At 30.7% G+C, this 72089-nt stretch overlaps 1 long non-coding RNA gene across 1 annotated transcript; it reads left to right on the top strand.

Moving 5' to 3' along the window:
* The first annotated feature begins 13925 nt into the window (after nt 1-13925).
* LOC141564917 (uncharacterized) lies at nt 13926-64203 on the top strand. Its single transcript, XR_012488804.1, has 5 exons — nt 13926-14026; nt 50863-50972; nt 54738-54819; nt 56495-56563; nt 63661-64203. It is a non-coding gene; the product is annotated as an uncharacterized LOC141564917 (long non-coding RNA).
* Nucleotides 64204-72089: the final 7886 nt, after the last annotated feature.

Here is a 72089-nt window from a genome sequence, read left to right as displayed (position 1 = left end):
AATATCATGCCAATTTTCTTTGCTAAAAAATCTGTTTTATCTATATTTATTTATGACACTGATAATGATGATTCATCACTGATGGTTCAACTATATTTTTAAAAATGATTACAGATATCTCCAAATAGTGAAGTATTTTATGCATTTAGAATGAAGGCACAAAATGTTTCATCAGAAATTGCCTTTGTTTACCAAATAGCAAAATCTAAAGCAACATAAAGATATATTCCACAAATCATGCTTTTTTGTGATATTATGTTTCAAAAATATATTTGGAAAATTTAGCAAGGTAGATGTGATATAATCAATAATTAGCTTTGAAGTCAGTAATTGCTGACATTAAAAAGAAAACATCAAGTAAATAGTACTATATTAAGATTTCATTTTGATTTGCATATTTATAATTATGAAATAGTTATGCTAAGACATCTTTCAAATGAAAACTCCCTTTTTTTTTCTTGCTGAGGCAATTGGGGCTAAGTGACTTGCCCAGGGTCACACAGCCAAGAAAGTGTTAAGTGTCTGAGGCCAAATTTGAACTCAAGTTTTCCTGATTTCAGGGCTGGTGGTCTATCACTCTATCCACTACACCAACTGCTAGTTGGCAATGGATTTTCTTTTTTTTTTACCTCATTATATTGTATTCCCCCCCCCCCCGCAATTACATGTAAAGATAGTTTTCAATCTTCAATTTCTAAAAAGAATTATAAATTTTTGACCTTTTTTTCTTTCTCTTTCTTCCTACAGCCCAAGATAGCAAAAAAAAAAAAAAAAAAAAAAAAAATCTGATATAGGCCTTACTTTTAAAATCTTTTTAATTATATTTCCATATTACTGTGAAAAAGAATCATAACAAAAGGGAATAAAAACATGAGAAAGTGAAAAAAATAATGTGTCAATAATATACTTTGATTTGCATTCAGACTCCATAGTCTTTATTTATTTATCTGTTAATTAATTAATTAATTGATTCTTTTATTTGTTTATTTTTTATGCGGATAATCTTTTGCTTGACAAATCTCTCAGAATTTTCTAGGGTCATTGTATTGCTGAGAAAAGCTAAGTCTATCACAGTTGATCATCACTCAATGATGTGTTACCATGTGCAGTATTCTCTTGGGATTGCTCACTTCACTCAGAATCACTTCATTTAAGTCATTCCAGGTTTTTTTTTCCTTTTTCTAATGTCTGCCTGCCCATCATTTCTTACAGAATAATAATATGCCATTACATTTATGTATCATAGCTTGTCTAGCCATTCTCTAATTGGTAGGCATCACCTTAATTTCCAATTTTTTCACCATTCCAGAAAGAACTGCTATAAAATGTTTTGTGCCTGTATGTCCTTTTCCCTTTTTTATGATCTCTTTGTGATACAGACCTAATTCTGGTATTGCTGGATCAAAGAGAATGCACAGTTTTATAGTCCCATGGGTAAAGTCCCAAATAAGAAGCAAATAAATATTCAGACTTTCATTAGGGGTCAGTAAAAATTGCAATTTGCAAATGTTTCCTGGAATACAAGTGCCTCTTTATTACTCTGGGGGATGTAGTGGTCAACCAAGTCAGATTCTTCATTTTGTTTTGTGCCATTATATGAAATGGTCATATGAGTTAAATTGCAGGTGCAGCTTTAATTAAAGATCCCCTGCTGAAATGATCACATTTATAGCTCATCTTATCAACTAAGAGTTTTTATTACTTATTTTTCTTATTAATCTCAATAAACTTGTGCATACTGTGTGTGATATTAAGCACCATTTGAAATGAGATTAGCACTTTTTTTATTAAACAGATTTTACTAATTTTTTTTTTTCTTTTGTGTCCCTATATTCTTCCTCTAATTCTCTTCCTTGGCTCCTAGAAAGCCAACTGTCAGAATTAAGAATTTCAAGAGAGAAAGAAAAGAAAAGGGGAAAAGTCAATAAAACTAATTATCTTATCAAAAATACCTGACATATATAATGATCCAAATTTCTATACCTACACTTACATAAAAAATCTTTTGACAAATGGCAATTGAATTACTCTCTACTGGATTACTAGGATTAGAGATTGTAACTCCACAGCACTGTTCATTATCGTTGTTTTATCATTATGAATATTATTTTTCTTCTTCTATTTTGCATCACTTCATTATAACCTTTTTTCCATGCTTCATTGTATTCATCATTTTCATTGTTTCTTATGTTTAAATGACAATACACTATATATGTCTACCATAGTTTTTCAGTCATTCATTAATTGATAGGCATATTCTTATTCTCAGGTCTTTTCTATTCTAACTATTGGTACTATAACTATTTTCAAATATATGAGGTTTTTTTTGTCACTAACCTTTTTCAGGAGGTATTTTTAAAAATTAGAATATCTGAGGCAAACAACATGGGCATTTCAATCATTTAACTTGCATAATGCCACATTCCTATTTAGGAAGATATCATCATTGGTTATTAGTGTGTACCTGACTTTACAGAAATATATGATATTCACTATTCCCATATTTTGTCACCTTCTATATCATGAAATATGATATTTGTATTGTTTTGAATTTTTTCGTGTTTAATGATTTATAATATTTCATATTGTAGTTATAATTTTTGAGAACCATTTTTCTTATTCTTACATTCCTTATATGAGTTTAAGTATTTCTAATTTTTAGTTCATTCTGCTCCATTTATATAAGATCTTAAGGTTTGTTAATTGAAAATATAAATTAATTTCTAGAAAAGATATTCCTCCTTCATTTATATATTTTATTAATTATTATCTTTGTTATCTGATCTTATATGTCCCTACAATTGAATTCTGTTATTATTTTTTATAACTCTGGAAGGCATCCATTTTGTACTTGATTAGTGTAGCAATAAATCTATAAATTAATTTTGGCAGTTTTTGTTTTCACGTCATCATGATCCAGCTTTGAAAAATGAATATATTCATGCTATTTAATTCTTCACTTTTAAATGTATGCTTTACAAAAAAAAAAAAAAATTACATAGGTATTAAGTGTGTGTGTGTGTGTGGTGGGGGGGAAGAAGTCCTGGGCTATTTTGTAGTTAGTTGCACTACCAAAATGTTTGTCCCATTTAATTTCTTTTGTCAACCCACATTATATCAAAATCATGATGGGCAAAACCACTGTGTGGAAAGGATCACTGTAAATTTGTAAATTTGTCAAAAATTCTTGTTTGGCACAAGTGTACATCAAGAATAGGGAAGGTAAATAGTGCATTGAATAGAGTACTGGGATTAATATTCAATCTGATGTTCAAATCTGGATTTACATACTAAATGGCTATGTGACTCTGGGCAAGTCACTTAACACTTTTTTAAAGTGCTTTCCTCATCTGAAATAAGCAACTCCTCTAGATTTTTGCCCTGAAAACCATAATGGGGTCGTGAAGAGTCAAACACACCTAAAATGACTGAACATATCTTACGTATATGTGAAAATATCTTAAGAGTAAAAACTCTGAATTGCCTTCCAGGTATTTTGTCCAATTTTAACCCATGTCTTAATAAAAAAGTGCTGTTCTGATTTTAAGAGTAATGAGAGATTAAATATAATATGATTTATAAAGGCTTCTCAAAAATCTGCTGGCCAGAAATATTACTGTTTCATAGTGTCTGAAATAACAACTTCATACTTTTATTACTGCAGGTTTCTCTACCTATTGTCTTCCATTAAAAATGGTCCTGCAACAACATGACATAGGGATATTAGATAAGACTGGGCCTATTAAAATAAATTAATTTATCTTAAACTCTTTACCAATACTTTCAAATAGTTGCGACCCAGTAGATAAAGACTCCAATGACTTTCTTTGGCCATGGATAATGAAAGTTATAACAAGGTTTTAGCAAAGTTATAATGAAGAGCTCATTTTCTTTGTTGTTCTCTCTGTCTCTCTCTCTGTGTCTCTGTCTCTCTCTTCCTATCTCTTTCCCTTCCTCCCTCCTTCTGTTTGTATCTCTATTTCTTTCTTCTTTTCTTCTTCTCTCTCTCCCTCTCTTTCTCTCTGTTTCTGTTCTTTCTTACACAAACAGATAAAATACACCATAACCCAAAGTTCTTAAGCTTAAAATACCACTAATGCCTTTGGGCCACTTTATATATAGTTAATGAGAAAACAGCAAATGAATCAATTGTTTCTTAATGCTTAAACTTGAGAAACAGTCAGTCCTAGTTAGAACAAGAATTAAAAGATATTGGGGCTACAAAGAACAAATTAAATACTTGTCCTGCTGTCATAAGTTTCACTTATCTATTTATTATATATCCAGAACATTTTTATTTTTCTTTTTAACTCAAGAGTAGCTTCACCTTTTTTAAAAAAATAATTCCTGACCCCACATTTGTCAGCTACTTCTATTTATAATCTGATCATGAAAATACTTGTTTAGCACCCATTTTCTGCAATTTTCCATTCTTCCAGAAAGATAGTACTGTTTTCATCCCTAACATTTGTATGTATTATGCAAAGATGAAACCGCTTTAATTAGTCTTCATTTTAACCAGAGTTTCAAGTACCTAACAGCTAGATCTTAACTACATGATTCTGAAATAAATTTTTCAAAATGGAAATACAGAATTAAATTCACCTTATTTAGCTGATGTCCACTAGTTACATACACAAAGACGTTTTCTAGTGAATTTAATCACATTTTCAAACAGATTTCTTAAAAGGATTAGATCCTTTTTTATATAAGTATTCTAAGATCCAGTAAAATAATTTTGTTTTATTCATTTGAAAATATTAAAAGTTCATAAGCTTTGTGAGACAGCCAAAGCAGTCTATGACCTTTTTTAAAGGTGAGAACCATTACTTTAGTGGAAAATATGAGAAGTTTTTAATGGGGCATCCACAGAGACCATTTTTTAATAAAGATGACTACTTTCAAGCAAGTAAAATTTTATTAAAAACTTAACTATGTCACTGAAGTGAGCAGTTAAAAAAAATCTATCCAAGAGAAGCAACATTTACATGTATAAATATACACAAAACATAGATATAGAGTTGTTTTTTTTAAGGGAAAGGAGCAAGTAGCTTAAGACATCAGGAAAAATTTAGCATATAACATGGGCTTGAGCTGAGCTTTTAAGAAAATGAGGGATTATAATATACTATACAAAGGTACTTGACAAGATGCAGTATCAGGTAGGGGTTATTAAATTTTCTACTTTTATTAAAAATTCTTCTTATAGAAATAGCTTAAATCAAAGTACTTAGAAAGTTGGTTATATGTGTATGGACAAATATACCCACAAATACAAAAGTAGTATGTGTGGTATAGAGAGGAATAGAGCAAGAGCCAGTTTTGAAGTTGGGATTCCTCAGAAATACTGATTATATAACAATAGGCATTTAATTTAATTTTTCAATGCCTCCAAGCAAGCCATTATGTAGCAGTTGCCCTGAATATCCTACTATATGTCATATCATACACTGTCATGTCATAAAATTTTGTATGTCATATGATATATGTGTATATTATTCATGATAAACTTTAAAACTCTGTATATGCTTACCCAAAGATACAGAGTCTCAACTAATTTAGCTCACTCCATAGGCATTTTCAAAAGGAGCTCCACCAGTCAAAACATTACATCCTTTTATTTTTTTTCCTCTCCCTCAAGCTGTGATGCTTATAATAACCTTATCTGTTAGCTATTTTCCATGCTGATACTGTACCCACTGATGCTGATTATATCTAATGGCCTGCTGCTTCCTATATTTAACCCACCCAGGGTTCATTGTTAAAATTAGTCATTACAGTACCAGAGCTCATCTCACATCTATGCAGGTTTGAAGTTGGCTGAACAAAGGAAATACCCAAGTTCTGTAAGTTATATGACAAGAAAAAGATATTTCAAATCAACAAAGTACTCAATTGCCTTTAATCCAAAGAAGAAAGCATCAAGATGCTGGGATAATGCACAGTATGTAACTTCATAAGGAACACCAATATCTCTGTCACCGTTTTCATCCACCAAACATTGAGCCAATGTGTCCTTTTAACAGATGCTGGCATGACTCCAGATTCATATGAGTTATTCCTCCTCAAGGAAGGACAAAAAAAGAAGGGATGATTGAATTTCATAGCAAAATACAATGATACATGAAATGACATGGTGACAGATAAAACAGAGAAATAAAATTAATAGTGAACACTATTTTTACCATCCATATTATCACCTAAAAGAAGCAATGGGAGAATTCAAGTGTTACTTCATAAAGGGGTCTGTATAAAGAAATCTTATCTTCTCATGTTATTTATCATTAAGTTATTGATAGCTGTGAATGTTTTATTTAAAGTAGGTAAAAAATCTTTGCAATTTCCACGTTTTTAATTTTCCCCCATTTTAACAAAATAAAAAACAGAGTCATGGATAGAGAACTGGTACTTAGTGTCAGAAAGACTCACCTTCAGTTAAAATTAATTTTATGTCTATGGTCTAATCATTTAAATTTTTAGTGACCCAGATACCTTTCTAAAACAATTTTAGAGTTTTTAACCACTAATAAAGAACTGGCTTTTTGTTTAAAAAAAGATTAACTTTTATTGATGTTTCTGTTTGTACATCACCTGCATTTCCCCCTCTAGCCCTCCTCCTTTTCCTTTACAGAAAACCATCACTGATAATAGAGAATAAAAAAGGAACAGGAAAACAAGTTTAACAAAATTAATTAACATAGAAAAAAAAAAGGCTGTAAAACTATGCAATGCCTTAAATTTATGCTGCTTCTTCCATTTCTACAAATAAGTTTGAGGTATTATATACTTTTACATTTCTTGTAGGGTGAAGTTGGGGTCAGGATAATTTTGCAGCATTCATTTTAAATTTCTTTGTGATTCTAGTTGTTTCCATTGACATTGTTTTAGTGAGGACAACATAGTTCTACTAAATTTCTCAGGCTTATAATCTATGAGTTATTCTTGATTTCTTACTATCTCTCACCCCCATATAAAAGTTGTTACTATGATCTGTTAATTTTGTCTTTACATTTCTCAAACATTATCCCTTTTCTACTCTGATATTGCCAATGTAGGCTTTCATCTTCATGCCTGGATAATTGCAATAGCTTCCTGATGGGTCTGTGTGATTTTGGTCTATCTTCACTCTGGTTCATTCTCTATTTAGCCACTAAAGTAATTATTTTAAAATGATTGTCTTGTCATATCATTCCCTTATTCTATATATTCTAGTGATTTCCTATTGCCTTCAGGAAGAGATAAAAAAGATTTTTTTTTTGCATTTGAAGTTTTTCATAATCTAATCCCTATTCACCTTTCAAGTCATATTATACTTTAATAGGTCCAGTGATAATGGCCTACTAGTTGATCCATGAACAAGAATCCCTTGTACTCTAGAAAATAGGCATTTTCTCTTACTATCCTCCATGCCTCAAATGTTCTTCCTTCTCTGCTACTTTAAACTGGATTCTTATAAGTCCTAACCAAAATCCTAATATGTACAGGAAATCTTTCCTAGCCCCACTTAGTTTCAGTTATTTTCTTCTCAAATTTTCCCCACTTATGTTTTTTATATATTACTTTATCTGTTTGCATGTTGTCATCTTGTCATCTTTAGTTTGAAATTCCCCTAAGGGAAAAATTGTCTTTTGCCTCTTTTTGTGCACCTAGTGCTTGATATTTTTAATTTAATAAATGTTTAGTTAGCATTTAATAAATATTTATTAATCTATTCATAGAGTTTAAACTGTTTTCTACTTATTTTTTTCTTCTTCAATTTATACACAACTTGTGATGTTTCCCTGTATCCATCATATTGTTTCTTTGGGTAGTTTAATTATTGATTCATTACATTCTTATGCTACAATTTGTGGAGCATTTTCCAATGGATCTTTTTTTTTTTTCCTCCCAGTAGGGAAATCAGGGTTAAGTAACTTGCCCAGATTCAAACAGCTGTCAGTGTGTTTGTCAAATGTGTGAAGTTAATGAGGTTTAGTTTTAGAGAACCAAAATGAGATTAGGGTTTCTGGTGGCCAGGGAGTTAAATGATAAGGTCTAGTGGCAGATTCAGGGTTCAGGGAACCAAATGGAGATGTTTGGCTCCCCTGCAACCCCTTGAAATTCAGCACAAGGGCAGGGAGTTTTGGGGACTCCCTTTTGGTGGCACAAAGATTTTCTGTAAAGTAATTTACAGACCCAAAAACCTAGATTGATAAAAAAAAAAAAAAGTTTATTATAGGAATTGGAAGTAAGGTTAGAAATCCTGACAGAGAGGAATAAAGTCTGTTTAGGGAAATAGGTGAGGATAGGGAGAGAATAACATTGGAACAGAGTCTTATTCCAGCAGGCAGATCTATGGAAAATGGAGTTTTGCATTGAGAATGCAGTTCTCAGTAGACAGAAGGTCCTGGCAGAAACAGGAATTGCCAAGGTCCATCTGCAAAGACCTTAGTTGATGGAAGATCATTATACTGGTTGTCTTGGTGGGGGTTTGGAAACCTGAGCAGATCAGAACCAGTGGGGTCTGGGAGAGTCCAAGTTGGCTCAGATCCAGTGGGGGCTGGGACAAGCCAGGCTCTCCTATTGGAATTCAAAGGGATGCTCTTGTGAATCAAAGGCCCTGGCATCAGCAAAAGACAACTTTTTTTTTTCCTTTTTTTTTTTTTTTTTTTTTCTGGAGAACTGAGAATCTGAAAGGAATCACAGATCAATAGGAAATATAGCTTCTTAAAGGGACCACAACCTGCTTCAAGGTCAAATTTGAACTCAAACCCTCCTAACTCCAGGGCCTGTGGTCTATCCACTTTTCACCTAGCTGCTCCTGTACTTAGTTCTTTTCTATAAAAAAGTTGCTACAGATATTTTAGTATATTTTGAACAACTTTATCCCCCCTTCTCTCTCTCTCTCTCTCTCTCTCTCTCTCTCTCTCTCTCTCTCTCTCTCTCTCTCTCTCTCTCTCTCTCTCTTTGTTATTGATCTCTTACCAATATATACCTATTTTTTGAATCTGTGGTTCTAAGATTATGGTCATTTATAACATTGTCCACACGATTTTTAATTTATTAAAAGAATTAGTAGATCAAATCACGGATCAATAATTACTATGTTTATTCACATCTCTTCCAAGTATTCTGGTAATTACACATTTTTCCCATTTTGTTGACTGTTAGGTAAAAGTTCAGGGTTGTTTTGATTTGCATTTCTCTTATGTTACTTGGAATGCTATTTTATATGACTGTTAATAGTCACAATAGTATATGGAGAGAATTTTTTTTCTGATATTATGTGTGTATGAGTATATGTATGCATATGTATAAAGTCAGATCATTACCATTAATATTTTTTACCTAGACTTTCCCTGACTGATTGTTCTCCCCTTCTTATCCAAGTTGCCTTAAATTTATTCATATGAAGTTTTATAATATCATGTAATCAAATAATCTATTTTATCTGGTGTAATTATCTCTAACACTTAATCACTTAAGAATTCATCTCCTCAGTTGGAAAAGGTATATGATCTGCTTTTCCTCTAATGTTTTAATGATATAATTTTTCATATTCAGATCATGTATAGATTTTGAATATATTATGAAATACAGTATTTGATGTTAATCAAAGATTTAGTTTTCTTAGAATAGATTCCCAGCAATTCTTGTCTAAAAGGAAATTCTGTGTTATGTATGTTTTAGGTTTTATCAAGTAAGAACTTTTGAGTTGAACTATTCCTAATTGACTGAATTGTTTAGTCAATTTTTAAACTAGTTTTAGTTTTAAACTAGTTCCAAATGATTACTTACTTTAAATAATTTTAGTTTTGGAGGAATGGTAGTTCATTCCTTCAAAAATTATATGCAAATATATATGAGTATAATCAATTTTCTTGGAATTCCTATGAATTTTATTTTATGCTCTTAAATGTGTTGTATTGATATTTCTCAAGAAGTATAGGTTTCACCAAATAGTGAAAAGGAAACCATTTTAAATATTTCTTCAAATGAATTTTGTTATATTGTTTAACTTTCTTGTCCTTCCCTTTGTTAAGATGAATGATATAACACTAACTATATAAATATATTTGGCTATATTTGAAATTTCATTGAATTGGCATTGCTCACTCATTATTAGCAAATTTCTTGTTATTTAATTTAAAGAAATAAGGGTTTTTATAATTAGATATACATATGAATATAAACACATATTCTGTATCTACAGAGATAATGCATTTTTATTGAAACCTCAAATTTCAATGCCTTTATGATTATTTGGATATTTATATTATTGCCTCCTAGAATTTATATATCTTCACATTTTAAAAAATGATTGCTTTAGTCTATAACTTTACTTAAATTATTAATTTTCTCACTTTTTCTTGATTCCTCCAAATTAAGCATTATGCCATAACTAAATGAGGATATTTGTAGCCTCTCTTTGTAAATACTTATGGTTTTAGAAACTTTGACTTGCCATTTGCTTTGGGTAGCATTTTAAAATGGGAAAGGAAGCATCTTTTATTTACTTCTGCACTTATTAAGAAATCTTGTGCTCCATTAATTTGGATTTAGATAAATACATTTTAGCGTAATAAAAATATTCCATTATGCTTTGTAGAATTTTATTTATTGATCAAATCATATGGTTTTGGACACTAAAATATAAAATATAATAATATTGTTTTCTTAATACTGTCATCTTTGAATTTATAAATTGAATTTTATCATAATGAATGATATTTTTGTATAAATGTCTATTCTATTTGATAGATTTTTTTTTTTAGTTGTCTGCTTGTTTATTTTTGCAAGGCAATTGATTAAGAGGCTTGCCTGGAGCCACACAGTTATTAAGTATCAAGTGTGTGAGGCTGAATTTGACCTCAGGTCCTTTTCACACCAGGGCCAATGTTCTATCCACTGCATCACCTAGCTGTCCACTTTTTTTCTTTATTTTAAAGCAAATTTTAATTTATAATATCTGTGATGAAGAAAAAAAGCAGAATAAAGACAAGGGCTTGCCTGAACTTTCCCAAATTCTCTTCCAAACACTTAAAAATAGTAACTCAAAATGAATTGTGGAGTAGCAAAATTAACAAAAGTATGGGGTAAATTAGTTTTCCATCCTAAGACAATTTAGAAGGTCATCAGGAAAAGTCATCCTCACAGGGAGGAGAGTAGAAGCATAGTTCAGAGCAGGTCATACCCTCCTGAGTGCAACAGGTTTTCAGGGCTACTGAAGCAGCAAAAGATGCTAGGGTTTTCAACTCATGGTTGATAAAAAAGATCAGACAATGTTATCAGAAGATTACAGGTCTCCCTTTGCTTTACTGGATCATTGTCCATTCATAGTTCTGGCTTATAGAAAGAAACAATCCAAATACTGTGGATACAAACTCACTTGGGATAACACAAGATTTTACAGGTTCTACATCAAAGAATCAGAAAACTTGGTATATGAGATTCTAGAGTTCAAAGGAGCTAAGATAAATTACAACCTCAAATTATCTATGCAGTAAATGGAATATAATATTTCAGGGGAGAGTGGCATTTAACAAAATGAAGGACTTTCAAGCATTTTTGATGAAAAGACTGGAGTTGAATCCAACATTTGACTCTCAAACACATACCTCAGGAGAAGCATTTTTGAAATCTTATAAACCTATAAGATTTAATTGTTTTTATATTACACAGAAAGATCATACTTGTAACACCAAAATTTTTTCCCGTTAGAAGGAATATATTTAGACATAGGGACTGCATGTAAATTGATTTTGATGAGCTGATATAAAATAAATTAAAAGAGTGAGAAAGATGAATGTGCTAGGAAAAGCAGAAAGGGAGATATAGAATGGGATTAAATTATTGTAAAAGAAGTATGAATTAGCTTTCAAAATGGATAGAAAGATTTGGGATATCAGACAAATCTTAAACATTACATTAGATTTGGCTGAAGAAGGGACAAAATGCACAATCATTTGGATATATAACACTTATTATCCTACAGGGAAATAGGAATGCAAGAAGATAAGAGAAGGATTAAGAGAATTTGACAAAGGGAATGATGAATTGAAGGAAATAGTGGTCAGATGTGAAATACTTAAGGGGAAGGAAAGTGAAAAAAGAGAGGATAAATGGGCAAAATAAGTTGATAGAAAAAACATAGTAAACCTAACTATGAAAAAAGAGAATTTAGTTAAATTAAAAAAAGTTACAAGTCATTCCTCAATTGATAATCCATCAAAGGATATCTATAGGCAGTTTTCAGATGAATAAAAGTTATCTATAAACGTAAGGAGGAAATACTCTAAATTACTATTACACAGAAGAATTAAAATTAAGAAAAATCTGAGGTGCCACCTCATACCTATCAGATTGGCTAAAAGACAGGAAAGAAAAATGATGAATGTCTGAGAAAATATGAGAAAATTGAAACATTAGTACATTATTGGCAGAGGTGTGAACTTATCAAGCTGTTCTAGAGAGCAATTTGGAATTATTCTCAAAAGACTATCAAAGTATACATATACTTTGAATCAGTAATAGCACTACAAGAATTGTAAGACAAAGAATTTAGTTGTTGTTTTCTGCTTGCCTTTTTTTTTTAAAGAATCTGTATATGTGTGTGTGTATGCACATACACACAAATAGTATACACACATTTACATAATACATATACAATTGCGATGTTAGTCTATAGTTTTCTTTCTTTACTTTTCTTTTTATTATGTTAGGTATTAGGACTCTTATATAGGCAGAATCAACAGGATTTTGCAGCTGATAGGAGTACAAGGTGACATTTTACACATGAAACTAAGCATTGTTTAGATGGTGTCTTCTACAAAATGGAAGGAAAAGAGAAATGCTTGGTTGTTTAGGGAGAAATGAATTTTTTTCCTATTTTTATTTCTTTTTTTTTTCCTCTTGGATATTTGTAGTTCAAACATTTCCCTCTTTTTATATTTCCCCATAATTCACCTTTTGATTTTTGCTACTCCTCTTCCTTGTATGTACTATCACACTGCCTTGAAAATATAATTGATTATCTTTCTGAGTTAAAGAACATCACAATTTTTAAAAAATGAAGAATCATATTTTCTGGGTACTATGACCACTTTAATAATAAAATCAGCAGATCAGTAATAAAAGGATGGTCATTGGTTATCTTTATTAGAACAATGACTTCTAATGACATTGGGGGTCACAATTTACAGACCCTCCAAGAGGAGGTTTTCCTGAGTAATGTCTAATCATTTCTGATGTACTAATCAAATGGGCTAGTTTGGGGAATATGATTTAGGACACTCAAATTTTGATCAAGTAGACATAAATTTCTACATTACCTGTCTTGTTAATAAAATAAATCTTCCCCCAGACCTTTCTGAGCAAACAAAATGAGCAGTAATGCATTCATTAACTCTTACTTAAAATTTCTTTTACTTTCTGATCTTGACCTGGGTAAATCTCTAAAAAAATTTCTTACACAGATGGGGTTTCTAGAAGAGAAAGTAGAAAAGAGTAAAAACTCTAATTATGTTTAATAATTAATTATCGAATATAAGAGAGGAATACTCACTTTTCTTTTTTTTTAAATTATTTTTATTAAATCTTTTTATTTACAAAACATATGCATGGGTAATTTTTGATCATTGACCCTTGCAAAGCCTTCTGTTCTAAATTATCCTCTCCTTCCCTTCATCCCTTCCCCTAGAAGCCAAGTAGTCTAATACAAGTTAAATATGTTTAAATATATGTTAAACCCAATATATGTATACATATTTTACAGGTATCTTGCTGCACAAGAAAAAATGGATTAAGAAGGAAAAAAAAAAACTGGGAAAGAAAACAAAATGCAAGCAAATAACAGAAAGAGTGAGTGCTATATTATGGTCCTCACTCAGCTCCCACAGTCCTCTTTGGGTGTAGATGGCCCTTTTCATCATTGAACAGTTGGAATTGGTTTGAATCATCTCGGAATACTCACTTTTGACAAGATTTACAGTTCAACTGCCTTAAAATCTATCCTAAGTAGAATCTGTAGAGAATATACTAGGTCTTGGTATGTTTCAGGCTCCTGTCTTCCAGTTCTGAAATAAATATACAGTATCCCCTTCACAATCTCCCAGTGTTTATCCTTGGATCTCTTCTTTCTGAGGCTAGATTGAATTCTTATCTACTTCTGCTTTTTGTAAAACTGAAGATGAGAAAGAAGAATTTTTAATCTAGTGTCTCTGATTTTTTGTGGGGTTTTAAGGTCTGGTCCTACATGTGACTAGGCTGAATCAGTCTATCACTCAAATGAAGATGGAGGTGGTGAAAAGAATGTAATTTGTAAAGTCTTTGAAACAAAAGAAGTGAGTCCTAGGCCCTAGCCCAAAACATGTTTTGTTATTCTCTGACTAGAAAGTGAAGTGTCTTGGGGAGGAATGCTTAGGAAAGATTTAAAGATTAGAATTTTTGAGTCAGAAACAAACACTCGTTCTTATCCAGTTTGTTGTTGTTGTAGTTCTTGTAGTTCTTGTCTTCCTCATCCTCCTCCGAGTTCTCCTCTTCTTCCTCCTCTTCCTACTCCTTCTCTTTCCCCTCCTATTGCTTTTCTTCCTTTCTTTCGTCTTCTCTCTTCTCTCTTTCTTCTTTCTCTGTTTCTATCTCTCTCCTCTCTTGTTGTTTGGCTTCAACTGAAAATGATATGAAATCTCTTTTTCTGTCTTTTTTTAGAAATAGAGCTAAAAGATGTTTCAAGGTAGCCATCTTGTTAGTACTATGGCACAGAAATAAAACAAACACCTCAAGACTGCATTCAATAAACATGTTAAATAGTTATTATATGCCATTTACTATACTTGGCTTTAAGAATATATGAGTGAAATAAAGCCTAAAGCCTAATCCTTCTGCTCAAATTACATTCGCAATGAGGGTATTAAGAAGATGAATTAACTATAAAGCCTATTATATAATATGTTACATAATTATAACCAAAACCATAAAACAAACTCATCAAATTAAAAAAAAATTATTCAACTTTTTAAGGCAGAAAAGCATTGGAGGGCCTGTTCCATTCAAGCTGTGCTGGCTTTTTATAGACAAGAATTGTCTTTCTTACAAGAGAAAAGATATTTTGATCATATACTATAATCATGGGTAAATAGGATTAGTTCTACTACAATTTATCCATGAGTATTTTGATTGATCCATGCATCAAATTAGGAAATGAGGTGAATGAACATGCATTGTCCCCATCTTATACAGGCTATCTATAACATGTAGAAAATCAATGAGCACATGCACAGTTACTTTAATTGTCTTCCTTATACTTAGGGTTTTAAAAGAAAGTTTAAAAGGAGTCCCTCAAATTGACTCAGTGAAAAAACCAGCTAATTACAAATAAAAGCATGGAATATTCAAAAAGGAAAAATAATTTAACACTTATTTTTGAAACGGAACAAATCAACAAAAAAAGAAAAGTAAATTGTTCAATAATATATTTAATAATACTTAACTAAGTAACTCTAGCTTGAGGTTCTCAATCTTTGTCATCTCATAAATCCTTTACATTGTTTAAAAATTTGATATTGTGCACCTAAAAACTTTAGTGTATGGTAATTATATTTGTACACATTTGCAAAATTTTAAATCAAAACTGATCATATAAAATATTAATTCATTAAAATAATAAATCAATATGTAGTAATATAGTAATATATTAATGGTAATATAGTAATATAAAAATATAGTAATATTTTATGAAAAAATAGCAAATTCTCCAAAAACTTTAGTGTGAAATGTCATTGTTTCATTTCTGTTTTTGCACATCACTTTAATGAATAGAAAATGGCTTAATTCTCATATCAGCTTCTGTAATTATGGCATCTTTGCAATCTTGAAATATACTACTTTTATTGAAAAAAAAAATGAAGAAAATTCCACTTCATGTAACCATGTAGTTGAAAAAAGAAATATTTCATTAATCTTTTCAGATAATTCAAGATATCATTCTGTGATACATCAAAGTAGAAAAAAGTGGTTACCATTATATAAAGTTTAGTGGCAATGTGAAATCTATAAACAAGTAAAGAATTTTTCATATGATTATTTTAATTTCCATCTATTTATCTTAAACTTTGATTTGATCTTTTGCATGATTTTATAATAACATGCATTTCATTCAAAAAATTTTCATTAGGTTATGGAAATTCACATTTCCTTATACAATATAAAAAATAACCTCTATTAATATCATCATTAATAATATTAGACACAGAGTCTAATGGAATGAAATCACTCTCCACATCAACAGACTGGCAAAACATCAACATCTGGTCACTCCAGATCAGATAGACACAGAGAAAGCCAGTAAGTTGGGCTTAATCACAGTGCATCAGAAAAAGGGACCCTTTGTCCTACTTCAATAGAAGAGTAAATCTGTCGAGCAGCTCAGAAAGAAAACTGTGGGAAACCAGGCAGTTTCCTGAAAAGAGCAGGCAAAACTATACACTACAAACAAAAGGCAACTTGTGCTCAAAGCTAAGGTTCAGAGATGCACCTGAAGCTTGGGGCCCTTTTAGCACAGTAGCAGAGTTCAACCATAAAGTAAAAAAAGGAAATACCAAAAGAAAAGGAAAAAAAATGAGCAAGACTTAGAAAAGAACACTGACCATAGAAAGCTACTATGGTGACAGGGCAGAACAAAAATGTCCACAGAAGAAATCTTAAAAAGTGATATGAATTGGTCTTGAGTCCAAAGAGGCTTCTTGGAAGTGCTTACAAAATACTTTAAAAAGACAAATAAGAGAGGTAGAAGAAAAATGGGAATGGGAATAAGAGCTATGCATGAGAGAATCAACAGCTTAGAAAAGGAAGGGAAAAAAATCCACTGAAGAAAACATCTCCTTAAAAAATAGAATTAACAAAGTAGAAAAAGAGATTCAAAAGCTAACTGAAGTAAACTATAGATTAAAAATTAGAACAAAGCAAATGGAAGCTAATGACTTTGTGAGACTGCAAGAATCAGTTGTACAAACTAAAAAAAAAAAAAAAAAAAAACAATGGAAGAAAATGTGTAATATCTCATTGGAAAAATAATCAACCTGGAAAATAGATAAAGGAGAGAAAATATAGAAATTATTGGTCTACTTGAAGGCTATAATAATAAAAAAAAGAGCTCAGATAGTATTTTTCAAGAGATCATTCATGAAAACTGCCCTGATATTTTAGAGGGGAAAATGCTCATTGAAAGAATTCATGAAACATCCCTGGAAAGAGATCCCACAAAGAAAACACTAAGAAACATTGTTATAAAATTCCAGAACTACAATCTCAAGAAAAAATTATTGCAAGCTGTGAGACAAAAACAATTCAAATATCAAAAAACAAAAACAAAAACAAAAAACAATAGTTAGGATTACCCCATGATGTGTCAGCATATACAATAAAGGATGGGAGGGCCTGCAATGTAATATTCTAGCAGACAAAGAACCTAGGATTATAAACAAAAATTAACTACCCAGTAAGACTCAGCATCATCTTTTAGGGGAAGCCATTGGGATTCCATGAAGTAAGAGACTTTCAATTATTTATATTGAAAAAAAAAAAAAAAACAGAATTAAACAGAAAATTTAATCTACAAACACAGGGCTCAAAGAAAGCAAAAAAAAATTGTGAATGGGGGGAAATATATATTATTTGCAGATTAAACTGCTTCCATCCCTAAGTGAGAAAATTATATCTGTAACTTTTGAGAATTGTATTTGGAGGAGAGCATCACATGAACTGAGGGCATGGTTGTGAATGAACTCTGATATGATGATATCAAATAAAAAGATATTAAGTGATGAAAAAAAATCCACTGAAAAAAGAGGAAAGGGAATAAATATATATACAATGGGACAATTAATTCACATTAAGAAGCACAAAAGACCTATTACAATTGAGGGAAAGAAGGGAAGGGGATGAGTATTGTCTGAAGCTTGAATGTAATGTCCAGGATAGCTCTCTGGAGGGCCTTAGGATCAGTCAGAGTCAATATCAGTCATCTTGGTCTTTAGGAGGAGAAATGAAGGAGGCAGGCAAGCTGCCACATGGCTCATCAAAGATGGATTCTGGACTCCAGAGTCTAGAGCCTGAAGTCCTTCCTGCTGAGCATGATGAGGCAGAGATATTCTCACTCTCTCCCTCAGCACTCCAGTCCTTCCCTAAGATTACCTCATCACACCACATTCAGCAGGTGCCAATCCTGAGTAGAGCCATCACATCATCATATTCTCTAAGTATATGTTTATAAGTCCATTATCTTACATTGAGTAGCCTTAAGGACTCTGCTGTTTTGGTTCAAGTACACCTTTTCAGAGTTTGAGCCCTCTACACTTGATCAGATAAGTTTTGCTTCTAATAGGATAGATATTAATCATTCAGTTGGCTATAGAAATGTATCTAACCCTATAAAGAAGTAAGAGGAGAAAAAAATAAAGAAAAGGGAGAGACAGAATAGAAGGGAGGGAAGAAACACTAAGGGAAAAGGTAAGAGGAGGAAGGAATGATAGAAGATAAGATAATGGGTGCAATAGTTAAAAAAAAAAAAACACTACTAATTGAAGGGGGAGAGGTGATAGTTGATCATTTATTGGGTAGGATAGGTTAAAAAAAAAAAAAAAAAAAAAAAAAAAAAACACCACCACCTCTAAGAAGGGACAGGGTAGAAAGAGAGAACAGGATGAATTCTTCCATAAAACAGAAGCAAATAGCAGAGTGGATTAAAAACATAATCCTAAAATATGTTATTTGCAAGAAAGACTTTTGACACAGAGAGACATGCACAGAGTAAAGGTAAAAGGCTGAAACAGAATGTATTATGCTTCAGCTGAAGTTAAAAAAAAAGGAGAGGTAGCAACTATGATCTCAGATAAAGTAAAAGTAAAATAGATCTTTTTTAAAAAAGATAAAGTACATCTTGATAAATGGTACCATAAATAATGAAGTAGTAATGATATTAAATGTGTATGCACCAATTGGTACAGCAGGCAAATTCTTAGAGAAGATTTAGACAACAAAACAATACTCAAAAGGGTAGACCTCAAACTTCCCCTCTCAGAATCAGACAAATCTAATCACAAAATAAACAAGAAAGAAACTAGGAAGGTTAAAAAAAAAAAACAAAACAAAAAACAAACAAACAAACAAAAATTAGCTATATTAGATCTCTGGAGAAAATTTAATAGGGACAGAAAGGAATATACCATTTTCTTGGCTTTATGTGGTACCTACACAAAAATTGACCATATATTAGGGCATAAGAACTCATAATTAAATGCAGAAAAGCAGAAATAGTAAATGTTTCCTTTTTAGACAACAATACAATAAAAAACAATTCAATCAAGAGAAAGGGAAAGATACACTCAATACCCATTGGAGATGAAATAATTTAATTCTAAAGAATAAGTAGATAAAACAATAAATCACAGAAACAATGCATAATTTCATCCAAGAGAATAACAGCAATGAGACAACACAAAAAATCTATGGAATGTAGACAAAGCAGCTCTTAAAGAAATTTATTTTTATTTTTATTTAGAAATATATATATATATATATATATACATATATATATATATATATATAAAATTTTTATTTAGATACAAATAAATAAAAATAAAATATTTTATTTTATTTTAATATATTTATATATTTTAATGTTTAAAATATATGCTATAATATTACTATAATAAAATGATATTTTATTATAAAAATAAAATATATAAATTTATATTTAAAAACATAAAATAGCTAGATGAATAAAACAGAGAAAGAGGAGGTCAGTAAATTGAAATGCATCTTAAAATTAAAAATCCCCCTAAATACCAAATTAGAAATTCTGAAACTTAAGAGAGAGATGAATAAAATTGAAGTTAAGGAAAGTATTGAACTAATGAATAAATTTAAGAGTTTTATTTTAAAAAAATAACAAAATAGATGAATCTTTGATTAATTTCCTCAGGAAAAAAAGAAAAAAATAAAACAAATCACCAGCATCAAAAATGAAAAGAGTGAATTTACTGCCAAAAAAAAAAAAAAAAAAAAAATTAAAGCAGTAATTAGGATCTATTTTGCTCAACTGTAGGGCAGCAATCTAAATGAAATGGTTGAATGTTTAAAATAATGCCAGTTGCCACACTAACAGATGAGGAAATAAGTTACAAAAATAGTCACATTTTAGAAAAAGAATTTGAAAAAGTCACTAACGAAAATCTCCAGTGCTAGGTAAATTACAACAACTATGGAGACTGTAGGTAAATCAACACATACTATGTTCACTTCATTTTTTCAGTTTTTAATATTTACTATTTGCTATGATTTTTTTCTCTCCTAATAGGATTCATAAAGTAATGTGCATTAAACATAAATAATTTTTAAATGCCATTATAAAATCTATAAATATAAGGAGAGTATCAAGCTCAAAGTGATAAATATGGTTAGGCCATGCTGATTTGCATTTTTTTCATTAATGTCCTTGATGTTTTTGACTTTTGTTCTTCTGGGTGAGTTTTATTATTACTTTTTCTGATTGTATTTTTTTTTGTCTGTGATAAAATTAGCAAATTAAAGTAGAATTATTGTTTTAACAATATTAACTTGATTTAACTTTAAGCAATTGCTCTCTAGTGTTTCTTTTTTTTTTCTTTTTTTCTTTATTTAATAGGAATGGATGCTGTATTTGGTAAAAGCTTTTGCCTCATCTGTTGAGTTAATCATAAGATTTATTTTTTTAAATAGCATTTTATTTTCCAAATACATGTAAAGATATTTTCAACATTCATTTTTCTAAGACTTTGTATTTCTCATTTCCATCCTCTTTGCCTTAATTCTTCTTTTACCAAGAAAGCAAGCAATCTCATTTAGGTTAATTTGTATAATTCTTTTAAACATTTTCATATTTGTTGTGTTGTACAAGAAAAATCAGACCAAAAAGCGTTGGAGGGAACAAATAAGAACAACAATACTATATTTGAATTCAGTTTCTGTCTTTATAATTCTCTCTTTCAATGTGGATGGCATCTTCGATCCTGTGCCTCTGATAATTGCCTTGAAACATCATATTGTTGATGAGAATCAAGTCTATCACAGTTGTTATTACTGTGTACAATATTCTCTGATTTTGTTTACTTCACTCAGCTTCAGTTGAAATAAGTACTTCCAGGATTTTGGGTTGTTTTATTGATGTTATAATCAACTATATTGATAGTTTTCCTAATATTTCACCTGTCCTGAGTTCTTGGTATAAATCCTCCCTTGGCCTAGTAGGATATTAGGGCGATATATTGCTATAATCTCTTCATTATTATTTTGTCTATGTATACTCAACACTTAGCACATTGCCTGGGATACACTAGGTGTGCAATAAATATTTGTTAATAGAGCAATTGAAAGAAGCACCTTATGAATATGGCTGGGTCAGGAATTGACAAGTATATGTTGAACATTTATGATATGCTAGATACTGGAGATACAATTTCAAAATATTAAATTAACCATGACTGGTGAGATAAAATGTTAAGAAAAAATATTTTGATAGTTTTTGTCATATCAGATCTTTTAAACTACAAAATAAAAAAAGAAAAATATTAAATGTTTAGAGTCTTATTATGAAGACAAATTATGATAGAGAAAATACCTATCATATGTGCTATTATAGTTACTTGATGATGCTTTTAGTAAATCCATAAAAGATCAGTTTACTTGTTCATACTGTCATTTAAGTATGAAAAAAAGAACTTGCAAAATAGACCATAAAATATCAACTTTATAATTATATATAGATAGTAAGTTAGGCCCTTTCTATTTTAAATTTCAAAGAAAAGATGATAGAAATGAGATAATAATTCAATCACTAACAGTAGCAATGAATTTACTGTCATAGTATTACAACCTATAGGACTTTATATCTACAAGTACTTTCCTAACAACAAATCTTTTAAGTAGTGAAAATATAAAAATATAATCATATTTTATAGTCAACTACTTTTAGACTCAAAGTAGTTAAAACATTGTTTAAAATCCAAAGTCAATTAAGGAAGGAATAAAAAAAGAGGTGATTATTACTACATTTAAAGGTACATATGTTATTATATGCATAACATAAAACCACTTAATAGGCAAAGTGTTATTTAGAAAATGAAGTCAATTTCCACAAGAATTGTAGAAACAGTGGTAACATATTAGCTGACGGAGGAGTCACATGTAGAACAATGATGATGACAACTGCTTAATAAGGACTGAGAATTATAGAAGTAAATTACCATGTTAAATATTGATTAGGCTAAGAAGACAGAAATGAAAAAGTCTGAATTTTAATGGGGTAGTATTATTAATTCATTAACGAAACTAATTGATCAGTAAACCCAGTGTTCTCATTTAAGGGGGCATTAACATGAAAGGAAAGAAGCAGTTTCCTACATTCCTTCAGGGCCAATAATGCAAATTCCATTAACAGTTAGGAAAGTCTTGGTCATGTCCCCCTAAAGTATAACAAGCTTTATCTCCAGTGATTTGCTCAGTAGAATCCAGATATATAAAATGTCAAATTCCTTTCTGTAACAGTTTAAGGGGAATATCACAACTTACTGTAGCACTTCCAAACTCTGAAAGACAATGGCAGGTGATGAATAATATCTTTTCTTTACATAAAATTTCTTATTCCCCCTAAAAAAAGAAACATCAAAAAGGAAAAACTGATCCTAGAAAACTATTATAGCTAAAAGGAAGTTCAACATACTAACTCAGACAAGAAAGAGTAAGGTATATGAAAAATTTCAAAGGCAAATATGATTTAGTCTTAAACCCAAAAAGTCTTATTGTAAGAGTTCAAAAGAATTTTAAAAGTCAAATTAGAAAAATAGAAGAAGGAGGTGGAGCCAAGATGGTGGAGAAGGCACACATGACTTTATAAGCTCCTTTCATACCCTCATTACCAATTTTTAAAATCAGCCTCAAAAATAGTGCTAGCCTGGTAAAGTTGAGGAATATTGGGAGTACAATAACTCACCAGCCAAAGATAATCTGGAATATCAGCAGAAAAGGTTTGTCCTGAGTGGCGGGAGTAGAACAAACAAAACTAATACAGATAAGATTAGAAGGGAAAAAAATATACTGGGAAAACATTTTTATAGAAAAAGGTTCTGATAAAGGCCTCATTTCCAAAATATATAGATAATTAACTCTAATCGATAAGAAGTGAAGCCATTCTCCAATTGATAAATGGTCAAATAATATGAACAGACAATTCTCAGATGAAGAAATTGAAACTATTTCTAGCCATATGAAAAGATGTTCCAAGTCATTATTAATCAGAGAAATGCAAATTAAGACAACTCTGAAATACCAATACATACCTGTCAGATTGGCTAGAATGACAGGGAAAGATAATGTAGAGTGTTGGAGAAGATATGGGAAAATAGGGACACTGATATATTGTTGGTGGAATTGTGAATACATCCAGCCATTCTGGAGCGCACTTTGGAACTGTGCCCAAAAAGTTATGAAAACTGTGCATATCCTTTGATCCAGCAGTGTTACTACTGGGCTTATATCCCAAAGAGATGTTAAAGAAGGGAAAGAGACCTGTATGTGCAAGAATGTTTGTGGCAGCCCTCTTTGTGGTGGCCAGAAACTGGAAACTATGTGGATGCCCATCAATTGGAGATTGGCTGAATAAATTGTAGTATATAAATATTATGGAATATTATTGTTCTGTAAGAAATGACCAACAGGATGATTTCAGGAAGGCCTGGAGATACTTACATGAACTGAAGCTGAGTGAAATGAGCAGGACCAAGAGATCATTATATACTTCAACAACAATACTATATGATGATCATTATATACTTCAACAACAATACTATATGATGATCAATTCTGATGGACGTGGCCCTCTTCAACAATGAGATGAACCAAATCAGTTCCAATAGAGCAGTAATGAATTGAACCATCTATGCCCAGCAAAAGAACTCTGGGAGATGACTATGAACCACTATATATAACTGCCAATCCCTCTATTTTTGTTGTCCTACATTTTTGCTTTCCTTCACAGGCTAATTGTACACTATTTCAAAGTCTGATTCTTTTTGTACAGCAAAATAACTGTTTGGACATGTATACATATATTGTACTTAATTTATACTTTAACATATTTAACATGTATTGATCAGCCTGCTATCTGGGGGAGGGGAGGGGAGGAAGGAGTGGAAAAATTAAAACAAAATGTTTGACACCTGTCAATGCTATAAAATTCCCCATGCATATATCTGGTAAATAAAAACTATAATTTAAAAATAATTAAATAAATAAATAAACAAACAAACAAACAAATAAATAAATAAATAAGCAAATAAACAAATAATTAAATGAATAAATGAATAAATAAGTAAATGAATGAATGAATGAATGAATAAATAAATAAACTAAATAAATAAGTGAATGAATGAATGAATAAATGAATGGGTAAATAAATAAATGAGTAAATAAATAAAAGGAGAGAAGAAAAAATGGGGGAAAATTAATCAACAGCTTAGAAAAGAAAGGAAAAAAATTGACCGAATGAAACAATTCCTTAAAAATACAATTGGCAAAATGTAAAGAACAATCCATTGAAGTAAACAACTCTTTTAAAAGTAGAATTGCTCAAATGGAAAAGGAGGTACAAAATCTAACTGCAAAATATTTCCTTAAAGCTATAACTGAGAAAATAGAAACTAAAGACTATGAAATATATAAAAAAAAAAAAAAATCAAAAGCATAAAAAGAAGAAAATGTAAAATAACTAATTGGGAAAACAATAACAACAAACAAGAATTGGCCTAGAAAAATAGATCCAGGTAAGAGAACTTGAGAATCACTGAGGGAACCAAGATGGCAAGTTTCTCTTGAAAACTACATGAAACCAAGCCTCTGAATAAAGTTTGATGGAATTAAACCACTCTCCAGCTCAAGATAGCCTGAAAAAAACTTCAAGAAAGGTCAGTATCACTGGAGTAAAAAGAGTGTTCAGTCTAGCTTAGATGGGTTCTAGGAAAACAGGAAAGAGGATCTTAATCACAGCAAATCAGTGACTAAAACTTTCAAGCATTGCTCAGTAAAGAAGCAAATCAGTGGAGCACCTTCCAATCCCAGATCAGAAGGCAAACTCTGGGAAACCATTCTATTTCCTGAAAAGAGCAAGCAAATACAAGGGACACTTGTGCTCAAATCCAAGGCTGAGAACTGAACAGGAAGCTTGGGACTACTCTACCTTTATTGCAAAAGCAGAGTTCATCCATAAAAGTAAAAAAAGGGGAAATCCCAAAAGAAAAGGAAAAAAATGAGCAAAAAACAGAAAAGAACCATGAACATAGAAAGCTACTATGATTACAGGGCAGACCAAAACACAGATTCACATGAGGACAAAATGACCACAGAAGAAATCTCAAAGAATGATATGAAGCTTTATGGAAAAGGCAAATAAAAAAGTTAGAAGAAAAATGAGAAAGGAAATGGTAAGTATGCTTGAGAGAGTCAGAAGTTTAGAAAAAGAAGGGGAAAAAATTGCCTGAAGAAAAAAAAAAAAAACTCTTTAAAAAGAAGAATCAATCAAATGCAGAAAAAAAATGCAAAAGTTAACAAGGGAAATCACATATTAAAAACTAGAACAGGATAAAAGGAAACTAGTGACTATGAGTCAGCAAGAAGAGCCAAAAAAACCCAAAACCAAAGCCAAAACAAATCTAAAAACAATGAAAAACTAGAAGAAAAAAATGAGATACCTCATTGGAAAAACTGTGGACCTAGAAAATAAATCCGTGAGAGAAAATTTAGAAATCATTGGCCCATTTGAAGGCTATAACCTAAAAAAGCACTTGGATAGTATTCTACAAGAGATCATTAAGGAAGACTGGACCAATAGTCTAGAAAACACTACTAATACTAATAGAAGGGGGAGGAGTGATAGGGGATCATGTAGTAGGTGGAGAAGGTAAAAAACACTACCAAGGAGAGACAGTGTGGAAAGAGAGAACCAAAGTATATACAGGAGAGAAAATAGGATGTATGGAAACAAAGCTGGTAATCATAATTTTGAATGTGAATGAGATGAACTTTTGCATAAAATGGAAGGAAATACAAGAGTGGTTAAAAAGCATAATTCTAAAATATGTTAACAAGAAAAAAACATTTACACAGAGTAAAGGTAAAAGGCCAGAACAGAATTTATTAGGCTTCAGAGGAAGTGAATAAAGAAGTAGCAAATATGATCTCAGATTAAGTAAAAGGAAAATAGATCTTACTAAAAGAGACAAAGAAAAATTATACATCTTGATAAATGGTACCATAAATAATGAATAACGACAGAAGATTGTATGCACGAAATAGTAAAGCATACAAATTCCTAGAGAAGATTTTAAACTAGTTTCAAGAAGAAAAAGACAACAAAACTGTACTCACAGTATACAGGGGACCTTAACCTTCTCCTCTCATAATCAGATCAATCTAACCACAAAATAAATAGGAAAGAAACTAGGGAGGTTAATAAAATTATGGAAAACCTAGATATGTTAGATGTTTGGAGAAAACTGAATAGGGGCAGAAAAGAAGACAAGTTTTTTCTTGATAATATGTTGCACCTAGGCAAAAACATACCATATATTTGGGCATAAGACCCTCACCATTAAATGCAGAAAAGCAGAAATAGATAATGCTTCCTTTTCAGACAAGAATGTAATAAACATTATACTCAAGAAGAAGAAAGGTAAAGATAGACTAAAAACTCAATTGAAATGAAATAATCTAATTCTAAAAAATGAGTGATTCAAAGAACAAATCACAGAAACAAGGCATAAGTTTATGCAATATAATGACATAAATGAGACAATAAACAAAAACCTATGGAGTGCAGCCAAAATAGTTCATAGAGGAAATTTTATATCTCTAAATAGCTACATGGATAAAATAGATAAAGAGAATATCAGTGAATTAGGCATGCAACTAAAAAAAAAAAACTAGCAAAAGAACAAATTTAAAATCTCCAATTAAATATCAAATTAGAAATTCTGAAACTCAAAAGAGAGATTAATAACATAGAAATTAAAAAGACTATTGAACTAATACATAAAACTAAATGTTGGTTTCATGAAAAAAACCAGTAAATTAGATAAGCCTTTTGTTAATTACATCAGAAAAAGGAAAGAAAAGAAACATATCAGTATCAAAAATGAAAAGGGTAAATATGCCACCAATGAACAAGAAATTAAAGCAATAATTAGGATCTATATTGCCCAACTGCAGAGCAGAAAGTCTGACAATTTAATTAAATGGATTAATATTTACTAAAATATGAATTCCCCAGATTAACAGAATAAGAAATAAATGACGTAAATAGTTCCATTTTAGAAGAAGAAATTGAATGTCATTAATGAACTCACTGAGAAAAAATCTCCAGGACCAAATGCATTCACAAGTGAGGTCTAACAAACATTTAAAGAACAAATAATTCCAATATTTTGTAAACTATTTGGAAAAATAAATAAAGAATGAATATTGCCAAAGTCCTTTTATGGCACAAATATGGTACTAATACCTAGACCAGGAAGATCCAAAACATAGAAAGAAAATTACAGATCAATCTCCTTATTGAATATTGATGCAAAACTTTTAAATAAAGTATTAGCAAAGATTACATATCAGCAATGTAATACACTATGACCAAGTGGGATTTATAGCAGGAATGAAGAGCTGGTTCAATATCAGGAAAACTATTACTATAAATAGCCATATCAATAACAAAAGAAACAGAAATCCTATGCTAATCTCAATAGATACAGAAAAAGCTTTTGACAAAATACAACACCCTTTCCTATTAAAAATACGAGAGAGCACAGGGATAAAAGGAACTTTCCTTTAAATTGTTTTCCATCTAAAGCCCATAGCAACTGTTATTTGTAATGAAGAGAAGCTGGAGGCATTCCCATTAAGTTCAGGGATGAAAAAAAAAAAAAAAAAAAAAAAAGAGTGCCCAATATCAATTATTCATCATTGTACTAGAAATATTGGTTTTAGCTATAAAAAAAAGAAAAAGAAATTAAAAGTAATTAGAACAGACAATGAGGAAATAAAACTATCACTCTTTGCAGATGATATGATGACATACTTATAGAATCCTAGAAAATAATCCAAAAACCTACTGGAAACAATTCATAGCTTTAGAAAAGTTGTAAGATATAAAATAAACCCACATAAAATCAACATTTCTATATATTTCTGACAAAGCCCATCAGCAAGAGATAGAAAGAAAAATTCCATTTAAAATTGCTGTAGACAACACAAAATACTTGTGGGTCTACCTGACAAGACAAGCCCAAGAATTATATGAACACAATTATAAAACCCTCCTCATGCAAATAAAATCAGATCTAAAGAATTGGAAAAAATATCTAACCCAAGCTAATATAGTAAAAATAACAATTCTGCCTAAACTGATCTACTTATTCAGTGGCTTATCAATTAACGTCCCAAAATATTATTTTATAGAATTATTAAACAATAACACCAAATTCATATGGAAGAACAAAAGGGCAAGAATATCAAGGGAAATAATAGAAAAATATAAAGGATGGTACCAAACCTAAAACTATATTATAAGGCAGCAGTCATCAAAACCATTTTGTACTGGCTAAGAAATAGAGTGATAGATCAGTGGAATAGATTAGATACACATGTTACAATAACCATGGCCTAGAGCAATCTAATTTTGATAAACCCTCAAACTCTTCTTTAATAAGAATTCACTATTTGTCTTAGAATGCTGGGAAAACTGGAAAATAATATCAGAAACTTGCCATAGTTCTACTTATACCATCCCATATCAATATAAGCTCAAAAAGGGCACATGATTTGGACATAAAGGATGATTTTGTAAACAATTTTGGAGAACAAGGAATAATTTACCTCTCAATCTTTGGAGGAGGGAGGAATTTACAACCAAAGAACAATTAGAGAACTTCATCATGAAAGGCAAAATGGGCAACTTTTATTACATTAAATTAAAATTTTTTAAACAAACACAATAAACATAAACAAGATTTAAAGGGAAGTACAAAACTGAGGGGGAAAAAAAAAAAAAAAAAAAAAAAAAAAACCTTTACAACCAGTATCTGATAAAGGCCTCATTTCTTAAATATATAAGAACAGTGTCAAATTTATAAGAATACAAGTTTTCCCAAATTAGTAAATGGTCAAAGGATGTGAACAATTTTCAGATGATGAAATTAAAACCATGTATAGTTATATGAAAAAGAATATTCTATCACTATTGATTAAATAAATGAAAATTTAAATAACATTGAGGTACCACCTCACACATCTCAGATTGGCTAAAATGACAGGAAAAGATAAGGATAAATGTTGGAGAGGATAGGGGAAAGCTAGAACACTAATGCATTATTGGTGGAGTTGTGAAATGATCCAACCATTCTGGACAGCAATTTGGAACTATGCCCAAAGGGCTACAAAAATGTGCATACCCTTTGATCCAGCAATGCCATTACTGGGTCTATATCACAAGAAAATCATAAAGGAGAAAAAAAGACCCACAGGTGTAAAATTGTTTATAGCAGCTCTTTTTGTGATAGTGATGAAGAGGGAAAAGAGTAAATGCTGATCAAGTGGAGAACGTCTGAACAAGTGGTGGTCTGAACAAGGTAATGGGATATTATTGTTCTATAAAAAATGATAAATATGTCGATCATAGAAAGGTCTGGGAAGATTTACATGAACTAATACTTAGTGAAACAAGCAGAACCAGAAATACATTGTATACAATAACAGCAAGAATGTGAGATGATCAAATTTCAAGACTTGTTTCTTGTCATTGGTTCAGTGATGGACTTTGGAAAGAAAATGCCATCTCCATCCATTAAAAAACTAAGAAGACTGAATATAAATCAATACATGCTATGTTCATTTCTTTTTTTCTATTTTTTTAATCTCTCCCATGGTTTTTCCCTTTTGCTCTAATTTTTCTCTCCCAACATGATTCATAAAGCAATGTGTATTAAAAATAATAAATTTACTAGAAAAAAAAGAATCATCACAGTACCTGAAAAATGATTTAAAAGAGAACATTTTTTTTAAAAAGCCTAAACAAACTATTTCAAGAAATGACCAAGGAAAACTTCCCTGTTATCCAGAGTCAAAAGGTAAAATTGTCACTGAAACAACATATCAATAACTTCTTAAAGAGATCCTCAGATTAAAATACCAAGTCATATTATAGCCAAATTTAAGACTTATCTGGTCAAGGGGAAACTATTGCAAACAATCAGAAAATAACAGTTTTGTTGATAAAGAATCTAGTCAGGATTACAAAAGACAATAGATTTTTACTTTAAAGCATCAGAAAACTTAGAATATAGTATTCTATTAGGCAAAGGAGCTTAGATTGTAAACAATAATCAACTATTAAGCAAAACTGAACATAATCTTTCAGGGGGAAAATGAACATTCATTAAAATAGGGAACTTTCCAATTGTACTGTTGAAAAGACCTAATCTGGATTAGAAAATCTGAACTTAAAATACAAGGCACAGAAGAAAGATAAAAAGGGAAACAGGAAAGGGAAAGAATAACTTTTATTCAAAAAGGTTAACTACTTTAATTCTTGAGAACTATATATTTATTGTGGGCATTAGAAAGAGACATAACATAACATACAGAGACGGAAGGCATGAAAAAGTTGATTTTGATAAAATGATGTAAAAACATAAAGAGCAATATTGATTGTACAGGAGTGGAAAAGGGAGATAGAAGAAGGTAAATTTCAACACACACACACACACACACACACACACACACACACACACACATGCACACGCACACACACAACCCTGCTCAAGTAAAGGGAAAGAAGAGAAGAAGTATTTGAAGATATGCTTCAAAGAGGAAAATAACATATACATTCAATTTAGGTTCTGAAATTAAGGAGAAGTGGTAAGTAGAAGGAAGTACAAATTGAGAGAGATGGTAGTCAAAGGCAAAATATTAGTAAGAAGGGAAAGGGCACAAGGATAAATAAAAGTATAAATGAGGGAGATAGAATGGAGGGAAATACTGTTTGTAATTTTAACTATGAATGTGAAGGAGTTAACTCTCCCAAAAAAATTAAAGCAGATAACAAAGTGGATTTTAAAAACAAATGCTTACAATATAATGTTTATAAGAATTAAATGGGAAGGAGACACCCAAAGCGAGGTAAAAGACTGAAGCAGAATATATTCTGTTTTAGTTCAAATAAAGAAAACAGGAGTAGCAATCCTGATTTTAGACATACCAAAAAGATAAATAGGTCTACTTAAAAGCAATAAAGAAACTACTAAAAGGTACCATAAATTATCAAGTAATATTAACACTAAACCTATGTAAAGAAAAATTAGGTATGATAGAACTCCAGAGAAAATTTAATGGAGATAATGACATAATGATGTACTAGGCCAAAAAACAAAACAAAACAAAACAAAAACAAAAAAAATAATAATAAAATAAAACAACATTATAATCAAATTTTAAAAGGCAGACATATAAAATAAGCCCTGTTTAAAAAATCATATGCAATAAAAGGACATGCAAAGATAGACCTAAAATTAATGGACAACAAAATAATTTAAGTCCTAAGAAATTTGTGGTTACTATGATGAATCACAGAAACAAACAACAATTTCATTAAGGAGAATAACAAAAAAGGGACAACATGCCAAATGTATTGCATGCAGCCAAAGCAGTTCTTAAGTAAAATTATTATTTTTAAAAGCTTATATGAATAAAATAGAGATAGAGGGGATCAACAAGTTGGTCATACAACTAAAACAAGGGTAATAAAAAACAAATTAAAAATCTACAATTAAATATCATATTAGAAAATCTAAATATCAAAGGGGAGATTGATAAACTGAAAGTTAAAAAAAAAACTATTGAATCAAGAACTTAAACTAAGAGCTGATTTAATAAAAAAAAAAAACATACACAATAACATAAATAAACATTTAATTTGATTTAAAATGAAAGAAATCCAAATTACTGGTATTAAAAATTAAAAAGGTGAATTCACTATCAATAAAGAGAAAACTGAAACAACAATTAGGACCTATTTTGCTTAAGTGGCAAGACAATAAATCTGAAAATGTAAGTTAACTAGATTATATTTATTAAAATATATCATCCAGATTATCAGTAGAGGAAATAAAATACTTAAATAACTCCAACTTAGTAAAAGAAATTTAATAAGCCATCAATGAACTCCCTAAGACAAAACCTCCAGAGCTAGATGGATTTGCAAGTAAATTCATTTTAAAATAATTAAAGAAAAATAATTCCAATGCTAAATAAATGAGTATGAAAAACAGGCAAAGAATAAATTCTGCCAAATTCTTTTTATGACAAAATTTGGTGCTGATATCATAACCAGGAAGAGTCAAACAGAAAAAAGAAAAAAAAAATTACCAACCAATCTTCCTAATGGATATTTAAATTCCATTAAATATTAGCAAAAAAAAAAAAAAAATGATAGCAATTTATCACCAGGATATATCACAATTACCAGGTGAGATTTATATCACGAATGCAGGTCTGGTTAAAATACTAGGAAAACATCAGCATCAATAACAAAACCCGCAGAATCATATGATTATCTCAATAGGTTAAAAATTTTTTTTGACAAAATATAGTACCCATTCATTCTAATAAAATAGGGAGAGAAAAGGAGTAAATGAAGTTTTCCTTAGAATGAGAAGAACTATCTATCTGAAACCACTAGCAAGCATTATACATAATGGGGTTAATCTACAAATGCAATCCCTACACAATCAGGAGTAAAGAAAGGATGCCCATATTGTCACTATTATTCAATATAGTACTAAAAAATGTTAGCTTTAGCAATTATAGAAGAAAAAGAAATCAAAAGAATAACAATAGCTAATGAGGAAATAATACTTTCACTTTTTTGCAAGATGGAATACTTTGAAAATCCTAGAGGATCAACTGAAAAAAAATTAAAACTACTTGCCAAGACAAACTTAGTTTGACTTAGTTTGTGTGAAAAGTGTAATGTAACTGTATAGAAACACAGTTACATTACACTTTTCACACAAACTAAGTCAAATTCAAATAATTGAAAAAAAGTTTGTATTACACACATGGGTAGGGGAGAGCTAATATAATAAAAATGACAATTCTTCCTAAACTAATTTATTTATTCAGTTGCTGTAGCAATCAAACTCCTTCCAAAATTTTAAATCATCAACAGCAATTTTGAATGTAATTTATTCATCATTTTTTGCTTTTGGGCTTTGTAAGTAAAAATACAGAAACGCTGATGAACTATGTAGGTTTCTTTTACAATCCTGAAATAAAGTTGTTAATTATTTCAAGTAACTCTATAGAGCTAAAAATAGTAATAATATTCATCTGGAAAAAGTTCAAGAATATCAAGATTGATAATGGAAAAAATTCAAAGGAAAGACTAGCTGTACTAGATCTAAAACTATGTTGTAAACATTATCAAAACTAGTTGGTACTGGCTACAAAATATAGTTTTGGACCAGTGGGGAAAAAAGTTAGGTATGCAAGATTTATTAATAAATGACAATAACAATATACTGTTTGATAAAACCAAAGATTCTAGCTTCTTGAATAAGAATTCACTATTTGACAAAAATGGCTGGGAAAACTAGAAAGTAGTAAAGCATTCATGAAGTTGGGCATTCACCAACATTTTACATCATATACCAAAACTGGAACAAATTGTATACATGATTTAAACCTAAAGGGTAATACCATAAACAAATAAGGAGAGCAAGGAATAGATTAATTTATGACCAAACTGGGATAGAGTATATTATAAAATACAAAATGGATAATTCTGATTTCACTACATTTGTACAAATAAAGCAAATGAAACCAAGATAAGAGGGGAAGAAGAAAGCTGAGAAACAATTTTTCAGTCACTGTTTCTTGTAAAAGCCTTATATCTAAAATTTAAAGAGAATGGAGTCAAATTTATAAAAACATCATATTTAATATGTATGCATACTTAATGTGCATACATATTTAATATATATGGGAATGCCTACCATCTAGGGGAGGGGGTGAAGGGAAGGAAGGGAAAAATTCGGAACAGGAGGGAGTACAAGGGATAATGTTATAAAAAATTACCTATGCATATGTACTGTCAAAAAAATGTTATAATTATAAAATTAATTTAAAAAGTAAAAAAAAAAATGAGTCATTTACCAATTGATAGATTATCAAAGGATATAACCAAGTAGTTTAAAGAGGAAGATATTAAAGACAACTATAGTCATATAAAACAATGATCTAAATCAGTTTGTAACATTCTCTCTAATGTAATATTCTCTGTTGAGATTTTTTGGGGGTCTCTGGAAGCAGCCTTTGTTTCAGTCCAGTTACCAAAAGACTACAGCCAGGGTTAAAGTCCAAATCCTTTATTGTCTCTTTCAAAGTCTTGTCTCCTTCCCTTGGGGCTTGGCTAGTTTTTCTAAAGGCCTTCAGAATTCCTGGTTTCAGTGGAGAATCAAAGGAAGAGAGCCTGTCACTACTTTTCTGTCTTGCCTAGTTCTGATTCTGGCTGAGTTTGTTTGAGATTATATCCTCTCTAATCAAAGGTGTGAATCTTGTAGAACTATAGTAAGTACTAAGTACATGTACTGAACTAGAGAACTGTTAAGCACCATGCTAAATAACTATTGTCTCTATCAATTCCACTGAAGTAGTACCTTGTTTCAAGTTCTGGCCCATAACAGTTAACTAGAGAAATGCTAATCAAAACAACTCTGGGATAGCACCTCACATCTATCAGATTAGATCAGATAGGTTTAACAAGATGTGGGAAAAGTTGGAATACTTAGCTATTTTAGAGAGCAAATTGGACCTATGTCCATGGGGCTATAAAATCATACATTCCCTTTTATCCACCAATACTCTTACTAATTCTATATTCCAAAGAGATCATAAATAAGGGGAAAGGATCCACATGTATAAAAATGTTTATAGGAGCTCTCTGTGTAGTAAAAAAAAAAAAAAATTCTGGAAATTGAGCGGTTGCCTATTAATGGGGAATGGCTAAAGAAGTTGTGGAATATGAATCTAATGGAATATTATTACATAAGAAATGATGAACAAGCAGATTTCAGAAAAGCCTGAAAAGACTTACATGAACTGATGCTGAGTGAAGTGAAAAAAACCAGGACACATTGAACACAATAACAGCAAGATCATGTTATAATCAACTATGATAGACTTAGACCTTCTAAGCTAAACAAGGATAAAGGTATTCAAAAAGATTCATGATGGAAAATTCTGTCCACATCAAGAGGAAAAATCTACAGAATCTGAACACAGATTAAAGCATACTATTTCCTCTTTTTTTTTTCCTTTTTGTGGTTTTCTCATTTTGTTCTGATTTTTCTTTCACAACATGAAGAAAGTAAAAATATATTTAATGTTATTTTACATGTATAATCTATACCAGACTGTTTTCTTAAGGAAGGGGAAGATAAAGAAGTAAGGGAGAAAAACAATTGAAACTCAAAAACTTATAAAAGTGAATTTTGAAAACAAAAAAAATTAATATTGAAAAAAGCAAGAATGTTAGCTGACTCTTAAAGGAATGCTGGGAGAACAGGAAATGCATAAGAATAGCTAGGAATTAGAAATAATAGAGATGTAATATCATATGCAAAGAACAGCAAGGAGGCAGGTGCCCCTTAATCAGAATGTGTAAGGTAGTAAGGAAAATTAAGGCATCTCTGGAGAATTGTACCTTGATTTTAGCATAACAACAGACTTTTCTTTTACTCTGTTGCAGTTAGGCCATATAATTCATCAAAACCAACCACAGAGGGGTCTCAAAGCTTGGGAAAGAACCTGAAACATACTTTATGAAGCCTTTCCATGAATAGACTTCTTGTCACTAGACAAACGCCATATTGTCGCTCTTATACCCTACATCTACCCTTATATACTATTCTCCTGATTCTTTGTTTCACCATATCTAACTATTGATGTGCCTTAGATTTCTTTGGTGCAGATCAGACCCCAACACCTGGGTCTAATTTTCCCTTCTATGTTGGAATAAAGAGCATTTATTGCAAATAACTTGTATCAGTTCTTTGGGAGGCAATAACATCTCAAAGTAGGTATTTTGAATTCATCCTCTTTCTCTCCTGTCTCTCCCCTCATTCTAACTTAATATTATTGTTGAAAGTATCACTATCTTCCCAGCCATCCAAGATCACCACTAAGGAGTCATTCTGAAATTTTCAATTTATTTTTTCTTTCATATCAAAAATGCTTCCAGTGTCTATTGATTTACCTTATATCATCTCTCATTGACATTTTAATCACTCGAGTTCATTTGTTCTCTGGACTACTAATGCTTCTATTTATCCCTCTGCTTCAAGTCTTGCCCTAGTGCTGTCTATCCTCCACTGAAACACCAAATATTTCTTTCTTTGTAAGGTATACACCTGAGAACATCATTTTTTATCCCATATTTAATAATTTTCACTGGTTCTAAGGATCTCTAGGATTACACATGAAATTTTCTATAAAATGTTCAAAGCCATTCATAATCTTTGAGACCTCTCTATGGTTGGTTTTAATTAATTATATTGGTTTAACTACAACAGAGTGAACACAAAAGTCTGTTGTTATGCTAAAGTCAAGGTACAGTTCTCCAGAAAATAATTTGTTTCCTAATAGTAAGAAAAGAGAGTTCCCAAAAGAGGAGTGGTCTTTGGGTAGGGATTCTGACAATAGCCAGGCGGTAGATGGAGAAATGGAACTGTTGCTTAGCAGACAAGTTACATATAGTCTTAAAGAATTATGTTCCCTACCTTAACCCTCTTTGCCTGTTGAGTTTCAATTAATTTTTAAAGCCCAAATGAAATTCCTTCTCTCTTATGAATCCTTTCACCATCTTTAGAGAGAGATTTAAATTTTGCTTCCTTTCCAAAACATCTGTATTGCTGCTTGAGGTTTGTTTGTACCTCTTAGATATATTTAAAATGCGTTATATTTTAGATATTAAAAAATATTTGTTGTATTCTTTTATTAGAATGTAAGTCAAAGTATGTCAAGACCTTTGTTCTCTTTACAAACTATAGCATAGTGAAAGACCATATATTTCAAGATGGAATGGATTTTAGACAATAGTTAAATACAATCCTTTCAAATTACAAATATGAATACAGAGGCCTAATGAATTAAGTTGATTTTCTTAGGTTCACAGAATAAATGACAGGAATGAAATTCCAAAACAGATCCTTTAACTTCAAAGTCAATATTCTTTACAAAACAATAATAACTTTCAGTAAATGGTTAATATATTTTATACTAAAATTGAATTTTTTCTATGTAATGTTCTTTTATTGATTGTATTCCATTATTTAAAATGAATTAATATTGAATATAAGAGCAAAATAATTAATGAAATTAATTTCTACATGTCTTTTTTAATGCTACAGGAGAAGAAGAATTTGCATTTAAGAAACATCTCATTTCCTCCACAATATTCATTGTTATATTGAGACTATTCTTTAGCTATATTATTAGGAGAATTATAGCACAATCCTGATGTTTATTAAAAAATAAACAAATAACAATTTATTCATTGATGGTCAAAATATACATGGAAAGTTCAAGTAGTGAATTTTCAAAAGTCTATATTACAGGCAGTTGCTACCTATGACAATGTGTAAAGTGAAAGCATTCAATTTTAGACTGTCACTTCCTGTTCTGTAAAATATATGTTCACATTCACTTAACTTACTTTTCGAGTAAGGATATCCAGGGAGTGAGTTGTGAAAACTTTGAATTAAAAGAAAATATTATGAGGAAAGTATATTATCTTGTCCAAAAAAGCAACTTCTATGTATTTTGGGAAGCCAACAACAAAAAAGTCTAATTAGTGTGTTATAGTTCTGGTTAAACAAAGCAGAATGGGGGGAAAAAAATCTTGTTATGTTTATTACTAAGATTTTTATATTATCACTGATTTTTCCTTTGACATAAAATTCCTTTCCATACATTTTAGTTCTGTATAATTTATAGCCCTGTGACGTCAATCTTCCATAGATCTGCATAATAGATTCAAAATGCTTTTGTTTGTTTTGCTTTGCTTTAAGATCTCAAAAATTAAAGAAATTCCTCTCATTCTCTCATTTTAATATATAAGTGACTCACCTTTTTTGGATAATATGTATCAATAAATGAATATTTTATGAGGGCCTACTATGTCACAGATTTCTCTAGGACAACCCCACTAATCAGCAGATAGATGATAGATAGATAGATAGATAGATAGATAGGTAGATAGATAGATGAGACTGTCTACACCTGGTAATAGCTGTGTAGGTTGCAATTGGATAGTGAGGGAACTGTCATACATACTGATTAGTATGGACAGCATTGGGTACTTGCCTTTTTTCCTTCCCCCACCACCTCTTCTACTTTCTAATCTCAACCAGAGTTTTAAACACTGTAAGATATTCAGACTGGTGTTATTCTTTAAGTCTGCAAGGAAGGCCATTTTGTTGTTTTGTCATTAAATATATGAAAAAGTTTGGAACAGGGGAAATGGTTGTGAGAGGTTTCAGTGTAATTCCGATTGCCTGCCTTCTTGATTTAGCTTTTATGGTTGCTGTAGTGACTGAATAAGGAGGAAAAATGCACTTTTATATCCTTTTTACTTTAGAAGCTGTTCTTTTAATCTCCTATCAATAAAGCTGGTTTAAATTGCATTTTATGATCTAAATTTATGTTAATGCATTTTAACTCTAGAGTCTTAATTATTGGACTGGTCAAGTAAAGATCAGACCATGAATAATGCAAAATAATATTTAGGAGACAAAGAAATTTGAATATGGGGAAAGAAGAATCAGGAAAGTATATAAATAAAACTTTTTGATGAATCTTGAATGGTACTATGAATTTTAAGAAGTTGAAGTAATCAGAGACAAAATTTCTGTAGTGAGAGAATGGGGACAGAGAGATGGAAGAAAGGCTACAACGTCCAAGAAAGAAAGACATGATAAAAGGAAATCCCATACAAAGTCAATATAGGTATAGAAATCTATCTTATATTGCATGAAAATAGGAAATTAAAGTATGGAAAGGGGGGAGGGTGATAAAAGAAAGGACATATTAGGGGAGGTAGAGGTCAATACCAAAACACTTTTGAGGAGGGACAGTGTAAAAGGAGAGCGACAACAAATGGGGTGAAATATAGTTAGCAAGACTGTAAAAAGAATTTTAAAACAAGTTTCTTTGATAAAGCCTCATTTCTCAAAACAAAGGGAAATGAGTCAAATTTATAAAAAGTAAGATCATGTCCCAATTGATACATGATCAATTTTGCTTGGATCTGTGCCCAAAGAGCTATAAATTCATACATATCCTTCAACCAAATAACACCAATATTAGGCATGATACCAAAAAAAAATTTTAAATAAAGGAAAATGACTTATATTAACAAATAATATTCATAGCAGCTCTCTGTTCAAGGCAAAATGAGAAATTGAGGGCCTGTCCATCAACTGGGGACTCAATAAACTGTTTTATGTGTTTGTGATGGGATATTAATATTCTAATGGAAATGATGAGCAGGATGCTCTCAGAAAAAAAAGAACAGCAACAGCAACAACAATCTGGAAAGTCCTCCATTAATCCAAGCAAAGACCTTGGACAAGGCATTTGACCTCTGCAACATAAAATGAGAATAATAGTAGTATCTACCTCCTAAAGTTGTGAGAATCAAATTAAATAATCTCCATAAAAAGTATTTAGTGCAATGTCTGCCACATAAATGGTGCTATGTAAAGGCATATGTTCTTTTTTTTTTTTTCTTTTCCAACCATTTGATTGTTACACAAGGCTCTATTCTGCCCCCCCCACACTTTTTTTTTTTTTACTTTCTACTATCTTGCTTGATAATCACAGCTCCTCATGTTTATAGAAATTATTTTTAGATTGATAGATATTGATATGAATATAGAAAGGATGCATTTATTGGATTAAAAAATGAAAGATATTTGTAAAACTCTTTCTCTGTCTCTTTCTGTATGTGTGTGTATCTTTATGTATATGTGTATACACCAATAGTGTTTTACTTCCAACTCCTTAGACTTCTTGAACTACATATTATATAAACAGTTTAAACTCAACATATGTAAAACAGTTCCACTCACCATCAATTCCAAATTTCATCAAGACCAGGTTAATTCTGCCAGCTTATTTAGGCTCATAACCTTATCATATTTTGTAATATTCTTCTCTAAAATGTAATGTTCTCTGGGAGCAGGTTTCTTGGGGAGCTTCTCAGAGCAGCCTTCGTGTCAGCTCAGTAATCACCCCAAATGCAGCCAGGTATTAAAGTCCAAATCCTTTATTTAAGCTCGGTTAGCTTTCTTACAGTCCAGATCTTTTTATTATCTCCTTTCTGGGACTGGAGAGTCTTTCAATCTGGCATTGGTTCCAAGAGCCTTCTCTGGCTTCTGAATCTCCCCTACTGAGTCCTGGTTGAGGCTCCTAGCTTATATATGCTCTCTTAAAGGTGTGAAACTTGTAGAACTATAGTAAGTACTAAGTACATGTACTGAACTAGAAAACTGTTAAAGCACCATGCTAAATTAAGTAGCTATTGTCTCTATCAATTCCACTAACTTAGCACCTTGTTTCAAATTCTAGCCCATAACAATATGTAACTTCTCATACTCATTCAAGCCACATATCCATACAAATACTCATTTTTGTCTCACTAACATCTTTCCCCTATCCCTTTTTCTCAACTCACACAGGCATAAATCTTGTATAAACCCTTATTAGCTCTTGCTTGGACTTCTGCAAGATTTAATAAAAGCCATCTCATTTTTTTCTCCCTCAATTCTAAGATCAACTTTTGTTGACTATTAGCATTAAAAATTCAAAAGAAATATACCAGCATGGCACTAATACATTATTGGTAGAGCTATGAAGTAATACAATTATTCTAGAGAGCATTTTGGAACATTACCATCTGCTTTTTCTGTTTCACCCTAAGAATTATTGGGCTTTTCCATTTCACTTGTAAATTAAATCTCCTCTATGTATCATCTTCTAAAATATGAGTTCCTCTTTGCCCAAAGGGCTACTGAACTTCGAATACTCTTTAACCCACCTACTTGATCTATATGCAATAGAGATCACAAAAAAAAAAAAAAGAAGAAGAAGAAGAAGAAGAAAAGGACCCACATGTGCAAAAATGTTTGTAGGAGCCCTTTCATAGTAGCAAGAAACTGGAAACTTAGTGTACACTCATCAGATGGGGATGAGTGTATCCCTTACTAATGGGGATAGGAAAATCAGTATGCTGGATATTGGATGGATAACTCATAGAGTTAATCCATTGATACATTTCTCTCTCTCTCTCTCTCTCTCTCTCTCTCTCTCTCTCTCTCTCTCTCTCTCTCTCTCTCTCTCTCTCTCTTCTCTTTCTCCTAAAATAGACTTTTATTTTTTCTAAATACACGAAAAAATTAGTTTTCATTGTTCACCTTTGCAAGTTTTCACTGAATAAGGAGGAAAAATGCATAACTTATTTTGAACAAGTTATAATATATAAATGTAATAGAATATTTTTGTATTATAAGAAATGATGAGCAGGCTGAGTTCAGAAAATCCTGGAAAAACTTATATAAAATGATGATAACTGAAGATAATACAACACAGAAAACATTGTGCACACTAACAAGATTATGTGATGATCAACTGTAATCTACTTGGTTCTTTTCAACAATGAGGTGATTCAAGGCAATAGATTTGTGATGAAAAGAGCCACTTATATGCAGATAGAGAACTCAGGAGGCTGAAAGTGGATCAAAGTATACAATTTTCACCATTTTGTTATTATTTGCTTGTTTTTTTTCTTATTTTCCCCATTTTTCATTTGATTTTCTTGTGCAGCATGACAAATATGAAAATAGATTTAGAAGATTTACACTTCTTCAACCTATACTGGATTATTGGTTCACTGTGGGAGAAAGGAAAAAAAAAAGGGAATACAAGGTTTTGCAAAGGTGAACAATGAAAATTATTTTTTCATGTATTTGGAAAAATAAAAGGCTATCTTAAGAGATAGAGAGAGAAAAAGAGAGAGAGAAAGAGAGAGAGAGAGAGAGAGAGAGAGAGAGAAAGACTTGTATCAATGGATTAACTCCATGAGTTATTCATCCAATATCTAGCATATTGATTTTCCTGTCCCCTTTTAATCCTTCTTTCCCCAAGCTGCCAAAGTAATTTTTCTAAAATATAATTCTGATTATTCAGACATCAGCTGATTTTTTTTTCTGATCAATTCAGAGCAATTAACTTTTTTTTTTTTTTTTTTTTTTTTTGCCTTAATGATATTTTAACCTCAAGCTTTAAAAGTAAGTAGAAAACTTCTGAATCGTTTTATACAAAGGAAGGAATATTTTTTTTCTGAAGTGGAAAACAAAGTAATCTTATGAAATATTGAACATCTCGTCTCAGAATTTATAAATAGAGATGAGACTTGGAAATAGTTCATAAAGGCATAATTGATCTTTAAAAATAGATTTCAGTTTATAGACAAGATATATAGAATTTCATAGCATAAAACATTAAAGGGGAAATGAGTTGTGAAAAATAGGAATTAAAAATTTAATATTGCTAAAATAAAACTATTCTAATATGGAAAAAGAGGAATTTATTCAATAATAATAACAAATCTACTTGCACTATTATTTAATCTAGTTTTAGAAGTACACATTTAAATACCAAGGAAAATTAAAGGTATTCACATCAACAGGAGTCACAATCATTTGTATTTGAATATGAGCAATACTTAGAAAATTCCAGAAAAATCTATTTATGATAGCTTTAGATAAGTAGCAGAATACAAAATGAAAATCAATATTAATGATTAAGTTTTATTTGCTAAGATAACAAAAACCAAGAGGACCCAGAGAAAGAGAAATTACATTGAAATAACTATGCCAACATTTGGAAGAGATCTATAATAATTATGTCCTACAATTGTAAAATAATTTTTCCTGCTTTTGTTACACTTGATCATGTATTTCTCATATACCCAATATAATCAGACAACCTAATTGATTTAGTTTCTTCCTCTAGATTCTGATCATTATGTAGCATGGGAGAAAAAAAACAGGTTGTCATGTCTAGTTATGTAAACAGTCTATTTTATTCCCATTATAGATATTTCTGATAATCTTTAACCACTTATCCTGTTCACTTTTCTTTTTAATGTGTTCTAAACTTCTAACTCAGTTGTTTTATCTTATCTTTTAAGTAACTCTGCATTTAGTCATTTGCAGGCTGATATTCCATTAAAATAAAATGAGCTAAAATTAGAGGAATTTGATTTAGTGTTTGGGTCATTAAAATAATTATGGTGATTATTAAACTTTCCATAGTAAGCACTCACTTTAGAATTTCTGGGCTTGATTTATTGAATTTTTGGGGGAGAGGGGTTGTCTAAAATTACAAACATAATGGGTAAAATTACATGCAAATTAAATTTAAAACTTGTCCTGTGTGCATTTAACAAAAAATCCAGATTTTAAACATTTCCCAACAGTCTGATGTTTCAATATGATATAGTGGACAAAAGAGAGAATAAGACACATTTTATTGTGCTCTATTTTAACCTCCCACATACAAAATGATCTTTGAATTTGATAGAACAAAACTTGTTTATTAGAAGATAACACTCAATATAAATAAGGACTTATTATGAGAATTAATTGACCTTTTCGATTATATTATCTAGTTCAGATAAACTATATCCTAGGATCCTGAGGGAATTATGTGATTGATGGGGTTTTCACAGCGATCTTTGAAAGATAGTGAAGAAAAGGAATGGCATTATAGGAAAACAGAAGAATACATGCTTTCCACATTAGGGAATAAGGGCAGAAAGAGAATGGAATTTGAAAATTTGTTCAGTGTGCTAGACTTTGAGTCTATACAGAATTCTACAAAACAATGGTAGAGCTATTGTTTTGGTCCTTCATTCTCAAAGAGGACCATGACATTAGAGAGATGATGACAAGTAAGTGATTTGAATTCAAGTGAGAAAAGTCATTACAAAGGCTGTGCAAAGTCACTTACATCGCTTTCCTTTCCAGAGTTATCTAAATCCAAGATAAAGATCAGGACAACTGGAGGTGGCCCTGTACACAGTGGGAGATTTCTTTTAAAAGTCAGTTTGATTGAGGCAATGCCCAATCAGTGATTAAGGCTAGGTAAGAAATGAGGCAGAGAATGGACTGTTTTTATCTAGTCAAAAGAGAAAAAAAATCATATGGGAGGGAAAGAGTCTCATTGTTTCTCACTAAAACAAAAACAATTGCTTTTTATTTTCTCTCTGAGTCAATTAGGGCCCAAATAATGACCAACTAGGTTTGACCTAGAACCCGTTGTTGGTCAGTGGACAAGAACCAGAATGATTTGGTTTTAAGTGTAATCTTTAATAATAAAAAAGAAAATAATCTAGCCCACAAGCCCTAAGACATCTTGTGAGACTGAAGGGATCAAAATTTGTATTCTTTTGGATAGACCACTGCATACTGGAGCTTAGTAAGAGGAAAGAAATTGTAAACCTACAGAACAATTAAAGCTTGATTTGGGACCAATCATGATAACTTAACCTCATTTTCATTTTTGATAGATTTATTAGTGTGATAGATTAGAAAAATTAGTGATTGCATGACAACCTGAAAGGAACCTACAAGCATTTGTTCTTTGATTTTGGTAGTTTACATTTTATCCACATTTTGGATAAAAGCATAAATATGATACTAATTAACTTTATAGACAACACAAAGCAATAAGAGATAGATAACAGATTAGATGACAGTCATAATATGAGAGATTTTTAACAGTCATGAAAATAAAGTGGAATGTGGGATGGAATTTAAAAGGGATACAATAAAAATTTAGAGTCATTTTCTTAAAATCAACTCCACAAATATAAGATGTGGGCAAGCATAACTATCAGTTTATTTCAGAGTGACTTGAGAGGTGTAGTGTAAAACCATTACATATGATTTTTAAAAATTATTATGGAAGACAAAGAATGCTAATGTAATCAGGCTTCATTGAGAGGAATGATATGTAGAAGCAGGAATGCTATAGCCTCTTCATATTTGGCTATTTCACATCAAACTCTTCAGTATTAGGCATTGCATTTTAGATAAATTATTAATGCTATAGAAGGCATGCCAAGAATGTAACTATTATTAGAAAGGATCTCCTGATCATGCTGAGAACTTATTAAAAGAATTGGATTTTTTTTCTTAAGAAAAGATAAGAAAATGAGAACAAGTTAGCTGACTTGAGGTAATTAAAGAACTGTCAACTAAAAGAGAGATTTAGACTCCTTCTTCTATGCAGAGTGCAAAACTAGGTGAAAGGAATTTCAATAGTTTGATGTCTGTAAAAAAGAAAATTCAAATTTGATGTCAAAAGAAAGAAAAAAAAAAGAACTTCCAGACAATTATATCTTTCCCAAAGTGGAATTGGCTGCATCCAGACTAATGAATTCTCTGTCACTAAAAGTATTCAAACAAAGCTTAAATTAAGAACTTGTCATGTATGTTATATCTGGAACTCATTTATCTGAAGATTGAATTAGTTGATCTCTGAAATCTCTTCCAACTATGATATTTCCTGATTCTGTGATCTTGTGAAGACTAGTTTACATTTCATTTACTTGGAATATTTTGTAGGAAAACTATGTTATTAAATCTAAAGTTAAATCTATATAACATGCATAATCATAATAATATATATGGCAGGGGAATGAAGCAGAACAATGAAACAATTTACATTTTTAGGTACTTTCATTGATCCCATTGTGTTTTTGATTTGTTTTTAAAGAATCTGTTATATAAACCCATGTATGATTGCAGTCAAGGATTCCTAATTGGCTATACAGTATACTATTAAATTTTGAAAAATACATAATCAATTGCACACATTATTTTGGCATCAGAATAAAGCCTGATTTCCAAAACAAACAATCAGGGTGATCTTAGACATTAAATCCCTATGAAGAATACACTAAGCTACTTGTATACCATCCAATAGTTTTGTGAAAATGTGGTGGGATTCCGTGGTGTGCCATCTGTTTCAATACAGCAAGAATGACAAATAACAGATCTGTCCCAACAGAAGAATGCCAAATAAAATAGCTTAGGGAACTGAATTAATCTGAATATTGAATTCACTTACCACCACAACAAAAATAACTAAAGCAATCAGCTAATTTTTTTTGTACATTTAGAAAATAATTATGAAGTATCCTCACAAAGGGAAAAATGTAGAAACACCTTAATTGTGTGATTCCCCTTCCTATACAATCTCCTATGACTAAAATTATGTTTGATGAAAGAGTATTAGCGTTGTAATGGGAGAACCTGAAATTATATAGTGACCCTGCCAGTATGTGTTCTAAGGCAAGTTACTCAACTTTTCTGATTCTTAAAATGGATCTTTCTGATCCTTAAAGTTTGATTGTCAAAGTAGAAGCAAAAATACCTAACATAAAGATCAACTGAAGGAATCCACGTGAAGTGTTTAATAAAACTAAGACAATATAAATATGATAAATGAAAGTCTGCCACCATTCTATGCAGCTGACAACATATCTTCTTTGATTTCATAGTTTAAGAAATGTGAGAGAACAGCCTCTCCCTGGGAATGTAATAATAAGTTCTTTTCTAGAGGATAATTTATTCCTATGGAAGAGGGAACTCCAAAATAATTTCCCAGATAGAATGAGGTGACTGTCAGAAATATTTCAAGAAATTAGTTATATCTCTGCATTTTAGAGATAGTCGATCTCAAATATAGAAAATATAAATAAGCATGTTAACATAAGTGAGGATATAAATTTCAGTAAATTTAATTTGGTAATCCTGATGGGAAGAGAGACAGAGACTGAGATGGAGACAAAGACACACTGAGAGAGAAGGAGGTGGGATAGGGAAGAAGGGGAAGAGGGAGGGAGTGAGAGAGAGAGGGAGAAAAAGAAAGAAGAATTAAGGATAAGAATTAATCAGCAAATATCTAAAAATATTAAGATATTTACTAAATATTATTTTTCTATTTGCATACTTAGAACCTAGCTTCTTGCTTAGGACATAAAAGATGTTTAATATGTGTTTGTTTATTGCTTTGTTAATTAACAAAACAATAGCCTTGGTCTATATAGCAGGCAATGCCCTTTAACAGGGAAGAATGTAATATGGTAGACAAGAAAATTAATTCAACTTCAGAAAGGCAATCCTCTATGATTGATGTTTTCCAAATGACTAGAATGAAAGTAACACTATTTTACTTACCTCTGCTCTGATCATATCTGAATATCACATTTTATGAAGAACATTAATAAGGTAGAAAATTCTCAGAGGAAGGTTTTTGCAATAATCCCATAGGATGCAAAGACATGGATGAGGCTGCATGACGCCCTAATGGATATAATACTCACAATAGTGAGATCTGTATTTAAAAACAAACAAAGCTCAAATTTATGTCCAAGAAAATTTAATCATCAATGCATTTAATTTACAAAATTAAACTATACATGCAAAGAAAAAAAAAGAAACACAGAAGAAACAGATCAACAATGTATATTCATAACCTGTGGGATGTGAGCTGGGGTATAAATGTGTTTCTATGTTCCTTCACTTTCAGTTCTCACATACCTCATTTTGAAAATACCCCATCTAATCATTTATTCAAGAATAAAATGATTCTGCTTATTCTGGTAGAGTTAATGTCCCTTACTTGAACTTCCAAATTTTCATTGTAAATTAGAAGATGCAAAGATGTTCTAATACTAGTTCAGACTTGGTCACAAAAGCAAATTGATAATTTTTTAGGATGAACATTTACACCTTTGAAAGTGAAAAGTGTAAAAATTAAGGTTTGATTTACTGTTTCATTAGATGTTTTTTGTTGCCAAAAATGTTAGTAATACATGCCAAACATTAAAATGTGTTATGCATTTTAGGAAGCTGGCTAGAAGATATCATTATATTTTATATTTATATAAAATTTATATATTTTATATATTATATTTATATTTCATATAAATATAAACAGCACACTACTGATTAGGACACTCTTGTGTTCTTTTATGGCAATTTTTAAATGTATCAATTACATGAAACAAGTATAGCAGGAAAAACAAGGACAATCCAAAATCTGATTCTGTCATTATCATTGAAGTTATTACAGTACTCTAATCCTTATTTTCATCACTTGTAATATAAACTATTTATAGGATTATAATGAAGATAGTGCTTTATAACCCTTAACTGAGTAGGATGGCTCACTATTTTACAGTGGATTAATTTATAAACATTAAGTACCTATGGGATGAAAATTATACATATTAAGGCCTCGAGGGCATCCAATAAAAGCAAGTCTATACATTTATATTATTTGAACTACATGAGTATATTAAAAAAACTTTAAACTATTTGAATCTCACAACAACCATGAAAGTTGATTATTAAAATATTCCCACTATAAAGATATAAAGATTGAGGTTAAGAGGGATTAAGTGACTTGCTTGTTTATAGTTTTATTACTAATAAATATCAGAAGCATGATTAATGCATAGGTGGCTACAACTCTACACATAATGTTTACACTATATGCAAGATTTCAACAGCATAATGTTTACTTGTGACAAACAGCCATGCAATAATTGATTATAAACAACATTGTAACTAGCCAAAATTTTGTCTGGGAAAAAATCAGCTAGTGGCAGTGATGTAAGGATTTGATGGTGTTTTAATGTTATAATGCTTAGAGGAGGAGAAGACAAATATGACAAATCTAGGATAGTAAGGACAATGCCACAGATAATAAGGTCAGTTCCCACAGGTCTAATCTTAGCCCTGAGGATTTGGGAGCAGACTGACCTATACTTTCTGAAAACAATAGAGGCAACTATAGGAGCTGGGGCATTGTTGAAAGTACCACAAAGAGAGAATGTGTTCCCCAGAAAAACAGGTGTGCTCCTCAGATGTGTTTGAAAGGGGATCCTAGTGCAAATGTGAAGTGGTTCACAATTAGTAATTGTCAATTTTTCTATGTGAAAATTTAGAATTCAGAAATATTCAATAACTACAAATCAGGGTTTATGTTATTGTTTCACTGATTTCTAGTCTTAAAGTTTTAATAATGTAGGTTAAGTTTTAAACTGCATATATACATACATATTGTCTCCACACTCAGGAAAGCTATAGTCATTAACCATTTACAACCACATACCTTTATGGAAATATAATCATATCTTGAACTCAGGAGGAGTGCAATAGAAAGCTGAAGGAACCAAGTCATCACTAGAGTCCCACTGACATAAAATAACAAAAATAACAACAAAAAACAGAGAGTAATAACTGACAATAACCAACAATTTTATCATCCTTAAGGTTTGCAAATTTTTTTTTTACCTCCATTATCTTATTTGTGCTCCTGTGTGATTGTCATGGAACAAAATTCACACACTAGCTTTGGTGATAATTCTAATTTTTTTTCCTCATTGGATAACATATCTTAGATTGAAATAGCTATAAATAAATATTATCCATTAAAATCTTACCAAATGATGGGGGACAAAACTTTGAAGATTATTTCTGTGAAGTTATATTCTAATCTCAAAGGTCTTAGAGTGGCCACATATTAGTAAAGTTGTAGGGAAAAAATGAAAGAAAGATAAAGAATGATGGAAGAAGAAAGCAAATGTAGATTTATCAAGTATATTTTATGAGATTTTAGTAAAGGAAAGTCAAGACAGTTTTTGGTATATATATATATATATATATATATATATATATATATATATTTGGTTTTGCTTTAGCTAAGATAATATATACAAAATTAGCTTCTCTACCCACACATTTAAAACAAAGACAACAACCATGATATCATATAGTAAAAGCCAAAAAGGGTCTTGGATATCCTGTGCAACACATTTAATGTACGTCACTAAAATTAGATATACTCATCAAATTCTTGCTGAGAGACCTCTTATCATGCTTTCAATTGATAAATATTCCTTTTTTGTTCCCTATAACCGAGATTTGCATCAGAAAAGATTGACCATTGAACACCATAAGAAATGGACTCATGAAGGAACCATCCCCCACAATAGATTAGAAATTTGCTTTTAAAGTTCCCAACACTCTTTTTAACATGTCATTTTTCACATTGAATAAGAATGAAGAACTAATTTTCTCCTTCCTTCTTAGGCAAAAGTGTCCTGAAATATGAGCATATCAAAGTGAAAACACATGTAAAATTAAGTTGAGATTAGACTTCAGTTCTCTTTCTGTCCTCTGCCATTATGTTTCCCCCCTCAAATATAACTTTATAGTTATCAATTCACAATTCTATGAAATGAATGTTACCATAATTTTGGGAGTTACATTATGAGTTGGAGAAGTTGAGAATCCCTGAGTAGGTAGAGAATTCCTAGCAGGAGATCATTGTAAAAATCTGTGTTACTGATTGATTTTGAACATCAAAATTATCCTAAAATCAATAGAAATAGTGAGAAATAGAAATACTTTATTCTGGATTGGAGTAGTCACAAAATAAAGACCTGCTGACTGACAGATTATGCTTTTCTGGCTAGGACATCTGGATTTCTGAAGTATTGAAGGTAGAGTCTATAGTAAAAGTGAAACACTTTTTCAGTTATCCCATAATGTACCTTTTCTTTTGAGGAAATTACAAAGATGGCAATGTGCTGTTATTTTACTTTTATTTTAGGTACTTGTTAAAATGAGGTAATTAATGTCAGTTTCAATAGATGTGATGGAGAGAGCCATGTGAATCCAGAAAGAAGACCATAGGGACTGAATGTGGATCACAAAATACAGGTATTTTCACCTTTTGTGTTGTTGTCTGCTTGTTTTTTTTTTTCTTTCAATTTTTTTTTCCTTTTTGATCTGAATTTTCTTGTGCAGCATGATAATAGTGGAAATATGTCTAGAAGAATTGCACATATTTTATATTTTGGATCACTTGCTATCTAGGGGAAGGGTTCGGGGGAAAGGAGGAAGAAAAATTTGGAATACAAGAAAGATTTTGCATATATTTTGAAAATAAAAAGCTATTATTTAAAAAAAAAAACAAGTATAACAACTGAGTATAGAGGCATGTTGTATCTCTATGATAAGGATACCATTGTGGTATAAAGAAGTACATGATTTCAATAGCTTTTTCATTTATTTATTTATTTCAAATTTGTCATAGTTGAATGTTAGAAAATTGTCTTTTGTATTATGAGTTTATGTGTTAAAGTAAAATCATATAAAATGAAAAATTTAAGTATTTATTAACATGAACTTATGAACTTTGAATATATTAGATATTTCTTTTGTGATAGAGGTCATAAATAATTGTCCTATATTGGAGTTCTTGTTAATCATTTCTGAGGAAATCTTATATGTGAAATCTATCTAAGATTTATTTTTTTTATTCTATATGAAGAGAATATAGTAAGCCATGTAGTTTAAGAAAATATTAACTTATGAACAGACCATACAAAAAATTAATATAAATTCCCTCAGAGACTAAAACAGCATTACTGCAATTAATCATTGAAAACCAAAAATTAGATTGACAAAAATTCTGTAGTCACATATCATTGAAATTAAAATTCAAACAAACAAACAAATTACAAATCAGTTGTTTTGTTTGGCCTAATAGCCTAGTCCAATTACTTGTTTTTAGATTTCTTTGGCCACATACTCTGATATATTAAATTAAATATATTAAAAATATTAAATTTTGTAATGATAAAATAAAGAGATAATTATTGTATATGTTAAGTCTAGTTACCATTTGACTAATTGAAGTTTTCTTAGACAATGCCGTTGTTTAAATAAAAATCACCATAGTGAGTAAGAAGATAAGAAACCAGCCATAATAAAATTATTACCTGATATATCATAATCCAATTGTATTTTGCTTTATACCTATTAAATATGATATTTATTTTGCAAAGAGATTTTATCATCATGGTTTGTTTTGCATTGTGAATTTCACTTCAGCATAATTGTATATTCATTCATTGCATTCCTTGTTTGCCTTTTTATGCTGCATTGCCCTTTTTAAAAAACTGCTTCTTCTCCCTTAACTACTTTTCTTTTCCACATTCAAAAATGATCGATTCATCATTATAATGAGTGGATTCCTAGCACTTTTGTAGTTAAGACTACTTTGTATCCCTAAATTAACAGAGTAAATCCTGATGTTTAGATGCTAAACTTGGGACTAAGTTCAAATCTCATTTTATACACAGAAATAAACTTAAGTAGTTATCAAACCGAGTTTTTCAAAATGACTTTTCCAAATGATCTTTGATTTTATGGAGGATTCCAATATATTTCGTATTTTTTTTCCTCTAAAACTCTGTGGAAACAGAAATAGAGACATAACTTCCTTTCTTAATAAATACAAAGGCAACTATTGAAATATTTGATTCAATGTTATACATAAATTCTCATTATATTTTAATAAAATTTTGTTTATGTGGATGTTTTCTACTAAATGTCTCATATGAATTGGCTAATTTATTATTATTATTATTAGGTTTATCATTTGTTCTGTTTTTAGAATTACTTTTCACAATTGCAGATGTAGAATAAGTCCTACATAAAATTATGTTTAATATCCATTAATTATCCATTTAATATCCATTTAATCCAATAAATATCCATTTAATTATCCATTCAAAATGTCTTTATCCTAAGTGAATGGATTTTTGTTATGTTAACCATGTTTTTCTCTTAACTTTTAGTGAGTAATTATAAAAGCATTTGTGGTTTTGCTTGAGAAAGCAAAGAAAATTAAAAGAGAATATTTGAGATTGGATTCCCCAAAATAGATTGTGAATTACATAGCAGAACAATTTTCTTTCATCATTCAGATTCTTTACATCTACAAATTGAGAAAAATCAATAAGAATTGAAAGTAATCAGGTATTAGACAAGTATAAGAGCAGTTTAAAATTAGATATATCACATTCTTACTGTTACTGAATTTTAATAGAATTGTCACTAATAAATATCAATAAAATTAATTTATTTTATTAGAATTATGATCAATATCATTAAATAATTAATTTCCAGTACACATATATATAATGAATGTCACCTCTTCCATATAAAATTTGCTTTCAAACCTGAAAAACAGGCAAATATCAGTACCACTTAATAGAAAGAGTACTGATTTTGGAGGTAGCTTGTGTTCAAATTTTTTTTTTTTTTTTTTTTTTTTCCTGAGGCTGGAGTTAAGTAACTTGCCCAGGGTCACACAGCTAGGAACTGTTAAATGTCTGAGACCAGATTTGAAATTGGGTCCTCTTGAATTCAGGGCTGGTGCCCTATCCACTGCGCCACCTAGCTGCCCCCTTGTGTTCAAATTTGATGTCTGTGTAGCTATGGGACACATTGTTTAAAATATATTTTTAATAACTCAAAATTATGGATAAATATTTTGGCTATATTGTACATTTTAATGGATTTGTATGATAGGCAAATACTGAGACTTTAATTTCTATATAAAGTCAGTCCTAATTTACTGCAGTTTCAACATTTTCTTTATCTTTCAGAATATATGTAACTATATTTACTAAAAAAGTAAAAAGTTTTTTTGTCTGCTTTTAGACTAGTAATCCAGACCTTCCATATATATTTTTGCATACACACACACACACACACACACACACACACACACACACAAAATATATTTATATACTGGAAATTAATGATTTAATGATAGCAATCATAAGTTTACCTTATACTGTGACAGTAATATGGCACTATTTGGCAATATTTAAATTAGCTTTAGCTTTGTTTATCAATGACACATTTTCCTACTATTAATAATTTTATAGTCTTTCATTCTTTTTTGTGTTTATTTTTTTATCCTGGAACTTCATATTTATCATTACCAAATTGATTCTAATTAATTTACCCGATCATGCTTGCTTGTTGAAATATTTGTTTGCACATTCTGTCACTAAATGCATCATAACTCTCACTGTATCACTTTTAACAAGGATGCCATCGATATTATTATTTAAGTCATTGATAAAAATGTTTATCAGAAGACTGAAGACAAAATTCTGAGGCTCTCAACATAAGACAAGACTGCATGTTGATACTGACCCACTCAAATGTGTATATCTATATCTATATCTATATTTATATTTATCTATCTATATCTATATCTATCTATCTATCTATCTATATATATACATACATATATATATATATATATATATATATATATATATATATATATAATTACTTCACCTGAAAATTAGAGTCCCTTGAATGATGTGAACTCTGTGAAAAAAATCAGATTTAAAGATTGAAGAAGGGCTCAAAAACTGGAGAATGTTTTCAGATATATAAATCATGATATCTGATCTATTCTCAAAAGTACAGAATTTTCTGAATTGGAAGAGCCATCAGAATTAAGATAATCTAGTCAGTATTTGAAAAAAGAATCCAGTTAGAGACTTCTTGTTTCATTAGTTGTTTTAGTAAGCTTAGAAAAAAAAATTTTCTAGACAACATTGTTTGGCAAGTCTCAAATTCATATAGTAAAAGATTTTTTTTCTTTTTCTTTAGCTATTTAGTTGATTTGAAGAAATTCAGAAATCAGAAACTCTAACATGCCAAGCAATAGCTACCCAGAGGAGAAGCAATCTAGGCAAGTAAAAACATTTAATAATGTCTGAGAAACAGGAGTTAGTGGGTACCAATCAAATACAACTACCACCACCATCACCTTGATGACTACCTCCTTTAAATCCTGATGGATGTGGAACTCAAGAGTTTTTGGAAATAGCTAAGATTCTAAAACTGCCAGGATTCCTATCAATCCAAACACTAAAGCTGTGATTAAGAGAAGAAATCTGCAACATCTCCTAATCAATTACTAGAGTCAAATAACGAGAGCACAAACTTTTCAATACCCCAAAACAAGTGGTCTCAGTTCAGTTCAGTCCTCATAACCATTTGTAGGAAAAAAATTCTTGTAGAACAGGGTTTGGTTATCCTTATTAACCTCAACCTAATTTTTACTCACAGGGCAGGAAATCTTGCAAGGTTCACTGAAGGAAATAATAGAAACAGCATGTATCAGATAAGTCAAACCACTCACCACCAATACCTTGAACACTGTCTCCATTATTAACTTTAGGTGAAGTCACTTACAGAGTCTTGAATCTAGGAACCTTATAGCAAAGCTTTTAGTCTAGTACGTGTGTCCTCATCTTGGGAAGAAAACAAGATGGAGTTGAAGTCATAATAATTGCTCTTGTAGTAACATGACATGCAAAAGAAAAGTTCTTCCCACCAGAGTCCTTGATATTGTGAAATAATCCAACTTTAAAAACTGATTTTATCATTAGGAATGACATTGAAAAATAAGTAATACAATCAGCTTTAGTACTATTACCTAAGGACTATGAAAGATTTGCAAGTAACTTTGGAACAGAGTTGTCTCTCCCATTACAATATGAGCTCTTTGAAGGCAGGGACTATCCTACTTTTTCTATTTGTATCCTCAGCAATAGTTATTGCATGTAGCACCTCAGAATAGTGTTTTGTTCATGATAATTTCTTAATGATTTATTTTTTATTCATTCATTTACCCTAAGTGGAGATAAATCTATGAATTTTTGACTTAAGCATTGTGAAAGTGTTTTCCATTTAAATCTGACAAAAAATAAATCTTTGACTTGACCATTATGCATTGTTATGAAATATTTTAATTATTAGAATTAGCAATAGCAGTTGGTACAGCAGAGATTTATCAAGATCTGCCTTTGAGAAGAATCATCCATGAGAAATGGTTCTCTATAAGAAGTAATCTCTTTTTCCCTTCAAAAATAAAACCTTTTAACAGAAATGTAATATCCATTAGGTAGCTTGCAATAATTTTTTAAAAATAGCCAACTGTACCCAATCTATCAGAAGGAAAAGAATTTGATTACTTAAAGACATTTGCAAAAGGTGATCTTTTGATGTAGCCATAAAGGAGGAGAGGAATAGGACACATGGAACTGTCAAAAAAATAAAATATAGAGAAGACTCAATATGAATGAGAGTGAAACTTAACAATAGAAGGTTAATGAACTGGAAAGGGATGATGTTGACATCAGAAGAAAATGGATAGTGATCAGCAGAAAATTTTAAAGTAAGAGATCAAAATCACATAATCAAAAACCATAAAAGAGAACAATTCTATATTCTGTTAAGGCAAAAGTTATTGCATGTAGTACATTATTAGAATAAGAACATAGCAATGACTCTACTAAGTTTATTTTTAAAGACAATTAGAGGAAAAGAAAAATAATGTATATATTCCAATATGTTTATAGGAGCTCTCTTTGTGATGGCAAATTGTTATGGACCAGAATTCTGGACTTGAAACAAAGGATTCTTACAAGGTACTAAATCAGTGGAACTGATAGAGATAATAGTTATCTAATTTAGCATGGTTGTGTATGATTGATTTACTCCTACAAGGAGATGTTATAGGCCAGAACTTGAAACAAGGTACTAAGTGGAATTGAGGAAACAATGGTTAAATCTAGTTTAGCATTGATTTAATCCTACAACAAATAATAGTTTTCTAGTGATACAATGATTGGTTTGTACTCAGTGTGTAGTATATAAGCTAGAAGCCTCAGCCAGGAAGATTGAGAGACAAGCAGACAGAAGGCTGGAGGCTGAAGGCTGGAGCACAAACCCTTGGACTCAGACAGATTCATTCCACCTCTTACTTGGTGGCAGGCTCTCCTCCTTCATTTCTCTGCTGAAACCAAGACTCGGGAAGGCCTCCAGAAAACTAGCTGAGCCCCAAGTGAAGGAGATAAGACTTTGAAGGAGACAATAAAGTATTTGGACTTTAACACCTGGCTGTACTTGTGATGATTACTGAACAGAAATGAAGGCTTCTCCCAGAGACCTCAAGAAAACTTCAACAGAAAACAGTACATTTTAGAGAGAACATTACAGCAAACAATTGAAAATTTTGGGGATGCTTATCACTTAAGGAATGGAACAAATGGTGATATATGAGTATTATGAAATAGTACTGAGCTACAAGAAATGATGAACTTAATGAAGTTCGAAAAACATGAAAACATTGCATGAAATAATGAAAAACAAAATTAACAGTACCAAAAACAGAACGATAACAACAATATTTCTTGAAGAATGATTTTAAGTGGGTAAATTATTTTGGTTATTATAAATAGCCTAAATTAACTATGGGGGGGGGAGCTAGGTGGCACAGTGGATAGAGCACCAGTCCTGAATTCAAGAGGATCAGAGTTCAAATCTGGTCTCAGACACTTAACACTTCCTAGCTGTGTGACCCTGGGAAAGTCACTTAACCCCAGCCCCCCCCCAAAAAAAAAAATTAACTATACAGGACATATGAATAAAAGCACTATCTGAATCTAGATAAAGAACTGATAAATAGAAGTTCCTATAGAATATATTTTGTATACACACAGACATACAGACATACTTACATATATTCATATATACACTTCTTTGTGACTCAGGATGACCATTTCTAGGATGCAAGGAAGAAGGAAAGAGATAAAAAAATACATGATAATTAGTATATACTTAAAAGTTATTCATAGAAAAGTTGAAGTTTCATGTGCAATCGTCATTCAAAATTATACTGTTATGGAACTGCTTGTTTTATTCCATAAATTTAAAATAAGTCAAAATTTAAAAATAATAAAATGTAGTTCTTATCTATTGAGTGTGGAGATGGAAAACAGAGCTCGTTATATCTTAGCAGAATAGTGATATCAAAGTGCTACACTGAAGTAATGTCAGTAACAGGTACAAATATATAAGAATTACTAAAGAGCATAATTATCTCAAAATAATAATGAATATATCAAATAAGGTAAAAGAAAAATGAGAAATGAAACAAATAAATCAAAAGTTTAAATAATATGATAAATAAAATGTCTATCATCATAGCCAACTAATTATTCAACTACATTAAGAAAAGTCTAGCTTAAGAATAATTTTTAAAAAAAGAAAATTAAACTAATAAATGATTAGATAACTTAACAAGAGAATCCCAGAAAACCAATTAAAAACTAGTTTAAACAATTAAAAAATTCAGTAAAATGGCGGGTGTAAAATAAGCCCACATAAGTGGTGAAAAGACTTGCCCAGAATCACACAGCTAGGTAGTGTTAAGTGTCTGAGTCAAATTTGAACTGAGGTCCTCCTAACTTCAGGACTGGTGCTCTATCCACTGTGCCACTTAGCTGTTCCTAGTCAAAGTATTATTTCATATAATTAGACCAAAATAAAATAAAATTCATCTGGAAGACTAAAAGATAAAGAAAATTAAGAGAAGCAATGAAAAAAAATGTTTAGATCTCAAGTTTTATTACAAAGAATTAATTATCAAAACAATCTGGTAATATTTAAGAAATAAAATATGAAAATTTATGGGATGCAGTCAAAGCAGTTCTTAGGGAAGTCTTATATCTCTAAATGCTTACTTGCATAAAATGGAGATAGAGAATATCCAAAAACAAAGGAGATCAAATTCATGCAACTAAAAAAACTAGAAGGACAAATTAAAATTCCCAATTAAATAACAAGTTTGAAATTTTCACGATTAGAAGGGAGATTAAAAACATTGAAAAGAAGAAAACTATTGAATTAATGAACAAAGAGTTGGTTTTATGAAAAAGTCAACAAAATAGATAAAGTTTTAGTTAATTTGCTTAAAAAAAGGAAAGAATATAAAATAGTGTCAAAAATGAAAAGGGAAAACTTTCCACCAATGAAGAAGAAATTCAAGAAATAATTAGGAGCTATTTTACCCAATTATATAATAACAAATCTGATAATCTAAGTGAAATGGATGAATACTTACAAAAAATATAGATTGCCCAGATTAACAGCAGAGGAAATAAATTACTTAAATTCTCCCATTTTAGAAAAAGAAATTGAACAAGCTATTAATTAACTCCCTAAGAAATAACCCTCCAGGGCCAATTGGATTTATATGTGAATTCTGTCAAACATTGAAAGAACAATTCATTCCAATACTATATGGAAAAATAGGGAAAGAAGGAGTGAGTCCTACCAAATTCCTTTTATGACACAGATAACCTAAACCAGGTAGGGTCAAAACAGAGAAAGACTATTATAGGCCAATTTCCCTAATAAATATTGACAGAAAAATCTTAAAGAAATTATAGCAAGCTATTACCAGGTTATTCACTATAACCAAATAGCATTTATATCAGGTAACAGGACTGGTTCAATATCAGGAAAACTATCAACTATATCAATAACCAAACTAACCAAAATTATATGATTATCTTAATAAATGAGATAAAAAGCATTTTTCAAAATCCAATACCAATTACTATTAAAAACACTGGAGAGGGCAGGAATAAATGAAGATTTCCTTAAAATAATTGGTAGCATCTATTTAAAACCATCAGCAAGCAACGTATGTAATAGGGATAAACTAGAAACATTCCCAGTAAGATCAGAGGTGAAACAAGGTTGTCCATTGTTGCATCACTATTCAATATTGTATTAGAAATTATAGCTTTGGCAATGAGAGAAGGAAAATAACTTAAAAGAATTAGAGCAGGAAGGAGGAAGAGAATTCAGACCTAAAAATTTTTTAAGTAACTGTTAAGAAAAAAAAATTTTTTTTGAGAAATTATTCAGAATTTCCTGACTTCAAGTTGTGCTTGCTTGGTGCTTAACTTTATTTAGTCCTGAACAAAAACTAAGTAATACTCAGCTAAAGATTTATAATGCTTGCACTTCAAAGAAAGTATGGATACCATTCTATCTAACCCCCTCAGTTTATTGAGAAGGAAACATACTGGAAAAAAAAAAATCTTTAGGTTTCTATTGCTAATCCCAATAGATGTAAAGAAATAAATAAAGAATAATAAATAAAGAAAAATAAAGAAAGAAATAGTTTTTCCTACCTTTGGAAACCACTTCTAAGTTCCTGATTGCATAATTTGTTTCCCAAATAAGTTTTCTAATATGAATCACCTGTCTTCTGTCTGAAGATCAAGACTAGCCAGTATAAATTTCCCTGAAACATTTTTAGTGCTTTATGAGAACTAAATGAGCCCATCTCCTTAATTTTCCTTCTTAGGACAAATGTAAGAGATCAAAGTTGAGAAACTTCCCCAGAAATTCCAATGTGACCATAAGAATAGTGAAATTTAGGTAGATTAGCTGCTCATCAAGTTATGATTTCGGGCAGAAGAGTGAGACATCATTTAGTGGCTTCAAGCTGAGATCTCTCCACTCACCTCCTGGCTGTCTATCATCAAAATATTATAAATAACATTTGGCTTTTTTAGTTTAATGACTTCTAGTATGAGGGAAAGTGAGTCAAAGGAGGAAACCATCTGCCTGACTGTGAATGGTGGTAGCTTTTTTCAAATCAATGTCATTTCTTGCTAAAGATTATTATTCTTGTTCTAAAATTTAGAAGATTTCATAAGCCCTTCAGCTGCTTAGGTCAGGAATCCATTTCTTCCTGCCCCCCTTCCCTTTTCTATATCCCTCAGCATCACACAACTTTGTAACTTTAAGAAAATGCTAAGTGCATTTGCACATACCTGTGTGTATGTGTGTATATATGTGTGTGTGTGTGTGTGTGTGTGTGTTTGTGTGTGTGTGTGTGTGTGTGTGTGTGTGTGTGTGTGTGTGTGCAGGGAAAATGGCCAGTTTTGAGACAACTCTTATAGGTACTAAGAAAATAAGTAAAGTGCATGATAATCCCAAGTTAGGATATTGGAGGACGTTTGAGCAAAAATTTCCTGTATAACATCTCCATTAAGTAATCATTTGGCCTTTGCCTGAATACATGTAATGAGGAGAAACCCATCATTCACTAGTTTTGCTCATTGCACTTTTTGAAAAGCTTCAATTTTCAGGAAAGTTTTTCTCATCTTAAACATAAACTTGCCTCTTCACAACTTTCACCCATCTCTCTGGATCTTAATCTGAAGTGAAACTAATCTAGTTACTCTGTATGTGAAAACTTTCTTTTTTTTTTTCACCTTAAACATAAACTTACCATATTACAACTTCTATCCATCTCTCTGAATCCTATCCTGTGGTAGGACTAATCTAATCATTCTTGATATGACAACTCTTTGCTATCATGTACCTCCCTAGCCCTTCTTCTCTTCAAATGGATTATCACAATTCTTTCAGCTTGTTCTCTTCTAACTTCATCTTAATCCCTTATACATTCAATTTACTGTCTTTTAGACACTTCTAAAATAAATAATGATTATTTAAGATGTGAATATAATTTACTTATTTTTAAGAATCTTAGTAATTGATTTGTGGAAATCTTGAGAGGGATCATAAGACAGAAGGATAGTTTAAAAACAAATTTCCATCAGAAATAATTAATTACACTTGATGTTTCAATAACTTTCTGTTAACCAGTGGGATGAAAAATATATCAAACTATATCCAGAGATCTCATCACCATTGCTGACTACTCCTGTATGATTATGAAGGAAATCATATTTGTAATAGGTGAAAAGACACTAAACACACACACACACACACCATATGCACACAAACACATCATATGTACACACACACATACATACACACACAATAGGCACACATACTCATATACCATATGCACACACATACATATACATGCACACACACCCATTTCCACAATAAAGATGTAAGCTGAAAAATTATTCTTATTCTTATTATTGAATTATTACCAAATGAGAATTTACTTTAAGATATAGTCCCAATTCTTATTTCCAGTGATGTCACGTGATGATTGAACTTTCAATTAGAAGCAGATAAAATGTGGGTGGTTTAAATTGGTAGCTAAATGATTCCTGCTCAGCCTAAAGCTGTTTGAAAGCCTAAAAAAATCAGTGGCAGAGAATAGAGAAATACTGTCTGCTGAATTCATCCCCTGCTGTTTCAGTGGAAAAATTCTGTCTGTTGCCACTTTTCTAATAATTCTGTAGTAACAGCAGACATTATTATATTATCTGAAAGACTGCGGGCTTGTCTTTTTTATTCCTTAACAAAAGAGTATGTGAATGGGGGTTGGAAATGAAGTCTTCCATCTGGGGCCCAGGTTTTCTTAAATGGGATAATGCCACCAAATATTTCAATGTGTTTATAGTTCTGATTTAAATTGAAATCAACATTGTTAGGCCTTAGAATGTGACTTTAGAAGTAATGTTAAAAAACACAAATTCAAAGAAGTTATTTATATTTATATTTATGTTCATCCTGTGTGATTTAGATATGGCATAGGGAACACATTCTTTATTCTAGAGGCCTCATGCAGGTTTCTTGGCATTGAGCACAATGGATTACCACCTTTCTCTCTTCACACATCCTTTTGATTATATTGATAATATTTTTGTAATTGATTATTATTAAAATAAAAGTCTTTTTTTTTTAAATAATGGTTCTCTTCACTGTACTGCTAAAATGAAGAACAGAATGTTTCCCAAATTCCATAAAATGCATTCTAATTAATAATATAAACACATAAGAAATATGTAGCCTTTCCAAAATCATACTTATATATTTCATAAAGTAATTCTAAAATTCAACATAATTTCACACTCTATATACTGGGAAACAAGTACTTCTTCTGGAAATGATGAAGATACAAGTGGCACATGTAAGCTATTTTCTTCTTATCTGTATTCTCATCCTGTGATCAGTCTTCATTTGTTTATGCTTTTTACCGATGATATCCTTTATTCTATTTCTTCTTTTAAATTCATTATATTATGCTTAAATCATACCCTCCTTGTGACTTTATTTTGTCCAATATACTTTCCCTATCATTCAGAAACTTTTATGTTCTATATGTCAAAGTTAAATTTAAAAAAAAAGTACAATATTGACTGTTTACTTACGGGAGAATTCTGATACACAAAAGAAGCTTTGACATTTCCAAAAGGCAATGCAAAACCATATCTCCTTCTCTTTAATTCTGAGTCTACTTCATTTCCAATTTGTACTGTCTGGCCCTAAATATAAACTGATGAACAAACTCAAGAGTTTGTCCATTTAATTTTGTCATAATCTGCAGTAGACTTTTGTCATCAATTTGGGATTTTTTTTTAGTTTTAGTTTAATTTTTATTTTAGTTTACTTTTTGCTTCTGTGAAGAACTAGGTTAAAATCTATAATGATTATAGCTTTAAATTTCAGTTCAAAATATTGTGAATTTCTGAATCTTTGATCACAGTTTTGAATTATTTCTCTTGAGATTGTAGACCTTCTGTTCACACCAACTCTATGTGGTAAAGGTTATTATCTCTATTTCATAGTTGAGGAAATTCAGGTAGACTGTGATTTGCACAGCTAGGAAGTGTTAAGTGTCTGAGACTAGATTTGAACTTGGGTCCTCTTAAATTCAAGGCTGGTGCTCTATCCACTTCGCCACCTAGCTGCCCCTGATAAGTGCTGATTTTGCATTTGAACTTTTCTATTCCAGATCTTTCTCACTCTAGGTTTGGGCCTCTACCTGCTGCTTCTCCTGGACGCCACTATTTGTCTCCAAACAGCCTCAGAGATTTTAAATAATTCCTCAAGGTTTACATGTTTTTACGTTAGTGAAATGTATTAGAATTCAGGACTTCCAGACTCTTGTCAAGACCACAGTCTGTACATTATGTTTGAGAGTATCATAATTTTAATTGTTTTGATTTGGATAAACAAAGAACTTAAAATATCTTTGCAATTAATTTTCAAAAGTCTGGTGTAATTTATTATTATTGCTTTCTTTAGAATCTGTATCTTAGTTTCATGACTTTTTAATTCATTTGTTTCTCCATTTTATTTTATCTCCATTTAAGTTTTTAACTTTTATTAAAGTTTATTTTATTTCATTCAGTATTTTATTATTATATAAAAGTGTGCTTATTATTTATTCTTTTTAATTGTTATGTACCAATAGATGAGTGTTGAAAATGCACATGTGATATTGATAAATAGTATTGTTAACACTTATATTTAGATAATAAAGATTTTTTACATTTAATTTTGTCATCATTTGTTCATCCCTATTTTCATAATTATTTCTAAAGGATTTATCTTATTCAGAAAGCAAAATATTGAAGTATTCTTCAGTAATTGTTGTGACATGTCAATTCCTTTTTTCAGTTCTTTTGACATTTTCTTTAGGAAATATGAGTATTTTTTTCCAAGTTTATAGATTTTTTTCTATGTATTAAATTATTGGACATTTTTTATTCATTAATTTATTTTCTTTCCTTTTTTGGAGATTTCAGTCAATTTATTTTTATCATTTAAATTTTTATATTTGCATTTCTTTATTCTAATTTATTTTTAAAATCATTTTTCTAGGGGCAGTTAGGTGGTTCAGTGGATAGAGCACCAGCCCTATAAGTCAGGAGGACCTGAGTTTAAATCTGGTCTCAGACACTTAACACATCCTAGGTGTATGACCCTGGCCAAGTCACTTAACCCCAATTGCCTCAGCAAAAATAAATAAATAAAATAAAAGCAAAATCAAATCAAATCATTTTTTCTATCTTAAACTACAAGTTGCATTGTTTCTTTGGTTTTAATTTTTTTTCTATAATTCTAATTTCTCGTTACTCTGCTTTTACAGATCCTACCCCAGCTTTCCAATCTCTAATTTATCATTCTTATCCAACTTGTTTGTTTCCTTTCGAAGCATTTTTCTTCAAATATTAAATATTATTGCTATTATTATTGTTATTATTTACATTTAGCCTTTCCTTTTCATGTATGGTATTAACATGAAATAGAATTGTTCCTCCCTAACATCTATACACATTCCCTAAGTTTAAATATTTATAGTACTCCTTTTTGAATATTATTTTTTCTTGTTTTTTTTGTCTTTTTTGTTCTATTCTGGCCTCTTCTAGAATAGATTAGGATACTTTGATTGTCCAATTGATGGAGTTTGATTGTACACATTTTGTTTTTATTCTTTTTCTATCCCTTATATGCACAGTATGGTTTCTAATTAACTGAAACTGATTCTCCTATTATTTTGACTACAAGATGTCTTCAATGATCTTATTTCCCATCTCTGACTCTTTTCAAAAATATGATTATTATTCTTTATTTTTTTTATTTTGAATTAAAATCAAAATTTTATTTTGAGGAGTCTTATTTTCTAAGTCTCTACAAGGTTACTTTCTATGGTGTTGTACATATGGAAGAGCAATGAAATGTGAATAATTTCCTAACTATATCTCCATTGTAGGACTGGTCATTTGATTTCTTTAAAAGGCACCAAAATATTCCTTGGGACAATTGAGTTTGGTGACTAAAGGCAGAGACTTTTTAAATATTTCTGGGTCTGAGTACAAAGAAACCAGAAGAATATGAAGAAACTCTCAAATGTTTAGCTGGTATATTATTAAAAAGCTTTGCTAAGCTCAATCATCTCAAAGTGTTCTACAATGACTATATTGTTGATCGGTCGTCTCTTGTTATGGATAAGTAAATCCCCTTTCAATTGTGAGCAATCATCTTAGTTTTTGAATGCTATATATATAAAATATTTCTCCTAAAATATAAAATTCTCTTTTGTTGAATTGCCTTTTAAAAAATTATTTAAGCTCAGCTTTTAGGAGATATTTTATTGGGATATTATATTGTATAATTTCTAATGATTAAGAATTGTATTTATATGTTTATGTTCTATTCCCACCCCCTTGGCAAGTGAAGTTTTTTGTGTGTGCAAAAAAAGGAAGAAAGCTAAGCTAGATTAGATGTGTGGTGAAAGAGGTGTAAAAAATGAGCTTGAGATAAAACTGGGAATAGGACCAGAACATTGCCAAAGAGAGCCAGAGTTTGGCAAAAAGGGGAAAAGCTAGTGCCAGCATTATTGTGATGGTAAGACAGGTGAAAAGCAGGAATGTGAACTGGGTCAGGTCTATATTAAGATAGTTACAAATCTAGTATTTATTGTTCTTAAGGTAAGAATATACAATTGTTTCTTATTTCTTTTTGACTATTTTTTGTATAGTTTACTTTCTGGTGAACTATTTCTTCTTTTGTAGCTTCCTTCCCTCACCCCCTTTTTTATATTATAATTTGTTGTTGCTATTGCTATTGCTGTTGATAATTTCTGATACTAGGATGGAGACAACTTCAAGGAGATCACTGTCTGCTCTCTTTGGACCTTCTTTTTAAATCCCAATATCATTCTCTTGAGGCAGATAGGTGGAGCAGTGTATAGGGCACCAGCCTTGAATTCAGGAGGGCCTGAGTTCAAATCTGGTCGCAGACACTTAACACTTCCTAGCTGTGTGACTCTGGGCAAGTCACTTAACCCCAGCCTCAGGGGGGGAAAAATGTATATATATCATTCTCTTAATGTTATGTGACTATGAATGATGGAATAGTATAACCTCTGATGAAATGAAGTTTCAGGGTCCTGAAAATACAACAAGGAGATGTATGATCCCCTCCACACACTCACAAAAAAGGAATTCCTCAGGAAACAAACAAAAAAAAATGATGTGTAAAGGATTTCAAAGATATGCAATTGGTAGAAAGGCCAATGGGTTGATGCTTATAAAAAAAAAAATGAACTAAGCTTGCAGTAAGAGCAAATGATAACTGATGGACCAATCACTTGTTTTACTGGTACCCACAGAATGAGAGGAATGCACCAAAATGTCAGACTGAACTCTAGAGGCCACTGAGTTTAACATCAATGTTTTACAAGGAAGGAATCTGAGACTGAGATTTTAAATGTCAGTATGAAACACTTTTTTTTTTTTAAAGGAAAAGCAAGTTGTATGTAATACATTTACAATTTCATACGCATTTTTAAAAATTGTACTTTTTATGGAAATGTTTCTTTTATATAATAGATAATAAATTATACATAATAAAATAAATAAAGTTGCTTTAAAAAAAACATTCAAAAGATAAACACAAGGTTTTGTTGTGCTTCTTTCCATCTTAATTTATTCAAAGATTGAATTAAATATTGGAGAAAATACAGTTAAGAAGGAACACATTTAACCTTTCCTTAAAACAAAAAAGTCATCCTACAAATGTTATATTATCCTAACTGCCAGGAAACATCATAATATATATATATATATATATATATATATATATATATATATATCCAGAACTGGGTCTCCAATATTTTCTTTTCCTGTGATCTTTTCCCACTTTCTTTTCTGAAGTCATGTGACAGAATGATTTTTCCTCTGCACATTTAATTGCAAAAAGAGTTGATTTTCCTCTGCGTCATAGCAGTTAGACACTTTGGGGCTTGTAATACATCCAAGGGTTTTTTCTATGCTGGTGGCTACAGCTCTTCAACTAAAAGATACCACATTTACCAAACCCTGACGTCTACTATTACATATGGTTCTTCAAAGAAGGTGCCTCAAATTCTTTTTTTTTTTTTTTTTTTTTTTTTTCCATTTTGAGTCTGGCTTAGGATTTTTACTGCTGGTTACTACAGAGCTTCCTTTGAAGTGCCACATGTGGCAGCCAGGGAAGTCTTGGGATGCATCAGAACATAGCCATCCAGTTGGGAACTAGGTCTGTATTGCAGCTTGGAGGTTGGAAAACAGAGCACAATATGCCAGCCAGTTGTTAAACTAACAAGGATGCTGCTAAGTCAGGAAAAAGGAAACAAGAATTTCACTCTTAAGACAAAAACATTCAGAGTTGTGCATGGATAAGAAAGTGTTTCTCCACTGTCTGACCAACAATTCATATCTTTATTGATTATTATGAAAGTGATGCAGAAAAATTCAATTTTGGTAGAAAATGCCAGTTTATTATTGCCTTTTAGATTCCATTTGAATGTTTGGATGCCATCCTTATTTTAAATTCTCCTTTACTCCTACTCTTCTTAAACTGAATATTATGATTTAAAACACAACCAATATAATACTATCTATTTGAAAGGAAGCAATATAATGTTACAAATCTCAAACACATATTGACAATTCCTTCAAATAAGGACTCAGAATTTTGGAATGCTATACTGTAAAATTCTACATGTAATACTATCTAATGTATGTCTATCTATGTATGTATCTAATGTAAATCATTTTGATAATATTAATAGGAAGTATTGAGTTCATATGTTCAGCTATCAAAGGCTGATCTCTAGATCAATTCCAGCACCTTGGATGATAACAAAAATCTCTTTAGCCCAAAATATTTTGAACACACACTAGTTGGTGAATATGCATTCAATATGTATAATAAACAAGCTTTCTCTGTTCTCTGAAGGTTTTAAGTATAACTCAGTTCATTACTTTTCTCTCTCTTAGAGAGATGAAAATGTAATAGATTAGAGTACAAATTATAAACATGATATAATCACTAATTTTTAATGTTTGTCTTCTCACAGGTCTATATACAAGAAATAGGGAATAACACAGAAGATTTTATAAAATTAAGTTTTCTCATCTTTTGCCATGGGTATTCTTATCTCAAGAACTCAGGCAGCTTAGAATATATCCTACTTACACAAGTATTTCCCAAAGAAATATACAAGGGGTTAAAACATAAACATTGGTGTAGGGAAAACTATCAAAGCAATCAGTGTCTTAAGATTATTGGAAAAGTTAGATTTGCATAACCTGTGAAAATTTGTGAATGAAAGAAATAAAATAATATATTCATTTGCTGAAACATCTCACAGTGCCTTTAAAAAACAACAACAAAATGTTGAGGCATATGAGTCATAAAAAATATAAGTAAAAAAGATAAAAATATCTTAGAGTAAATAAAAGGTGAAAATGTAAGGGTGAAAAAGGAGCTATGAGTACAAGATCCAGAATTAAATAGAAACTATGTGCTTAAATAACAAGAGTTATTATAAAAAAGTGTTAAGATTTAGAAAATGTTTTCCAAATACTAATTTATTTTATTCTTATATCAATTATAAGAAGTAGGCATGATTAAAGACTCATTTTTCAGAGGTGAAAAGTGAATTAGACAGTGATTAAATAAATTTCCTAGGGTCAAATAGATAAGTATCAAATGCTGTATTTGAACTTAGCTCTTCCTAAAACTATGTCCAGCACTCTATTCACTGTGCTCTTTGTCTGCTACTTTTTGAGATTTTAAAAACAAACAAGAATTATGATAAATTGATAAATTATGATAAATTATTATAAACAAAATAGCATTCCTAAATTTATTAATATTATCCAAAACAGTTCTCAGAGGAAAAAACAAAACAAAAAAAAAAAAAAAAAAAAAAAAAACAACTGGACTGAGTAGGCAATTTAAAAGAAGTTTCTCTTCATCTCTTCCTTAATAAGTAAAATTGTTATAACTTCTAGCCTAATTTGCTATTCTCTTTCATTAGGTTACCTTAACTCAAACTCTTCTCAAAAGTTCTTGGAAGTGCTTAAAACTTTTTCTTGTAAACCAGTTTCATGGAAAGTTCATGAATGTTGGCTCCAGTCTAAACCTGGCCTGGGGTAGGTAACCCATAGAGGTCTTAAGGTTATCCTTGCCAAAGGCATGTTAACTACTCTCAAACCTACCCAGTTTGAGTGTAAACAAACATGAGAACTGAGATCTGCTCAAAGGCTACTAAATATAATTAGCTATTTACTTTACTCAACCAAAACAGTGAAATTTTTAATACTACCTTAGGAGTTTGCGTAAGTACACTCACTTTAAATTATACATATAAAATATTTATAATATAATATTATGGTGCAGTGTTAAGTTGTTTAAAATAGCATGCTGCTGTTTCATGATTTTTTGTCCATTGTTAAAGGTAATCTTGCCCTTAATTTCTTTTTTTTTAATCAAATGACTTTTCAAAGAACTATCAAATTATTTCAACTTCTTTTCAACTGTTTTCCCTATTTCAAGTGGGCGGTGATTTTTTTTTTTTTCCTTCTTAGATGTCAAAGGAATAGAAGACAAACAAAATGGTTACCTGAATTTACTACAATTCTCCTCCTGTACTACCCGATTTCTCATGAAATCAGCCATAGCAAGTTATAGTACTTCCTGGTAGATAGATACTTAGCAATGTAAGCCCTATTCAACATTTTGCCTAGTGTGTACTACTTACCCCATATTACTCTGATTAATGGGAGGCAATCAACAAAAGTGGGAAAAAATTTATTTAAATAATATCTAAAATCTGCCACAGATTGGCCTTTTGAGACAAAGGGGGAAAACTATAGAATAATTAATTTCTTCTGAGATAAGGCTTTATGGAACTAATAGAAAGTTACTGCTTGAAATTGTAGTGTAAGTCATAAAAAAGTTGTCCAGCAATGATTGTCTTAATTTTTGTTAATCTGGGCAATTTATATTTTTGTAAATATTCATTCATTTCAGTTATATTGTTAGATTTACTGGCATACATATTTGTGGGAAATAGTTTCTAATTATTGCTTTAATTTCTTTTTCATTGGGACCTTCTTTCTATTGACTATTGACTATTTATATAGCTATGACTAAAAGTCAAAACCAAACCAAAAATATAAATGTACATTTTTTAAATTTAAATTTAAAAGCTTTAATTTTTATGAAATCAGAATATTTAACTATATATTAATTGAATACTTATCTGACCATAATTCCTTAGTGTTGGAATTAATTCTCTAAGACTACACAATATAGAGAAATTGGTAATTTGCCAGATTAGAGGAAATTATTGATATAAGATTACTTATATTCATGAAATGGCATGTCTAATTAAAAAGAGAATGGATAAAATAGCAATCTTAGTTATACACCTACAAATTTATCTTCTTGTGGCAATTTAAAAAGAAATCTTACTCAGCTTTAACACTGAAGTAAGGCTTCCACAACACTGTCTTTTTGTTTTTGTTTTCCCTATTAAAAAAAAAAAATCCATCAAGTGTTTCTAAAATATAGAATATTGAAATATTTCAACAATAAGAGTTATTCTCATTCAACAACAATAGTAACCAAGAAATGAGATTAGAAAAATTTATAGACAACAAACATTGTATTAAATATGATAATTGCCTAATTTTTAAAAAAAATGCTTCTCATTGCTTCTTTTGGGAAACACAGTATAAGCTGTTTGCTTCTGTAATAATAACCCTTACTAGATGTCTTTTTTTTGTTTCATCAATAATAATAATGGCTTCTACTGTTCTTGAATTTTTATCTGATTTTCTTGATCTTTCAAGAGATATTTCATAATGTTCAGGAGTTTTTTCTCTCCATTTTCAGTAATTTACTCAACCAAATAGCATGTCTTATGCCATACTATATGGTAAGCACTGTAGTAGGTATATTGAATCTTTTTTGGATATTTCTATAGTTATACTTTTATTATACCATAGAATTTTATAAGTAATCAAATTATATTAAATTCATTTTTATCCTACTGGCCTAACAAAATGAATCTAGATTTGTAAAGTCCATTTAAAATGTTATCACGTAGTTCTCTCCCTTCCCTGTCCCCCAAGATTTTCCTACTTTTCCATTTCTCAAACACATACTATGATCATGTTTCCCAAACATTTTCTATTTCTAAATTTAACATTTCCACCATTCAAATTTTTGTGCAACATAAACCACCAGTAGTTAAAAAATACGTAGATAAAATCAGCATGTCAGATAGAATATGGCTTTAAAAGGGCATAGACTTTGTCCAGGTGGATGACATCTGTGGGTTTTGCATGATGTCAGTAAAACCACTCCCTAGCTTCAAAGAAGTATTTTATTTTTATTTTAACAAAACAAGACAATGCCAATAGGATATCACTTGGGAAGATGATATATCACTGTTGTTCCACCTTGTAATCTTCAACTCCAGAAGTTTAAAAAAACAGATGTTAGTTGGTGATTTTCTTTTTACAAAGTTTCTTGAATCTAAAGGCAGGCCTCCCTCCAAATTATTGTTTTGAAATTTTTTTAAACTTCTTTTGCATA

The sequence above is a fragment of the Sminthopsis crassicaudata genome, chromosome 3, assembly GCF_048593235.1.
Source record: "Sminthopsis crassicaudata isolate SCR6 chromosome 3, ASM4859323v1, whole genome shotgun sequence".
Taxonomy (NCBI): domain Eukaryota; kingdom Metazoa; phylum Chordata; class Mammalia; order Dasyuromorphia; family Dasyuridae; genus Sminthopsis; species Sminthopsis crassicaudata.
The sequence above is the reverse complement of the archived record's forward strand: the minus strand, read 5'-3'. Positions and strand labels throughout refer to the sequence as shown.